The 63418-nt window shown below is 47.6% G+C and overlaps 1 protein-coding gene across 1 annotated transcript; it reads left to right on the top strand.

Annotated features, from left to right (window-relative positions):
• The first annotated feature begins 11314 nt into the window (after positions 1 to 11314).
• Positions 11315 to 45372, top strand: Tamm41 (TAM41 mitochondrial translocator assembly and maintenance homolog). The gene is made up of 8 exons (XM_021165318.2): positions 11315 to 11538; positions 14113 to 14295; positions 17351 to 17443; positions 24238 to 24388; positions 33552 to 33697; positions 37531 to 37696; positions 38979 to 39041; positions 45240 to 45372. The coding sequence occupies exons 1-8, from the start codon at positions 11404 to 11406 to the stop codon at positions 45314 to 45316; spliced, it is 1014 nt and encodes a 337-aa protein (XP_021020977.1). The 5' UTR covers positions 11315 to 11403; the 3' UTR covers positions 45317 to 45372.
• Positions 45373 to 63418: the final 18046 nt, after the last annotated feature.

A 63418-nucleotide genomic window follows, 5' to 3' on the forward strand; every position in this document is an offset into this window, starting at 1 on the left:
GGGTTTCTCTGTGTAGCCCTGGCTGTTCCTGGAACTCACTCTGTAGACCAGGCTGGCCTCGTACTCAGAAATCCACCTGCCTCTGCCTCCCGAGTGCTGGGATTAAAGGCGTGCGCCACCACACCCGGCTTGCTTCTATTTCTTTAGGGGATATGGGACTGTTTAGATCATTAACCTGATCTTGATTTAACTTTGGTACCTGGTATATGTCTAGAAACTTGTCCATTTCATTCAGGTTCTCCAGTCTTGTTGAGTATAGCCTTTTGTAGAAGGATCTGATGGTGTTTTGGATTTCTTCAGGATCTGTTGTTATGTCTCCCTTTTCATTTCTGATTTTGTTAATTAGAATACTTTCCCTATGCCCTCTAGTGAGTCTGGCTAAGGGTTTATCTGTCTTGTTGATTTTCTCAAAGAACCAGCTCCTTGATTGGTTGATTCTTTGAATAGTTCTTCTTGTTTCCACTTGGTTGATTTCACCCCTGAGTTTGATTATTTCCTGCCGTCTACTCCTCTTGGGTGAATTTGCTTCCTTTCGTTCTAGAGCTTTTAGGTGTGTTGTCAAGCTGCTAATGTGTGCTCTCTCTCTAGTTTCTTTTTGGAGGCACTCAGAGCTATGAGTTTTCCTCTTAGAAATGCTTTCATTGTGTCCCATAAGTTTAGGTATGTTGTGGCTTCATTTTCATTTAACTCCAAAAAGTCCTTAATTTCTTTCTTTATTCCTTCCTTGACCAAGGTATCATTGAGAATAGTGTTGTTTAGTTTCCACGTGTGTGTTGGCTTTCTTTTATTTATTTTGTTATTGAAGATCAGCCTTAATCCATGGTGATCTGATAGGATGCATGGGACAATTTCAATATTTTTGTATATGTTGAGGCTTGTTTTGTGACCAATTATGTGGTCAGTTTTGGAGAAGGTACCGTGAGGTGCTGAGAAGAAGGTATATCCTTTTGTTTTAGGATAAAATGTTCTGTAGATATCTGTCAGATCCATTTGTTTCATAACCTCTGTTAGTTTCACTGTGTCTCTGTTTAGTTTCTGCTTCCATGATCTGTCCATTGGTGAAAGTGGTGAGTTGAAGTCTCCCACTATTATTGTGTGAGGTGCAATGTGTGCTTTGAGCTTTACTAAAGTATCTTTAATGAATGTGGCTGCCCTTGTATTTGGAGCATAGATATTCAGAATTGATATGAGCTGTATTCCTATGCCATGGCATATTCTCTCTCTGTCTCTCTCTGTCTCTCTCTGTCTCTCCGTCTCTCTGTCTCTCTCTCACACACACACACACATACACACACACTGAGTGAGTGAGTGAGTGAGTGAGTGAGTGAGTGAGTGAGCAAGATGGGGGTGGGATAGAAAGAAGAAGGGGGGAGGGGGAGAGAGAGAGGATACAGACTCCGAGATATCTCAGATGTGGCACAGATAGTAGGATTGCCACATAAGAAACTTAAACTGCTTATCATTCATGTGCCAAGGGCTTTAGCAGCTGCATGCAGGAAGTGGATCATATAAGTACAGTGGTAGAAATTCTGAGAATCACAAGATAGTCTTAGAAAAATTTTTAATGCAGCAAGCAAACAAAGGAAAAAAGGAGATGCCTCTGATGGGGCACTATACTGTGGATGTGACTAAGAAAAGTCTCCAGCCTGAACACAAGTCAATAGAAATACCTGAGACTAAAGTGCAAGGAGGAAATGGAAGTGGAGGGAATAGAATGGGGGGAGGAGGAAAATAGAGAGAGCACAAGGGGAGGACCTAGATCTGTGTACTCACTGGGGAGGACCTGGAGCATCCGTGCACTCACAAGCATGTCCTCCTCCATCTTGATGTATTCATTGACCCAGACACTCATCAGATACACTCTATCAGAGGCTTTTTTAAAAAATGTATTTGTTTTTAATTTTATGTGTATTGGTGTTTTGTCTGCATAAATGTATATCTGTGTGAGGGTGTTTGATCCCCTGGAGCTGGAATTACAGTTGTGAGTTGCCGTATGGGTACTGGGAATTGAACACAGGTCAGGAAGAGGCAGTGCTCTTAACCACTGACTCATCTCTCCAGCCCCCTCTGTGAGCGTTTTAATAGTACTTGCTCTCCAGCCTCTATGCCACCTTTGTAGACCTAGCCCAGATGATGGGGCTGAGAGTTCCAACCCTCAATCATCTGGTCTTTCTTGTGACCAGCCCAATTCAGAGTCTATCCAAGATCTCTACCTTGAGTCTCCTCAGCTGTGATGAACAAGAGGCTCTTCTGTTTTATTTTGGGGTGTGTGTGTGCGTGTGTGTGTGTTATGTATGCCTGGTTTCAGTGTGCAGTGCATATGTGTATGTGTAGGTATACATATATGTACATATATATGGAAGCCTGAAGTTGACATCAGGTGTCTACCTCGGATCATTCTTTGTTTTTTATGGAAGCAGAGTCTCTCACCGAAGCCAGAGCTCCCTGATTCTGGATAGTTTAGCTAGTGATCATAAAGGGCTCTTTCTGAAAGATGCTTAAATCTCTCAGAAAATTCCAAAAATAGTGAAAGATAACTTAACTCTCTCAGAAAATTCCAAAGATTTTAGGAATGCTGTGCTAGAAATCAAAGATAAAGGGTAAATTGACTTACCCTACAGGGTGCATTGGTTGTAGGATATCTTCTCTATTCCTCTGACCATGAAGAGACCCTAGTGATGTCCAAAGCAGTAAGATGCCAATTGAAAGGCTCACAAACATAGTCTACAAAATTATTGAGATTTTACATATGAGTATTGATGAAAAAGGACAGGAAGCATTGTTTTGGATGGGGCTCCCAAATAGGCCAAAGCTAAAAATGAAGTTACTTGTGCTAAAGACACCCATCACCAATTGTTTCCTACCTAAGAAGACAGAAGAGAAAGATAACAACCAACTCCCCAAACATGGCAGCTCCAACTGCCGTAATAAAATCCCCTCTGCCTTACCTGTCACACAGAAACGGGACCTGAAGTTACCTAGTGTTACCCCATCAATTGCCTGCCTATTGTTCTCTCTCCCTGTCCCTGCCTGACCTAGAACTGGTTTTGAAATGGCCAGTGTTCATTAGTTAGTTCTTATGTCTGCTTTGTTCATGTCCTTCTCTGTCTGTAAAGTTTACCCCACTAGGTTCAGGGACACAGAGACCCTGTGTTATAGAATGAAGTATTTTACCCAACGCTAGGATGAAACAATAAAGCTGATTAAGGACTTTAAAACAACCTCATGTCATTTTGTTCTCTAAGGACAGTAATTAATGCATCCGGAAGCTGCCCAGTTTCTCTCACAGCCACAGACTGCTCAGAGCCTTCAGGGGAAAGAAGTCAGGTGATAAAAAGCAATCAGAGAGAGAGGGGGGGAGACAGGAGGAAGCCAAGTCTTAAAAACTGCAAAGTGATATCTGTTCCATTTTTCTCGTGAAAATTCTCAGTGCTTACTGACACTGTAATACTCGGAGACTCCATGACAAAGTCAATCAATTTTCCTCTATTTACCCCAGAATTTCCAAATTTCATTTGACTTTGAAATGTTTTCCAAATTGTCAGTAATAGTCCAGGTGAACTTATTTTGGGACAGACTACAGATCTGATAGATTACAGACCTCCGTTTCTGCAGATGGACTTCGTACATAGCAATTACTTCTTTCTCCTTGGACCAGATACTTCACCATCCCATTTTCTCCCAAACTTTAGGCCAGTTTTAGGGTCACAAAGTGGCCAGTTGTTTCTCACTTGAAGATTTGGGATAGTGGAGAGTAACAAGAATCAAACCCATAGGGTCGGGAGTCATCAGCACTCCCTGTCTGTCAACCAGCTTTGTGACCATGACAGCCCTGTGTGTGTCGTGCACACATATGAAAATAGGGGACCAGAGTCACTTGCCAAGTCATGAGTCAAGCATGCAGAGAAGTTTTCAATTTTATTCTTTTCCTTCCAAAGTTTTAATGATTTCAGCTCGGGAAATAAACAGACACACAATAACATCAACCAAACAACAACAAACAGTGAAAAGAATGCCTGGATTGTTATTCCATGTTTAAACAGAAAAGCCACACATATCCAGTATGAGTTTCACAGAGGGACAAGATGGCTGGACTTCCTGTTGGAGTTTACAGAGGAAACGGGGTGTAGCTTTTAAGCTGTGGAAGGCCAGAGAGAGGAGGGGGGCAGTGAGCAAGGGTTATCTTGTTTGTTACCTTTTAGCTCAGTGCTCAGGGATTAAACAAGGTCCTCATAGAAATAAGCAACAGCCCATGGGTTGTATCACCACACACAATGTCTCCCAGATAGCAGTCCATCTCTGTCTGGGCTGCAAGTGTCAAACCCTTTCTCCCCCATTCCTGAACCCCCTCCAGCTGTTCATGCAGGCAAAACACCACACAGAAAACAATTTTTTTAAGTATACACATGAAGGGCTGGAGAGCTGGCACAGTGGTTAAGAGCACATGCTACTCTTTGAGTGGACCCAGGTTCGGATCCCAGTACCCACATGAGACAGCTCACAACTGCCTGTAACTTGAGTTCCTAGGGATCCAATGCCCTCTTCTGGCCTCTAGGGGCACTCACATGCACATGTACATGAAGACACACACTTATGTTTTTCAATAATAGTATATATATTTAAAAAGAAAAAGAAGGGCAGACTAAGACCCCTCTCTGCTTTTGTCAACAAATGGCTAAATAAGTGGTTCAACTGTAAAACACACACACACACACACACTCACACACACACCCCAGATCTCAAGGGACATCCAGAACATGAGGCCGTTAGGTTCCAATGCCAACATCACAGAAAAAATAAAAAAAATAATAGGAGCCAGGTAGTGGTAGCACATGCCTTTAATCCCAGCACTTGGGAGGCAGAGGCAGGCGCTTTTCTGAGTTTGAGACCAGCCTGGTCTACAGAGTGAGCTTCAGGACAGCCAGGGCTATACAGAAAAACCTGTCTCAAAAAACCTAAATAAATAAATAAATAAAAGATAAAAAAATAATAGAACTAGAATTTTTTCACCAATCATTTTTCCTGTTCTTTGAAAACATGGGTAAAAGATCAAAGCTTACAAGCTACAGGCATTATACAGAGCTCTACCACCCTACCCAGGGGAGTCTTCTCAGTCAATCCTAGCCTGGCAACACCCTTGTTAAGGAATACAGAGACACCTGCTAGATAAGCTAGATAGTGAGGCCCAGCATTCGCTGAAATCAAGTGGCATTTATCTTTGGAAATGGCTCTCAAACATTTTTATTTCGTTGGCATGAGCTTTCCATCAGAACCTCAGAGCTATTAGATCGAACACGAGGGCTTTTTAATAGCTCCTAACGCAGTGAGGCCCTGTAATTTAAAAGAGCGGATGAGCTGAAGGGGAGCAGGGGGATTTCTGCTGAGGAATGCAAATGTGTTCTCTGCTGTTCAGCTCCTGCCTCTTCCCGGGGAAGAGGCAAAAAACCGCACACTGGAGTGGGATGGAACTTTCCAGCTGGTGGTTTTGTGTTAGCAGGAGGGAGCGTGTTGTGAAAATGAAAATTACTGATAATTAGATGTAAATGCCTGCAAGAGGGGGAAATGGTGACGGATTGAAGGCTTTTTATTTCTACCAGGGGTTGAGCCCTATTGGTGGCTGTGAGAACCCGTGCGTCTTTTCCAGGGGAATTAGGCAGCAAGCTTTTTAGAAATTATTTATTTGTGTGTGTGTGTGTGTGTGTGTGTGTTATGCGTATGGGGGTGCACACTACAGCCTGTGTGTGAAGGTCAGAGTGCAACTTTTGTAGAGCTGTTCTCTCCCTCCATACTTCTGCCAGTCCTGGGACTTGAACTCAGGCTGTTTGGCTTTCACAGCACCTTTACCTGCTGACTCATTCAGCCAGCCCTCGGAATCAATTTTATATCAATGCAGTACTTGGCATGAACAAAAGGAAATACCCGGAGGGCTGGAGAGCTGGCCCAGCAGAGGAGAGCACTTGTCATGACCCCTTCTGACCTAGGTCCTGAAATCCACAGAGGGGAAAAGAGAGAACGGATACCGCCAAATTGTCCTCCGAACTCCACGGACATGTCACAACATGTATGTGCTGACGTGAAGACACAGAAATGGAAAATCATTTTAAAAGGGATAACTCAAAAGGCACTCACTGTCTCATGTGTGAGAACTAGAAATGAGACTGTGGGGTTGGCTCGGCGTTACAGCATTGGCTAGTGTATACAAGGCCATGTGTCGAGGGACCAGGATTTCAAAAAGGAAAGAAGAGAAATAATCTATGTCCATCAGCATGGAATATTCATATTTTAGAATAATTCTCTGATAGTAATAGGAGTAAAATACATCTATATACTCTGACGAAGATGCCCTTGATATGTGAAGTGGTGAAAAGGGTACATTGGAAAATAATATCTTTCATCCATTTCCACTTAAAAGTGTTTTAAATGTTAATATATTCTTAAGACTATCTGGAAGAATACGTACTGAAGATTTCCAGTGGTTTCCTCTGGGGATGAGATACATAGCTTGTAATGTTTACATTTTTATGAGCTTGCATTACTCTTGCCAGGGAAGGGGTGGGAAGAATGTTGAGTTATTTCCTCAAGGGGAGAAAGAAGATAAGAAACGGCTGGTAACAAGGTTCATTCGGTCTCCTTGTGGAAGGGTTCCATGTACTTCCCTGGTGAGCGCATCTCACATCCAAGATGTCTGTCTGGGCAGGAGAAAGGATTCGTTAAAATGAATCAAAATGCTGTTGCCAACACAGGAAGCCTGAAGCCCGGACCCTTCCCTCTGCCTTCTTCCTCTGGTCTCTCGACTCCCTCTCCACGTTGCTGTCCTGGAATTCCACTTACGGTTTCCACACAGCTGATTTCTCATTCTCACCAAATGCCTCCCAGGCCATTTAAAACCTGGCTTTGTGGCCCACATTTCTCTCTCTGCTTCACCTCTACCCTTCGCCCTACTCATCCCCAGCACTGATTCGTGTCCCCTTATTCTTAGCACTGGGTGCCTGCTGCATGCCTGCACTTTTTTGTTTGTTTGTTTGTTTGTTAAATGTCTGTGTGCAGCAGACTCTGGGTTCCTACATAGCCAAAAACTCAGCACCTACCTCAGAGCAGTGTGGAGAGCGTGAATCCAAGTAACCATCTTTCCAATTGAGTGAGTCCGGGCTAGCCCGGCATCCACCTGCTGGACCAGGCCTTTTGTTTGTTTGGTTTGGTTTTGTTCATGGCAACACTGTTGCAAGCGCTCAGTCTTTCCTTTCCCTGATGCTTCTCACTGGTTATTTGACCCCACTGGGTCCCTGCTCAAAACCTTCAAAGACCGACTTGAGTGAGGGAGACCTTGGTGTGTGGCCAGCCCTGAGCTTGAACTCCGCTTTTACCACATGTTCGTGTGAGCTCAGGACAGGTGCTCTCTCCTGATCGTCACCTGTAAAATGTGGGTGATGGTACTACTTATTCTCTCCCCCTCTCGCTCCCCCTCCCTCTCCCTCTCTCTCTTTGTGTGTGTGTGTACATACTCATGCATGCAGAAGTACCACAGTACACATATAAAGGTCAGAGGACAACCTCCAATGTAGGTTTGAGACAGGGTCTCTTAGTGTCCTCCAGTATGTACCATGAGCTAGACAACCCTCAAGCTATTCTCCTGTTTCTGCCTCCCATCTCACCATAGGAGTCTGAGGATTACACACTTGGGCCACCATGCCTAGCTTTACATGGTTCTGATGATCCAAGCTGAGGTCTTCAGTCTGGCACACATTAAGCACTTTTCTAGCAGGACCCTCTCCCCGGTCCCTTAGTAGGAGGTTGGTTGTTGTTTTGAGATTTAAAAACAAAGCTGGGCAGTGGTGGTGCACGCCTGTAATCCCAGCACTCGGGAGGCAGAGGCAGGCGGATTTCTGAGTTCGAGGCCAGCCTGGTCTACAGAGTGAGTTCCAGGACAGCCAGGGCTACACAGAGAAACCCTGTCTAAAAAAAAAAAAAAAAAAAAAAAAAAGATTTAAAAACAAATTTTATTTTATGTGTATGAGGGATCACCTGCATGTATGTATGTATGTCACCTGCATGCCTGGTGCCCTTGGAGCTCAGAAGAGGGCATCAGATCTTCTGGAACTGGAATTACAGATGGTTGTGAGCCACCTTGTGGGTGCTGGGAACTTATCATTGAGCCACAGCTGCAGCCATGGTATGTTGTCATTTGCTGTGTTGGGATGATGGAACCCAGGTTTTTGTGTGTGCTAGGCAATCTCCCTAGCACTGAACCACACCACCCAGCCCTAACCACTGAGACACACCACCCAGCCCTAACCACTGAGACACACCACCCAGCCCTAACCACTGAGACACACCACCCAGCCCAAACAGTTTGTTGTTGCTGCTGCTGCTGTTTTAGAGCAGGAACTTTCAGAGTATCCCAGTCCAACCTCAAACTTGCCAAAGCTTGCCTAGAACTCGCCACCCTCCTGCCTTAGCCCCACGAGGAGCTGGGACTGCAGGTGGCGGTGTTGATCTTTGAGAGGCAGTGCACATTAGAGAAGAAAGCACAGCTTGAAAGAGTCTGGAGCTCAGCCATCTCCTGAAGGCTCCTGCCATCTTGAGCAGGTTTCTCTCACTGTGTAAAGAACTCTATGATATCTTCTACCCCAGGATCCCATTTTCTCCAGAAAAGGCATGGGAATTAAAGGCCCTTGGTGATACCATCTGTACTGGTTAGTTTTGTGTCAACTTGACACAGGCTGGAGTTATCACAGAGAAAGGAGCTTCAGTTGAGGAAATGCCTCCATGAGATCCAACTGTAAGGCATTTTCTCAATTAGTGATCAAGGGGGAAAGGCCCCTGTGGGTGGGACCATCTCTGGGCTGGTTGTCTTGGTTCTATAAGAGAGCAGGCTGAGCAATCTAGGGGAAGCAAGCCAGTAAAGAGCATCCCTCCATGGCCTCTGCATCAGCTCCTGCTTCCTGACCTACTTGAATTCTAGTCCTGACTTCTTTCAGTGATGAACAGCAATGTGGAAGTGTAAGCTGAATAAACCCTTTCCTCCCAACTGCTTCTTGGTCATGATGTTTGTGCAGGAATAGAAATCCCGACTAAGACAAATTGGTACCAGAAGTGGGGTCTTCCTGTGACAACCTGACCATGTTTTGGGGAGGACTGTGGAAGGACTTTGGAACTTTGGGACAGAAGATCCATTCGGTGTTAAGAGCTCTGTAAGATATTGAGTAGGAGCTTGGAAGATAATGTTGAGAATAGTGCAGAAAATGGAGACCTGGCTTGTGAAATTTCAGAGGGAAAATTAAAGACTCTTTTCAGGGCCATTGCTATTTTGGATTGTGAAGATTCTGTGGTTCTGGTTAGCTGGGGCTGAAGAATCAGCTGTGATTAACAAGATACCAGAACTACTAAGATGAAAACTTGGCATTACTGGGACTATTGGTGCTGGTTAGCTGGAGCTAAGAAATTAGCAGTGATTAAGAGGAGACCAGCATCATTGAGATGGCATCTTCTGGGAAGTGTTTTCTGAAAGCACAAAGAGGCTGTGTTCCATAGATAGCCAAAGTTGTACCTCTTGCTGCATCAGGACTTGGTAATGTGTAAGAGTTACCTAGGTGGTACTGGATTTGAAGGCATGAAGGGGTCATAAAAAGCAGCTGAGGCTTAGCACTGTGAGAGGCCATGGAAGGCCATTTGTGAAGGTGCAGCCTCAGAAGCAATTAATGTCCCAGGACTGAAGGGATCATGCAAAGGAGTTGAAGCTTAGCACCATGAAGAGAGCCTATGAGAGGCTATTGGTGAAGCCTAATTACAGCGGAAGACGGCAGCGTTTTGGAGATGCCAGTACCATGAATGACCACCAAGAACAGTAGCAGCAGTGGAGTACAGGCATCTGGAGCCGAGAAGACAAGCTGTGTGCTACAAAGGACAGGGCTGAAGAAGTGACTCAAGCCCTTGGAGGATCCCAGAAGATCGTGAGTTGGATCCCAGACATTGGATAATTTTTGCTTTTGATTGTGACTGTGCCCTGATATTTTTCCCTCTTGAAGAAAGGAAGTATTTTAGTGGATCCCACAGTTAAGAGACTTTTAATTGTAAAAAAGACTGGATTTTAAAAGAGATGGATATTTCAAAGAGATTGAAAATTTAAGAATATGTAAAGACTGTGGGACTTTTAAAGTTATTTAGATCTTGGGGATGAATAAGAATGTAAGGGTTGAGGCTTACTAGTGATGTGTTTGTGTGTCAAGTTGACAAGGGGTCAATTGTACTGGCTAGTTTTGTGCCAACTTGACCCAGCTGGAGTTATCACAGAGAAAGGAGCTTCAGTTGAGGAAATGCCTCCAAGAGATCCAACTGTAAGGCATTTTCTCAATTAGTGATCAAGGGGGAAAGGCCCCTTGTGGGTGGGACCATCTCTGGGCTGGTAGTCTTGGATTCTATAAGAGAGCAGGCTGAGCAATCCAGGGGAAGCAAGCCAGTAAAGAGCATCCCTCCATGGCCTCTGCATCAGCTCCTGCTTTTTGACCTGCTTGAGTTCCAGTCCTGACTTCCTTGGTGATGAACAGCAATGTGGAAATGTAAGCTAAATAAACCCTTTCCTCCCCAACTGCTTTTTGGTCATGATATTTGTGCAGGAATAGAAACCCTGACTAAGACACCATCCCTAAAGGGGCAAGAAGGCTTCTCTGATCCTAAAATTGAATGCAAATGTGAGGGAATATTCATACAAAATGTTTCCTTTTATGGAGCATTTTATTTATTGTCAGACTTGAAAAAGACTTTTAACATGAAGAAACCACAGTCAGTTTCTAGCAATCACAATCCCCTGGGCCCGTCATGTTTTACATTTCTTTTGTTTTTCTAAATCTTCAAATGCTCCTACAACTTGGCACTAGAGGTGATAGCTCCACAATGTTGTGAATGAGGTAGTTCATGCCTTCATCTGAGCCCTTGGGAGACAGAGGCTGTGAGTTCGAGGCCAGCCTTGTCTATATAGCAAATTCCAGGGCTGTTGCACAGTGAAACCCTGTCTGAATGCTTTGAGGCCAGCCTGGTCTACATAGTTAGTTCCCGGACAGATAGGGATACACAGAGAAACCCTATCTCAAAAAAAAAAACAAAAAGAAAATCAATATAAGGATGCTATAATTAATTAAATTGTTTGATAACCATTCGTAGTTTTAGTGGTACAAAGGATTTGCAAGGCTCTATAGCAGGTTGTCACAGGATGGACATGTAATGTGCTCCTCCGCCGGCTAGAGGGCGCTACGGAGCCTCGGCCTCCCCGCAGGTTGCCAGCTGCCCGCTCTGAAGCGCGCGTGCGTGGAGGGGCGGGACCGGGCGGAAGCGCGGTCCGCACGACCGGGAATTGCGAGCACAGGGTCTGCACAGCACCGTCTGTCCCACCGGCGGGCCAGCCCGCCCATGGCGCTGCAGGCGCTGCACAGCTCGGGCGTGGGCCTGCGCAGGATCCTGGCTCACTTCCCGGAGGACCTGAGTTTGGCCTTCGCCTACGGCTCCGCGGTGTATCGCCAAGCAGGACCCAGTGCCCACCAGGAGGTGAGTCGGAGGCACCCTCGTTCCCCGACCAGTCCCATGCCTGGCACCTGTTCGCCCTCGCCGGTCCTCGCGTGCCTTCTATCCCCGCGGAGCCCGGACACGCCAAGAGCCAATTGTTGAAATGTTCATCCTAGCAAAGTGTCCTTCGGTGTGAGCGGAATTTGGATTTCCCTGGTCAGGGTTGGCTGAAGGCTGCCCTCGAACTCACAGTACTAGTATTAAAAGGCTCATGTTGTCTCGCCAGTCAAATCTATATGTTTACATTTACTTAGTGGTTATATTGCAAGCGCACATGTACTTCTGCGCACACTTGAAGGTCACAGGACGACTTGAGGGAGTTGTTTCTCTCCTTGCACCACGTGGGTCGTGGTAGGTTGAACTCAGTTTATCTGGTTTGGCAGCAAGTGCTATTATATGCCGATCCATCACCAGCCTGAGCTGATAGGATAAGTGAGGCATGAGTAGTCTGCCTGCAATCTAAGTTGGGAGCGGTGAGGAAGAGGTGGTGGCATTGCAGAGATGTAGTGGGAAGGGGAAAAAAAAACAAAGTAGCATCCTACTTAAGTGATTTCAGCCTTTGTTGTTGGAGTTTTCCATAGCTTTTTAGCAATACAAAGACTGGTTTTGTCCACAGGGATTGATTTCATTGGCCTAGGACTTTAGCGGTGTGTAAAACATCCCAGGAAGCTAACTTTGAAAATCCCATCGAAAGATAAGGAGAAAATACGGAATGACCCGTGGGCTTCAGGTCGTTGATGGACTGGGTGTAGGGCCCAAGCAGGTAGCACGTTTATTCAGGTCAGCACAGTTAGGATTGAGGCTTGTTACTCAGAGTACTGAGAACAGCAGTTCAAGTCTCAGTGTGGTCTCCAGAGATCACTGTACAGTAGGGCATCCTGGGGCTAGCTCCTGGCCAGGTCTTTCTTCCAGTTAAAATTCACCTCCTGGTGTTTCTTGAATTTCTTCTACAACCTACCGATTTTCTCTAACTTGGCCACAAATGGGAAAGTATGGATCATGGGCATATGAGAAATTTGTGAGCTGTCCAGTTGCTTCATATAGATTATATCATAATTATACATTTTTTTTTTTTTACAATCATCCTTCAGCTAGGCATTGTGATGTACCCACTTGTAATCCCAGCCTTAGGGAGTCAGAAACTGGTGGATCCCTGGGGCTTCCTGGCTCCCAGCATACTTGGCAAGCTTCAGGTCAGTAAGAGATCCTGTCTCAGAAACAGATTAGATGGCGCGTGAGAGCAACAACTCGCGCCCTCTGACCTGCAAACATGGCTTCATATATCTGTACATACGTGGAACTATCCATGTTACCTCCGAATCTTAAATAATCTCACCGATGGTTTAAGACCGGCCTGGGAAACATAGCATCCCTGAACCTCCCGATAGACAGCTTGTGGGTTTTCAGTGAGGTTCCGAGCTGACCTACGCATCTCTCCCAGAAAGGACCCTTCTTTCCTCTTCTTTTTCATTCTCTGCATTCATGCTAACAAGTCTGTTGTATTCTCCCAGGACGTCAGTGCCTGAGTGAAGAATGCATTTCATTTTCTCATCCATATGCTCCCTCCATCCATTCAGCTCCTCTGGAAAGTTCTTTAATGTGGAAAATCACCCTGATCTCATTTAGTACTGCATGAGTATGTTTTGTTAACAGCAGCATCAGACTGGGGGAGTGGGGTGGGGGGGCGGGTTCTGGTGCACACCTGGCTCCAGAACAGGGAAGAGTTTCCACTAACGTGACAGCCGTTTTCCACGCTTCCTGGGTTACTTCTCCATGCTGCGTCCCCCTCTTACATTCCTCAGAACTCATACATGTCACATCCAAGAAAAAAATCCTTTCTCCTTATTCTCCTGACTAATTTGAGTGCAGTTTGTATGTTAAGCGTTCCTATGTAGAGTCTACTTGGGCATAATTTGTCTATCTTTAGTGGTGGGCTCTTGAGTTCTCCACCCTGAAACCTACCAGCCTTTTTTTTCCTTAATATTTTTAAACTATTTTTAAAATACTTGTGTGTATGAGTGTTTTATCTGTGTGAATGTATGTGTGCCACGTGCATGCCTAGCGCCCACAGAAGGCAAAAGAAGGCATTTGAGAAACACGATGTGGGTGCTGGGAATCAAGCCCAAGTCCTCTGCAAGAGCAGCCAGTGCTCTTAACCACTGAGCCACCTCTCCTTGGGTCTCCTTGGGTCTTCTTGGGTCTCCCCGGGCTCTGTAGCCTTGGGTAAAGTGCTTTCCCCAGCTCTTCCTTTCCTTCCAATACAACTGGAATAGTATACTTGCCTGGTGGGATCATTTTGGAGATAAACTAACTCAGTGTATGTCAAGCGATCAGACGAGGGCTGGCACCTGACGCATGATAAGTGTGACATCATTATTTATATGGATGAAAAGCAAACTAGCGTTGCTGTGGGACCTGCTCAGGTTTCTAACGGCAGACCGCCCTAGGTCTTCTGACTGTGAAAGGTAATACTGTAGCACTTTGGAACTGTTAATTTTTTCTCCTAGTGTTTTTCTTAAGTGGTAGTGCTGAACTCTTTGTTCCTTCACTTCCCAGAATCCCATGTTAGACTTAGTGTTCACAGTAGACGACCCTGTTGCCTGGCATGCAATGAACCTGAAGAAGAATTGGAGCCACTACTCCTTCCTCAAACTCTTGGGGCCCAGGATCATCTCCTCCATCCAGAATAATTACGGTGCTGGAGTCTACTTCAACCCCCTGATCATGTGTGACGGGAAGGTAAGGGCCTTCATGCCTTGGCCTTAACTGAGTGGTTTTAATTTGGCAGTAGAATTCCAATGAAATATTATGTCCACATTCTTAGGAAACAGCCTCACCCCATCCATCTTTCTTAAACCTCAGCATAGACAGGACTGGAGTCTCCATCTGTGCTTGACTGTAACTGGTATCCAAGAGCATGGCTGGCTATGATTGGACTGTATGTTATCTTTTGACCTTTGGCCAAGTAGTTCTCAGGTTTTAATCTGTTGGCCACACGGCTTGACTGGGCCCTGGGTAGGAATGCATATTTGAGGGCTGCTGTCTGGGAAGTATGGAGAAGACCACTGAGGACCAGGATAGAGAGTGATGTCATCTAAGAGGTACTACCAGGAAGTGAAGAGGGTGTCAGGTGACTGGGAGCATGTGTTGTCACATGATGGGAGGGAAGTTCTTGGTGTCCGTAGGTGGATAGGATTTGAGAGTTGCATCTTAGACGGCAGGTAAGATATTTGGATCCCCACAAAATAGATTGTCTTATGTCAGGAACCCCACCTGTTATGCAGAACACGTCAGGCACTGGCGATACAGCTTAGCGACATTGTACTTACCTGGGTCCTGGATTTGATCCCCAGCATGGAGAGGAATCAAGCTAAATGAAGCATCCTGGTTTCTCAGAGGGGCGGTGGGAGATGGGGTCGATCGGGGATGACCTGTGGGTTTGCCTGTGCCAACACTAATGCCGATTGCTTAGGGCAGTCTAACCTTTACAGGTGTGTGAGTCTCCTGGGGATCCTGTTAAAATGCAGGTCCAGATTCAGTTGGTCTGGGATGGAACCTGAGATTCTGGATATTTGACAAGCCCCAGGTAATGACCCTACAATCGGTCAAAGGTCCAGGCTGTAAAGAGCAGAGACAGGATTATGAGCCTGTGCGGTGCTCCGTCTGTCATCTTAAGGTCATGCCTTAACTTTTCTTATTTTATTTTTGTTCTGTTGTGTTGTTTTGGTTTGTTTTTTGAGACACGGTTTCTCTGTGGGGTCCTGCCTGTCCTGGAACTTACACTGTAGACCAGGTTGAACTCAGAGATCCACCTGCCTCTGCCTCCTGAGTGCTGGGATTAGAAGTGTGCGCACCACACCTGGATTTACATTAGCTTTGCTGGTCCTTTGTGCACCTGCCTGCTGCCCTGTGCAGTAAAGGGAGCCTCAGTCTAGATAGGGGAAGTGACTTCGTAAGGTCACGCAGCAAGTGCCCTGAACTTCCAGGCCTGCAGTGACTCTGGGGACTCCTCGCTGCCACTTGTCTGACGCAGCACAGCCTTATGCTTCCTTTTGTGTTTTGCAAAACACATAGTTTGGCTCTTTCTTCATAATTAACAATCTGCCAAGGCTGGCTTTGATAAGTAATTTCCAAACAATATTACAAGCTCAAGGAACCAAATGTTTGTGCATGGTTGTGTGCCACAGCGGCTGTACTTTCTAATTGAAATCTGCTAGCTACTTTCTAAATATTTACAGCCTGAGAAGGCTACTTAGGTATTTATTAACACCGTTAGTAAGCTGGGAAGTCCATGTTGGAGTTTTACACAAATTATTGTGGAAATGGCCTTGTCTTGTCATTCCATGTGCTTAGATGATAAGGGGGTTTTCATCTTTGGATGTTAATTTGTAATTGTCACCATTTGGAAGAGTCAACAACACTGAAAGTCACTGTCAGGAAAAGGAAAAAAAATTAAAGAATTATTTATTTTATGAATAATAGTACACTGTAGCTGTCTTCAGACCCCCAGAAGAGGGCATTAAATCCCAATACAGATGGTTGTGAGCTACCATGTGGTTGCTAGGAATTGGACCTCAGGATCTCTGGAAGAGTAGTATGTGCTCTTAAGTGCTGAGCCATCTCTCCAGCACCAGTGAAAACTTTTAATGAAAGAAAAATTTCTAATATTTTGCAATGCAAAGAATATCAGAAGTCCAGGTTGCAGTTTTGGAGTGTAATTAATTGTTAAACCCTCACGGTTGACTGTTATTTGAGGCATATTGTCATCCAGGCTGGCCCCAGACTACTCCTGGGATTAAGCAATCCAGTATTCCACCAGGTTCTGCAATAGCAAGCTTGTGGGCATGCATTACTATGTTCGGCTGTAGGGACTAGGGGGCATGCATTACTGTGCTCAGCTGCAGGGACTAGGGGCATGCATTACTGTGCCCAGCTGTAGGACCTAGCTCACACTCTGTTGGTGCAGTGCCACTGTGACTTGTCATTTATTATCATTGGACCTCAATTTCTATTTAAGATTTACTCTGTGTGTGTGTCTCTCTGTGTGTCTGTGTGTGCGTGTGTGTCTGTATGTTTCAGTCAGAAGTCAACTGGTAGGATTCAGTTATCTTTTTCCATCTTAAGGGTTCCAGGCTCACACTCAAAGCCATCAGGATTGGCTGCAAGCAGCTTTACCTACCGAGCCCTTTTACTGGCCCCTAGCACTCAGTTTCTTATTTCTCAAGTGAGGAACATTACCTAAGTCATCACTGCTGAAACTGGAAGGATCTAGCATTGCAGACTGATACTAGATGGTGTCTAAGAGCAGTACTGCCTTTAACAATCATGTATGTTAAAATACTGGCCATCTCACTTGCGGTACCTTGGGAGACAGGTCAGTCTTGACACTAAATCTCTGGGCAGCTTTGATAGAGATGTGGGTTTGTTTGTTTGTTTGTCCTGTTTTCTTTGGGTTTTTTTTGGAGGGGATTGTTGTTTTTATTTTTTCCAAGTTTCTATATATAGCCTTGGCTGTCTTGGAATTCACTGTGTAGACCAGGCTGGCCTTGAACTCAGAGATCCTCCTGTCTCTGCCTGCGGAGTGCTGGGATTAAAGGCGTGCACCACCAACACCCAGAAAGACATGGGTATTTGAAGGGTAGGTAGGTCTCTTAAGTTGCTAAGGAGACCAGCATCTTGTCCCTGGACAAGCCCTTGGCCGCTCCCTCCCTCGCTCCCTCGCTCGCTCGCTTGTGGACGTGGACGTAGCAGCCTGGTAGTTTGCTTTTTGTCATGTTCTTGTCTTCTCTTGCAGCTTATCAAGTATGGGGTTATTAGCACTGGCACACTGATTGAGGACCTCCTGAACTGGAATAACCTCTATATTGCTGGACGCCTCCAAAAGCCGGTGAGTCTGTGCCCTTCAGGGTGCCACAGTTAGCACCATCTCCAGTCTCTGAACTTGACCTTACTTGATCTTTGTGAGCTCATAAATATGAAATTTCAGGAAATGGAAATATAGGTAGAGTCCCCTTCCCTCCCATGAAGCTCATCATCCCACAGTATAAAGAGATTACCCTGTGATGCTGCACCCTAAGAGGAGATGGTATACGTAATATGTATACATACATCTTTATGCATGTAATATGCATGTAAAACACATGGTGGGCTTTGTCCTGGCCCCTGGCAGAGAACTCCTAAACCCTTGGAATTCCTGGATGGAACAGAGGTACCATGGCTGTTAGTTACACTGCACCACACTGCCAAGCTAGTGACTCTGGACGAGCCTCTGCTTAGCTTCAGGATAGGGCTGATTACCAGAGGAAATCGGCCTGTGATGAGAGGGCTCTCCTGCCCAACTCTAGGAAGGAGAAGGGGTGCTGGAGACTGAGTAACTCAGAAGAGGCTGGGAACTTACCCGTCACAGATAACAGAAGAGCCGTCTGGAGAGATGACTCCGTGGCTAAGAGCACTGGCTGCTCTTCTGGAAGACTCAAGTTCCATTCCCAACACCCACGTGGTTACTCACAAACGTCTGTAACTTCATTCCCAGAGAATCCAAAGCCATTTTCTGACCTCAAGTACCAAGAATGCAAGTGGTACACATTACATATATGCAGCTAAAACACTCGTACACATTAACATGGCAGAACTGTGTCTATGGAGCAATGCGACACATTTGTGTGCCCCTTACACATTCGTATGCTTATTACACATGTACATACTTAGGTAAACACATAGCGATGCCTTCCCTGTGTCTCTAATTGGGCTAGAATGTGTGTGCTGGGGTGGGAACCCAGGGTCTGATGCAAACCGGTTGACGCTATATGGCTGAGTGTCATCCCTGTTCCAGGAGAAGCAGTTTTAAATGTCCAGGAGCAACAGGCACACTGAAACTGCTTCAGATATTCACAAGAAATAATTGTATGCTTCATGATCATATCACTTCAAGGTCCTATAACTAGCAAAACCAACATTGAGGAAATTACTACAAATGAAAGTTTTTTAGAAAGCAAATTTTAGAAACCAAAAGTACCCATTTTCTGTCTCAAGTTTTCTTCCTGTTTCTTACTTTGCTTTTCCTTGAGACGTGGTCCTATCATGTTCCCCAAAGTAGCTGGACTACAGGTGTGCACCATAGTGTGTGCACAGTCCCAAGAGTACGATGCGCAGCAGGGGCTCTGCCACTGGACAATTGTGGTATTTGATTTCGGTGGGTTTCTTTTCCTTGAGGTCTGTCTGTTTTTGCAAACTCTGTAGCTTAATGGAGCAGAAATGGGTATAAAGTGAGAAGCCTCAGGCCTCAGTCTTCTGCCACTCCCTACCTTCATATGGATTTACACAGTTAGTTACAAATCTCAGTTTACCCACAATGGAGGAAGTAATCCTGCGCTGCCTGGAAATTAGAAGCAGGGTTGTATGCTCAAAAAGACTCAGCTTTTAGAACCCAACGTGTCTAGTCTTCTGACGTCTGCTTCCCAGGTAAGTGCATGCCCCGCGCCGCTCGCTGGCTAGGTCTTCCCTCACCTCGGGGTAGTCCTCTATGGGTGAGCATTCCCAAGTGTTTAATTTAGAGAAACTCAGAAATGCTGTTCCCCTTTCAGTGTTCTTGGCTGTCTGATACTTTTACATTAAAGGAAATTGAACCAAAGTGTACAAATGTGTACAAATGCTTCCTTATTATACTTTTGCCAGGAACACTTTAAAACTTTTTCAAGAGTTATTTTTTTATTTTATGTAAATGGGTGTTTTGCCTACAATGCATATCTGTGCACCACATGTGTGCAATGCCTGTAGAGGCCGGCAGATGGTGTCTGCTCCCCTGGAACTGGAGTTACACCATGTGGGAACTGGACAAACAGCCAGTGCCCTCAACTGCTGAGCCACCTCTCCAGCACATTAAGCTTTTTGTTTTGTTTTGTTTGTTTAATTATCTTTTAGAACCCAAAAATGCTATGGAATCTGTCTTAGTTAGGGTTTTACTGCTGTGAACAGACACCATGACCAAGGCAAGTCTTATAAAAAACATTTAATTGGGGCTGGCTTACAAGTCCAGAGATTCAGTCCATTATCATCAAGGTGGGAGCATGGCAGTATCCAGGCAGGCATGGCGCAGGAGGAGCTGAGAGTTCTACATCTTCATCCAAAGGCTGCTAATGGAAGACTGACTTCCAGGCAACTGGGGTGAGAGTCTTAAGCCCACACCCACAGTGACACACCTATTCCAACCAGGCCACACCTATTCCATCAAGGCCACACCTCCAGATGGTGCCACTCCCTGGTCCAAGAATATACAAACCATCACAGAATCACAGAGTAAACACGATGGCCTCTGAGTTGTTTCTTTTGCTGGGGAGTAAACCTAGACCTCATTTGTGCTCAGCACGCGTCTCAAGTGTGGGGCCACAACTGTCTGTAACTGTACTTCCCAAGGCTCTGACATCTTCTGGTCTCTTTGGGCATTATGCACATATGGTATGTGCTCATAATGGATGTTAAGCTTACTCATACTCATTACAAATAAATAAATATTTTGAAGCAAATCTTTGATGATGGTATGTGAGCACCTTACCCCTCTCCGGCTTCTTGACTCTCACTCCTGTGGGAATAAGTCTGCCTACCTCTTCCTATTAGGGTCCACAGCCAAACTTTTCACCTGTAGGTGGCAGCAAACACTTGTGACACTTGAACAAAAGTGGCGTCTTCTACAAGAAAAATGAGCAAGTGTCTTAAAAAAGAATTCTGAAATATGTGAACTCCTCGTTTTTTAGGTTTTAAAAGACATTCTATCAGACAATGTTGTCTAAACCTCCCAGAGTGTCTGGGGCTTGCAGAAGGGGATTTCTCATTCACTAGCAAGTGTTCAAAAAGACTATGAAGGATTTGGAAAGATGGGCATTTCTAGAAAGAGTTGGCTATAAATTAAACTTCTCTTACACTTTTGCTTGACATGGTGGTACATGCCTTTAACCCAGCTCTCAGGAGGTGGGGCAAGTGGATCTCTGAGTTCCAGGACAGCCACGGCTACATAGTAAGACCCTGTATCATAAAAAAGAAAGGAAAAAATAATTTAAATAAAAATGTATATTATACTTTCCTGTCAGCTTGCCTCATGGTTGAAAAGATGCCTATTTTTATTTCCTGGACAGCTTTAAGTTCTGAGTCTGTCTCTGTGTGTGTGTGTGTGTGTGTGTGTGTGTGTGTGTGTGTGTGTGTGTGTAGTGCAGGGCATGGTTCCCAGAAGGCTAACACTGAGCTATATCCCAAACCCTACAACAGATATTTTTCCAGAATCATGGAATTTGAAGTGTTTAATGGAGCTAGGCATAGTAGTACAAGCTCTTAATCCCAGCTCTCAGGATGCAGAGACAGGCGGATCTCTGAATTCCAGGCCAGCTTGATCTGCCTAGGCTTTAAGCCACCCAGGGTTAAACAGTGAGCACTGTCCCAAAAATATATATAAAGTAACTAAAATGACAGTTTTATTGAGAAAAAAAATTCACATGCCATATGAACATCTGTGTAAAATAGAAAATTAAGTGGTACTTTTAGTATGTCACGCCTAGGTGATTTCTTGCCATGATGTAACTTTATTGATTTACATTCTGCGGATAGAAAAATCCCAGTGAATTAGGGAGTGGGAGACCTGGTTTCCTAGTTCTGGCTCTGTAGTACTGGGAGCCAGCTTCTGGGCACCTCACCTTTGAAATGCAAAGATTGAGCAATTCATTTAATGACTTGGAAGGCAGCCAAGTTTCCTCTCTGCATGCTGAAGGAATAAAAATGAAGACCCCCACATCAGTTGTCCTGAGAGCCCACAGTCCGGCAGATTGACCAGGCTCCGGCCCTCGTGGCTTCAAGCTGTGACAGCTTAGAGAATTCCCTGCCCTGATGTTGAGATGGGAATGTTCAGGTGGGAGCTGAGGGAGTGTCACAGGACTGCAGGTCTGGGGTCTTTGAGACTAGAAGGTCACTCTGCACTTCAAGTAGTCTCTGTTGTCACTGTTAACTGGAGTCCCTCGTGTAACCCCTTTTCCCTGGCTTGAAAGGTACCCACAGATCTCCCCTTTGAAAGACCCTTCAGGCATCACCATTCCTCCCTGCAGTTGGGATTGCGAATGCTGTGTGTGCAGTCCAGGTCCAGGTCGGAGCCTTCCCAGTAGGTACAAACAGCTATTCACAAATGTGAGGGCTTTCTCCTTTTCCCAAGCCTCTCTGGCAGGGTCCCAAGTGCTCGCCGCTTTTCACTCTCACAAATAGCACTGCTACGGAGACGAGGTCCTAGTTCACCTTTCGCTGGAGAACCAGATCCGCACATTTTCCCCTCGAGTAAGGATGCTTTTATTTTTCACTCGCTTAACCTCAAATAGCAAGCAGACTGCTCTCCAGCAGTGCGTGCAGAGCAGCCTTCTCGGAGAACAAGTGGTATTTTGTTAACCAGGAAAAGAAGCCCAAGGTTACTCACTTCTTTGCATGTTTGAGTTATTCACATCCCAAAATAGCTTCTGTAAAAGCCACAGAAATGTACACAAAGGAGATGTGACACTCTTAAGAAGGATCTGGTAGATGGGGGGTAAGAATGGGACTGTGAATGTCGAGAGGCATCATGGGACAATCGGGAGCTCACTAGGCCTGGGCTGTTTTCTGTCAGGTTGTCTTCCCAAGATCCGGATTTCGTGTGGAATGCAGGGTTTGAGAGAGCTAGGGGAGAAGGCTGGTGAGATGGCTCAGTGGGTAGTGAACAGGTTTGGTTCCTGGAACCTACATAGTGGGAGGGCGAGAACAGACTCCCTCACGTTGTCCTCTGATTTCCACATGTGCGCTGGCATGTGAATGCACACACACATTAAAGCTAGGGGATGATGATAGGAGTTACTTTAGAACCCTAAATGGGGACGTGGGGGTGTAGCTAAGGGATAAGGTGCCTGGAAGACCCTGGGTTTGATCCATCCTTAGCACTGGGGGGGGGGGGGGCCTGGGGGTGAGAAGGTTTTGTTTCCCCATCTGTCAAGATGAGAAGTGCACCCCTGACTGAATCTAAGGAACCGTCCACAGGCACAGGGCCTGGTTTCCCAGTGTAGGCTTCAGCCTCAGCCTCTGGCTATCCTACAGTGTTGTTAACTTTTACTCCCTGAATGCAGTGACACTAAACTTACCAAGTGTTGAAAGGCTTAATTATGGACCATTATGTTCTCATCATGAGGGCGGAAGAGCTGTGTTGAATCAAATGGCTCTGCCTCACCTGCGGTGTATGAGGCTTGTATGTTATAAATAGTCCCACTCCTTATAGAAGGTAGCACATTCCTGTAACCTCAGCACTTAAGGGACAGTGTGGGGCATATCACCACAAGTTCAAGGCGAGCCTGGTCTACAAGACCATATTCTCAATATCAATGAGTCGAGCATGGTGGCACCTGCCTTTAAACTATCCCTAGGGAGGCAAGAGGAAGGAGGAGCTGCGTTTGAAGCCAGCCTGGTCTCCATGGCAAGTTCCAGGCCAGCTAAGGTTATATAGTGAGACCCTGTGTTTAAGGTAGATTTTTTGGCTTATTTTCAGGGCTTTCCCAGGCCTGCCCAAGTATAATATGAAGATAAACTGCTAGCATTATGTGATTAATGCTAGTGGGGAGGGAAAAAACCTAAAGAGGTAAAACCAGAGAAGGTCCTGCTCTGCCAAGGAAAGCCAGAACAGCAAGTGTGGGATTCCTGTTAAAGCCTGTTGTCCCGGAGTTGGGAAGCAGCAGAGCTGGGGACTTGAAAAATCCTGTTAACCATGTGCAGACTTGAAAACTGTGCGCCTCAGAGGAGACTCTGCCACTTGGAGTCGGAGCAGCTCCTGCCGCATCGCAAGGAAAGGCCCTTTCAGTAAGCACGTAAAGTGGCCACTGTGGACTTAGATCATACTCACCTTTGTGACAGCTCTTTGGATGGCTTTGGATCTGAACTCGATGCCTGAGAACTCAGTGACTGGCCCGAGGCCCCCTTCCATTCACACAGTCAGTAAACAAACATCGAAGCGATAAAATGCTGAAGTGTAATTCTCCAGGACATTTGTTCCTTTTCAGAGCCAATGGTAAGTTTCCTTATTCAAGAATATCAAGGGCTGGAGAGATAACTCTGTGGTTAAGAGCTCTGGCTGTTCTTCCAGAGGACCTGGGTTCTATTCCCAGCAACCATTCAGGGCCTCACAACCACCTGTAACTCTAGTTCCAGGGCATCAGACACCCTCTTCTGGCCTCTGCAGGCACATGTTGCATGTGCTTACATGCAGGCAAAACACTTATGCACATAAAGTATTTTTTTTTAAATAAGAATATTAATGCCGGGCAGTGGTGGCACACGCCTTTAATCCCAGCACTTGGGAGGTAGAGGCAGGCAGATTTCGGAGTTCGAGGCCAGCCTGGTCTACATAGTGATCCAGGACAGCCAGAGAAACCCTATCTCGAAAAACCAAAAAAGAAAAGAAAAAGAATATTAATATTTTGTCTCCCTTGAAATGATTTTTTTTTTCTGTCTCACAATTTCTCTGACTTTGACCTTCAGCCGGAGACTCTGGGATCTCTTGTTAGAGTGGTAATGGCTTCGTGTCACTGGGCTTGTGGTTGTTGGCAGGCAGAAGGGACGGTCAGTGTTTGTGCAAACCCAGTGTTTGAACACCACCTTCGTCTGCAGTGCTGTGGTTTAACTCTCTGCTTTTTCCAGGTGAAGATCGTATCAATGAATGAGAACATGGCTCTTAGAGCCGCCCTGGATAAGAACCTGAAGAGTGCAGTGACCACCGCCTGCCTCATGCTACCGGAAAGCTTCTCCGAAGAAGACCTGTTCATAGAGATAGCTGGGCTCTCCTACTCAGGTTTGTACAGCGCGTGGTGGGTCCTCCATCCATCACTTGCAGGGAGTTCATGGCACCAGCCTCATGCCAGACGGCTGTTTGTTAGGACATTTGGGGCATGGCCATAGCTGTTAGTACATTTGGGGTGTGGTCCAGCACAGGTATTTCCAACCAGTTAATCCCTGCTCCTCCAGGGATCCCAGATAGAGAACTAAGACCCACCAGTGTTTTCTACAGTCACGCAGTGCCCTGCCTGGAGCTGTTTGAAAATGTGTTGCACCACCATATCCTTAGTAGGCCACACTTAGTAGGTCCAGTTTGTGATTCCTGTGAGTAATAGGTTCTCTTTGTGCCAGCAGCAGCAGTGTTCTCTGCCTCATGTGATGTCTGCATGTGTGAAGCTTGTGTACATAGCCTGCTGCTCCTCATACCGTCCTCATCCTCAGCTTAACCACCACCTAGGACTCTCGCAGTGCAAGTTCACTTCACTGTACCAGTGACAGGGTGGCAGGTCCTCAACTCTACTGCTTCCCACACTTAAACTTAAAGGCTCTTCTTTCCCCACCATTGATTTCTCCGTGCATCATTTGTCTAAATGCTCACCTACTTTTCCTTTCAGTGTGTCCCTCCATCTTGGTGAAGCTCCCCCAGGCCCCAGTAAAGTCAAGAGGGTAGCCGAGAGGGCAGAGCCCTGTCTCACCTTAGCTGCAGGTGGATATCCCAGTCATTGGTTGGCTCAGCATAGTAAGATTCTCTGCAAGCTTCCCTTTACAGGGAACGAAAGAGTCCTTCCCCAGCATGCTCTGGTGCCATCCCAGCACCGCACACACACACAGATCTTACTGACAAAAGTGATGCTTTAGAAAAGTTGTTTCTGGCCAGCAGATGGGGGGTGGAGGGGGTGGCGCAGGGTGAGGGTGTCTGCCACGGAGCTTGATGATCTGAGACCCACGGTCAAAAGAGAGAGCCAGTTCTGATGAGTTGTTCTCTGACCTGTGTACACGTGTCACACACACACTACATACATTAAAATGTAGTGTGTTTTTTTTTTAGTCTGAGGACATAGCCAGTGACAGAGCACTTGACTCACATAAGCAGGTCCCTGGGTTCAGTTCCCACAACCACACAAAGAAAAAAGGGCTTGAAAACAAGTCCGGTAAATAAATACCCAGTTTCCCAGTGTTTAAGTTAAGAACCCGAATGCACAGCAGAGGTGCAGATAAGGTTTTGTGGAAGTGTAAGGCTGTAGGGGCTCTGGAGGTCCCCTTCTCCTCTTCTTCCTAAAACAGCTGTAATTGCAGCTGGAGAGAAAGGAAATAGGTACAGCTCCACCTTGGCTGCCTCTCGTCTTACCCGGCAGCATCCCGCCCCCATGAGAACACAGAGGCTGAGTGGTCTGGCTGTACACCACACGAGTGAGCCTGAGAGCCTCTTGTTAGCCCAATTTTACCTTCCAAATTTTGTGCTGGAAAGAAGGGCCCAAGTCCTCTGTGCCTGGCTGATGCATAACTCCTGTCTATGGCCCACAGCTTTGCAGTCACTCCTTTGTCCCATAGAGTGAATGTCACCATCATGCTGGGTGGGTTCTAGGAGTAGTTATTGTTAAATGTTGAACCTTGCCTGGGGTTTCTCAAATTATATAACAGTTTTCACCTATTTATGGACTGTCGTCATCTTCTCCTTCTCCTCCTCTTCCTCCTCCTCCTCTTCTTTTTTCTTTTCTTTTCCCTCTCTCTTCCCCCACCCCTGCTGGGAATAGAGCCCAGGGCCCCCTGCCTGCTAAACACTTACCCTAACTCTGAGCTCCAGGTCCTGACCTGTTAGAAATATATGCTTGGAGACAATGTCTCCTCTAACATCAGCTGGCCTTGAACTTACCCTGTAGTGGAGCTCTGAGCATGAGGCTGGTACCTCTAATTTTGATACCACCTGCCTCTCCCTGCTAGGGTTATAGGCAGGCCCCTCATTTTTCTGAGTGAACATTGGAACTTCCTGACCCTGCAGCTGGTTTTTCTTTTGGACCTAGGAGGAGGAGGGAGGACCCAGCTGTACTGTGAGACCTCACCATGATCTGCCCCGGGCAGTGTGTTGAAGGGCTGTGTTTCCTCCTGTCTTCCCTGGGCTTCTGAGAACCCAGTGTCCTTGAACCTCTCAGTTTCTATACCCCGCTGGCAAATACCCAAACCTCCCAAGTTTTCAGAACGTTCCAGCATTTAAATTGCCCCATTTAAAAGTCTTCCAAGTTGAAAGCTGTGAAGTTTAATGTTATTCCTTGGGGTGGGGGTGGGGGGGCAGGACATTGTCCTTGGACAGGTTCCTACCAGTACTTACTGGCAAAGGCAAGCTCAGCCAGGATCAGCAGGAATAGCAGTAAGCCTGTACACGGGCCCAGAGGACCACCTTGCTGGCCGAATTCATGGAAATGGGAGGCAAGGAAGGAGTAGGTAGGAGAGAGCCACCAAGCCCTGAAGTAGTTCTGAGAAGTGACAGCAAAGAGACTCCAGTGAATGACAGATCACCGGAAGCCTTCTCATGTAGGGTCACACAGTATTAAGAAGACTAGTTTCCAGCAAGGATTCTGGTGTAGCATTCATCAGGTCGTTCAGCATTCCTGCCTTAAAAAGCTGGAGATAGAATTCTGCTGTACAGGGTCAGAGAGACAGCTCAGCTCCTCCTACTTCTGTAAAGAACCTGAGTTTAATTCCCAGAACACATAACTGCCTATAATTCCAACTCCAGGGGCTATGCACCCTCTTCTTGATGCCAAAGGCGCCTACGTTCATGCATGCACACACACAAAATTAAAATAAATCTTTACAGAAGAGAAGTACCAGCATATGAAACAGACAAAGGTGTGCATGAAGCCTGTGCCTTACGGCAGGAGGAAAAGGGATTTATTGTGCAACAGGACTAACCCCCAGTAATTCCAGATGTGATAACTGATTGAACAATGACTTTTCATTTGTGCATTGCATTGTTGCCCCATTCTACAGATTGGAGAACTGAGGCTCACAGAGGTTACCAATCCAACACACTTCATCTAGAAGCTGGTAACCTTTCTGTGGGTGCCTAACCTTTTCCAAGTCCTCCCTCAAGTTTATTTGTAAAACAGAAATATGTATATTATGAAGACAATTCCAATGAGATGACACAGAGCTACACTGTCTATCTCATCAATAGCTGATACTCAGAAACCGACTGCTATTATTTTTATGGACAATATAGACTTCCTCAGGCTGAGGCACTGTAAATCAGTGGCCAACACTCTCTTTATCATTTTTATTGATAATCCCTACAAGTCCATTTGTATAAAGTACTGTGTAGGAAAGGGCAGAGAGACCACTGATTGCCTCGTGTATCTCTCCAGGCTGGAGTTGAGCTGTCAGTCATAAGTCTACACACATGCTGGCAGAAAGCATTGGGCAAAACTAGTCGAGCACTTAGACCATGGGGTTGATGGGCCCTGTATTCGTAGCTCTTTAGGTCTAAAGGATGACAAGTCTGTCTGGTGCTTGTGAAAGAGAATGGGCTGCCTTCGATGCCAGCGCTCAGGGGAGACCCACAAGTGATGGGCTCTGCTGAGAGTTGCTTTGTGTGGCCCTCACCTCCAGGGCCTGGGCGAGGTCATGGGTGCTGTGGACTAGGTCACAGGATCTGGCCTGCGCTGCAGGTCTGCACACAGCAGCTGTGGGCCCCTGGAAAGCCCCCCTCCCACCATCACTGTGTCCTGGGCTGGGTCTTGTAGCCCTGAGACTACAAACTGTGGGTCCCAGCTACATTTCTGTTCTCAGGTCCACAGATGCTGAGTGCTGAGTTCTGATCCTTCAGGGAAGGTGTGGCCATGTGTGCCCTGGGGTACAGCCTCTGACCTGTGCCAGCCCCCCCGCCCCAACCTCCACACCTTCCCCAGCTTTTGTTCAGTTTCACTTGCTTTTCTGGTCAGACAAGGGCATGCATCTTAATTTTTTGGTTTATCTATAGGTAAAGCCTTTGTTCCAGCCACTAATAGGAGAAAAGAAAAGGTCTTTTTGTCACACATGTGTGTCCAGCACACTCTGCGGTGTTTGTTTTGTTTTGTTGTTTGTTTGTTTGTTTGTTTGTTTGTTTTGGTCCTGGCCTGAACCGTGTGGTGAGCCTGGTTGGTTCTTTATTCCTCCCATGTGAGCTGCATTGCTCACATTGGAAAGCATTGGAAAGCAGCCTTTTGGTGCTCTCCGTGCTCGTTCGCTCATGTCTGTTAGCACAGAATAGAATCTCTTCTGTAGCCAGAGGAAGAGCCTCCCAGAGTAGCATTTGGACCACCTCCTGAAAACACTGCCTTAGTTATTTCTATTAAAATAAGCCTGTGTGCACTTGCCGAAGCATGAAGTTGGGCCTAAGTCATACCGTATACAAAATGAATTCAAACAGGGTCCTAGACGTAAGAGTTAATGTACAAGCTAAAACTGTAAAGCTCTCAGAGAGACTCAGGGTTAGGAAATGGTTTCTGAGATTACAACAAAAGCTGAAACAGCAAAGAAGAAAAACAAAGCAGTACTCCCTTAATCCCAGCACTCAGAGGCAGGGGAATCTCTGTAAGTTCAAGGCCAGCCTGGTCTACAGAGCTAGTTCCAGGACACAGAAACCCTGTCTCCAAAAACAGCACAAAGGCGTGAAAGATCAAGTGAGATGGGCCATGTCCAAGGACGGAGTGGTGCCCTTAGCATCCAGCAGAAATCACCCTCATGAAAGGCTGACAAGCTTCTGAATGGGGAGAAGTGTGAGGGTCCAGCAGACAGGCAGGGCTTAGCCATCAGCATGAGGGAAGGCGCTGCTGTAAATCTGCAGACAATGGAATGGAAAGGAGGCCAGAGTGAGTGCTAATGAGTGGAGAAACTGAGCCGTTCTGGTTGCTGGTAGGAATGTTAAAATGGCACAGAATGCACCTCCTCCAAATACTAAACACGTTAGCAACCCTGCGAGCCTACTCTCAGGTGTGTACTCAAGATAGACGAAACACATCTAACTGGTACTTCTCCAAGAATGTCACAGTGATCACTTGCTAATCATGACTAGCTTAAGAGTTGAGACAACCCAACATCCATCAACTGAAATGGGTAGATGAGATCCTCTCAGTAGACCTGAGTCCATAAGCACCACACATCTCATAAGGACTGATCCAGGCTACAAACAGCAAATGATGAAACACCACAGGCGGTGGCTGCGCGGGAGCCGGAGCTGCAGGAAGTGCACTTCAGCGGGTAGCATGTACCTGGTGTGCTAAACTCTTGGGTTTGGTCCTGAAAGACAGTGAAGAGCTGGGGATGATGCACAACTGTGACCCCAGGAGTCGATGGGCCTGCCTGAGCTGGGTAACCAGTTAGGTAACTGTAGAGACAGCTTGTCAGCCTCCTCCTGAGGCAGGGATGTGGGGTGACAGGAGATGGGGGGGTGTTCATGGCACAGGGTAGAAGAGGATGCTCTTAGGTTGATGGGATGGCTTCATTACTCTTAGACATACTAAAACATTGAGTCTCACCTTACGTGAGTGAGTTGTCTGGCATGTGAGCTCAGACTTCTTGGAAAAGTAGATATGTTGTTTCTGTCATAGCACATCCATTTTGAGCTACATACCAACCTGCACTGAAACCTTCGCATTTTGCTGCACAGAATAGGGTCTGTGTCTCCAGGGTCGTAAGGCTTCTAGTACTTAGTAGCCACCCAGATACTCATTGTACTGAAATGACATTGGTACTGTGGTTAGGTTAAAACAGCAAAGATAACCAGCAGTTACACACACTGTCCCTTGCTACCAATAGTTTCTGCTCTCATCTGTTCACCAGCTTAATTCTGAAAACAGCTGAGGCTGGTATGATTAAAGCATTTGACAGAAAAGGAAACTGGTATAGGTGTATCTTAGACTTACCATTGCTGGGATGAAACACCATGACCAGAAGCAAAGATGGGGAGGAAAGGGTTTACTTGGCTTACACATCCACATCATGGTTCATCATCAAAGGACCACAGGACAAGAACTCAGACTGGGCAGGAGCTGATGCCGAGGCCATGGAGGGGAGCTGCTTCTTGGCTTGCTCCTCGTGGCTCATTCAGCTAACTTCCTTTCTTTCTTTCTTTCTTTCTTTCTTTCTTTCTTTCTTTCTTTCTTTCTTTCTTTCTTTCTTGTATATATTCCCTGTGGAGTTGTAGACTATCTTCTTTTTTTTTTTTTTAAGATTTATTTATTTATTTATTATATGTAAATACACTGTAGCTGTCTTCAGAAGACTCCAGAAGAGGGCATCAGATTTCATTATGGATGGTTGTGAGCCACCATGTGGTTGCTGGGATTTGAACTCAGGACCTTCAGAAGAACAGTCGGCGCTCTTAACCACTGAGCCATCTCACCAGCTCCCTCAGCTTGTTTTCTTATAGCACACAGGATTACCAGCCCAGGAGTGGCACCGCCCACAGTGGGCTGGGTCCTCCCCTATCTCAGGTATGAAGAAGAAAATGTCCTACAGTTGGGCCTTATGGAGACATTTCCTCAATTGAGATTCTCTCCTTTCAGATGATTTTAGCTGTGTCAAATTGACATAAACTATCCAGTACATAAGCAGATTGCGTGTTTGTCTGTTTGTTTGTTTTGAGGTAGTTTAGCCTCATACTAAAGTGTAGCCCAGGCTAGCCTAGAATTTGAGATCTTTCTACCTCGGGAAGATTAAATAACTTGACTCAAATCACCATGAGGCATTTCCTCTCCCGAAAGCCAGAGTCTGTACCGTGCAGCGCGCCTGTCCCTCACTGTTCAACACGTCTGACTCACAGAGCTGGCCCGCTACATAGGGTTTCCAAGACAAATTTTCCCTCAGAGGCTTATCCTGGCGGCTCTCTCCATAGAACTCATCTCCGAGAGTTAAAACCATCAGCAGAGATATAACATAAAAAGCAGTAGTCAGTTCTCTCAGTGCCTGTGTTGGATGCAGCAGGATTTCTGAAGGTAGGAAAATTTCTTAACCATCAGCCATGGCATGCTATACCCGTTTGACTCATTCTTTTCTGAAGAGATGGTAACCCGGGCTATTGAGCTGCTCTTGCTGCACACCCGTGGGAGAATTCAGCTCGACAGGTGGCCGTCAGTGTACCCTGCCTGCACCTGACAGCCCATGAGTTGCCAGGGGTCCAGAACCAACAAGCCTGGTCCTTGTTCTCAGAAACCAGAGTGTTTTCTGAGGTCTTTAATCTCAATCATTACTGTGTGGGAGGGTTTGGGTTGGCTTGCTTCTACAGTTTGGTCAAGTACAGCCCTTCTGTTAAAAAATTTACTGCCAGCCAGGTGTGGTTGTGCACGCCTTTAATCCCAGCACTCGGGAGGCAGAGGCAGGCAGATTTCTGAGTTCGAGGCCAGCCTGGTATACAAAGTGAGTTCCAGGACAGCCAGGGCTATACAGAGAAACCCTGTCTCGAAAAAACAAAACAAACAAACAAACAAAAGTTACTGCCTCTGTAGGGGGTTAAAAAAAAAGTTACTACCTCAGACGAAAGAACTTGAGTATACAGGACCCTACTGAGAGGGAAGATGCAAGCTGGCCTTACACTTCAGTGCTGAACTGCTCCCTCAGTCTAATGAGCAGATTTTCTTTGCTTCTTTCCTTTTCTTCTTTTCTTTTTTAATGTTACATGTGGCATGCTAACTTGCACCCTAGGAAATCCCAGGCACGTGGCCTAGTCTTTGTGTCTTTTGTTGATGTACGCACTCCAGGGGGATTGACTGCTCTTCCTGAGACGGTGCACTACAGATGAGTTAGTTTTCACCCTCTCTCCTCACGTTAGAGCCTACACCCCAGTCCGAGCCTGGGAGGCGTCACGCCACACACATTCTATTGCAGGCAACTTTGTAATGTTACTCTTCCCCCGGCAAGCCTCCAGTTTGCTCGAGGAAAGTCCACTCGGCCATACATAGCTTCTTAGGATCCTCCCCCCACCCCCCAGAGGAAAGAATTGGCAGAGATAACATAGCTTCTGATATAATTACCCATAGTACTCTCCTTACCCACAAAAGTGGCCTCTATTGAGTGACAGGTTCTCTCACCTACTCCCAGGGGGCTCCTCGGCAGCTGGTGAGATGAGCTGCACCCATCTGTGCCCCCTGAGGGCTTCAGCACATCACTCGTGGCACTTCACTGGGACGTCTACCTGTTCTTTCTGGGCAGCACCAGGATGTAACCCCAGGGCCTGTGCCAGCAGGAAAGGGCTTCACCCCTGTGGCACATACCCTCCCCACCCCACCAGCCTCTTCCAGCACTCCAGCCTTCCCTCTAGGATTGGGTCATCATCCTCAGGGGCAGAGGAGTCGCCTGTCATCTGCAGCAGTTGCTGCAGTGGATTTGGTGGTATGTGCTTAGAACCCAGTGGAGCAGGAGGACCAGGAGTTGAAAGATAGCTTGGACTATACAGCAAGTTCTAGTCCAATCTAGGCCTATATGAGGCCCTTGATCAAAAAGCCAAAGGTGCACGAAATAGAAGTTGCACTGAAAAGAAATTGTTTTTATCCAGTTCATCCTGTAGCGAGAGTTACATCCTTCATTTCTCTCCACTTGAACTTTTAAAGATATATTTTATGAGAATAAGTGTTTTGCCTGTATATGTATCTTCACATCATGTGCATGTGATGCCCTCAGAAGCCAGAAGGTGGCGTCAGAGGAGTTACAGATGTTTGGTTGTGAACTGCACAGAGTGCTGGGGACCTAAAGTGGCAGTCAACAATTGGCCTCAGGCAGGGTTTTTCATCATGTTTGTCAGTGCAGAGGTTTCCATACTGGAAAAACAAAAAAACCTCTCATGGCCAGACCAGTGACCTTATGTGAGAGATCACTGGTCTACAGCTAACATGCAGGGCTTTGTAACTTCAAAGGCTCGTTTCCCCCAAGTCCTCCTCCAAGTCTTTATCTGTGTAGCCCTGGCTGTCCTGGAACTCACTTTGTAGACCAGGCTGGCCTTGAACTCAGAAATCCGCCTGCCTCTGCCTCCAGAGTGCTGGGATTAAAGGCGTGTGCCACCACGCCTGGCTCACAATGGCCATTTTAAGGCAGAAAAGAGGTGTTGTGCTGAGGGATCCCGCCGTGCTGCACCAGCGAGCCACCACTGTTCCCGGGCCAGGGTGGGAATTGTTCGAGGAAGACTGACTTCTCTGGTTGTATTAACTTAGGTGACTTCCGCATGGTGATTGGCGAGGAAAAATCAAAAGTGTTGAACATCGTGAAGCCCAACGTAGGCCATTTCCGAGAGCTCTATGAGAGTATATTGCAGAAGGACCCACAGGTGGTGTATAAGATGCATCAAGGCCAACTGGAGGTGAGCTGTGTGTTCCTACTACCAAAGGAAGAGCCGGTATTTATTTGTTTATGTTTTCTGAAGTAGGAGTAATTGAACCCGTTCCTCACACATACTAGACCCCTGAGCTACGTCTAGCCCTCTTGGTACTATTTCTTTTGAGACAGTCTTTTTTAAGTTGCCCAGGATGGTTTTGAACTCACTCCAATACCCTGGAAGCCTTGAACCTGGCAGTCTTCCTGCCTCGGTCCTCCAGGAAGCTGCAATTACAGGCCAGCTCCACAGGCCAGCGGCGAGAAGGATGTCTTTGTTGACTGTACTAATTTTTATGCTAAGAGTAACGAGCTTCACTGGCATTTTCATACACGTGGGTCCTTATACTTTGTTCCCTTTCACACCCCACCCTGAGTGCCCTGCCCTGCTCTGACCACTTCCCTTTTGTCCACTAGTCACTCAGTCACCGGTTGCTTCTTATCATGTGTGTTCCATCGCCCGGCCCTATCCACTTCCCTCACAGCCTCTCGTTACAGTAAGGTTGCCTCGCGGCCACGTTTCTGCAGTCACCATGGGTTCATTTTTCTTTAAGATTCTGTTGAATATCTGTGCCACATTTCCTTCTTGTTTTTATTGTTTTAGACAGTCAGTGGCATTCCAGGCTGTTCTTCGGGTCCCTATGTAGCCAAGGGTGACCCTGAATTCTCTGGTGCTCCAGAACTGAGGCTTGTGCCACCATTCCCTGTTTAAATAGGGCTGTAGTTCAAACCCAGGGCTTTTGCAAGCTGGGCCTACATTCCAACCCTGCAGGACACTTTCCTTATGCACTCATCTGTCCGTGAACAAAACCAGTTGTTTCCCAGCTGTTGTGAATAGTGCAGCAGTAAGATGGCTATGCCAAAGAACCTGGTGGCCATTAACTTAGACTCCTTCCGGTAGCACCCAGGAGTTAGGGTAGAGCTGGGTCTTTTGAGAACTTCCATTCAGTTCATTAGACCCCACATTGCTCAACAGGTGCCATTAAAGCTATTTAATTTATTGGGCTGGCGTGATGGCTCAGTGTGTAAAGGCATCTCCGCCAAGCCTGACGACCAGAGTTTAAGCCCCAGGATCCCATGTGGTGGGAAGAGAGAACTGACTCCACAAGTTGTCTCTGGCCTGGGAATGCCCATGGTTATATGTGCACACATACCCATAAATAACTAAATGTAATTTAAAAATAAATAAAATGTTCTGTGTTTGATCTCATAGACAAATGTGCACATGGAATACCCAGTTTCCTTCCAGTGTCTCATGAACCCATCCTTGAGGCAAGCCCCAAGGTTTAACTGTTGTTTCTTTTGTTTGTTCATTTGTTTTTGTTTTTTAATTTTTGTTATGTTTTTGTTTTCAAGATAGGGTTGCTCTGTGTAGCCCTGGTTGTCCAGGAAACTGCTCTATAGACCAGGCTGGTCTCATACTCTGCCTGCCTCTGCTTCCCGAATGCTGGGATTTAAAGGCATTGGCCACCTTGCCTGGCTGACTGTTGTTGATGCTGAGCTGATTCTGACCCTCCTTCCCAGCAGGAGTGAGGAACAGTCCATTGCTCCCCAGATCCATGGCCCCAGACATAGCCATGGCTCCACTGAGCTGCTCTAGGATGATCCGCCATAGCTAGTGCTGCGGATGCCTAGGCATTTCAGCTCGCTAGTGTTTGCAGACCTGTGCTGTAACCCACTAGGATTTATTTAGATCTTGGCCAGACTTCCTGGGGACATGACTAGGGCCATCAGGACTTTTCCTTGCTGGGGCTCTCTAGAGAGTTGGCACGATTAGGGTGATGGAGTTGGGTAGGAGAGAGAGCAGATTATTAGTTCATGGATCCGTGGAGCGGTTTCCAGTATGTGGGGCAGGCTAAAGACTGGAGACCCAGGAAAGAAGTGGTGCCGCAGCCTTGAGCCAAGAGCAGATTACCTTCCTCAAGGGACCTTGTGCCTTTCTCTTGTATTTCAGCTGGTACATGAACCTTCCCTGCTATGATGAGGGTAATCAGCTCTGTTTATATTCACCTGATCAAAATGTTAATCACACCTTTAAAGTGACCGAGTGTCTGAGCACTGCAGTTTAATCAAGGTACATAGAATGGCCACCACACCCCTGTGTCTTCTCAGTACAGAGAGAGCACTAATTTCTCCCTCCTAGGATGTGGTTTTACTTTTTCCTACTGCTTTGGCCAGTGGGAGGGAGCTCAGAGCAGCTGCTTACTCTTCTATAGTGGCAGCTCTAACATGCCTCTGGAGTTTGCTCACTGGAACACTCCTAATGCCAATCATCAGGTCAGGCATATCTGCCTCTGGGCCCCCACCTGGCTCTGTGAAGGTGCCCTGAAGCTAGAGTTCAGAGTTCTCCCAGCCCAGGGCAAGAGTTGGGTCTGCATCTTCTGATTATTGGATTCAGGTGGCTAGCTGTCCATGCCTGAGAGCATCTCTCAGAGGGCACTGAACCAACCTATCCAAACAGCAAGTAAGAGGAATACCTTCATCCTGCGACTGTTCTTGTTTGTTGTTATTGTTTGCCGACAAGGTCTCACTTTGTAGCCCTGGCTGGCCTGGAACTTACTGTGTAGACCAGGCTGGCCCGGAACTTAGATGCCGTGTGTGGTCACACATGACTTTGTGGAGTTGGTTCTCTCCCACCTGACATGGGTCCTGGGTGTGGAGCTCTGGTCGCCAGGCTGCTGCACCATCTCGCGTGCCCTGAAGCTCTTCTTCTCTACGATGCTAAAACCCAAACTCTGGTGGAAAAAATACTGTGAGCAAGCTTCCGAGGGGCCATTGTTCCAGGCAGCTGCACTCCCGCATAGCTTCCATGTTTTTATATTTTTAATTCTATGAAGCAAAATGCACTGCATTGGGGAACTAGTCTGGTGGTCTCGGCAGTAGGGTTAACTTTTGAATGAGTGGTCTCTAGGCAATATATAGTTTTATTTATGTCTTTGTCCTTGAGCAACTTAAGAAATGGAACCTTCTGAGCAGCTCAGTTATATGTAACAACTAATGACAACTAAGTTATGTCGATAACTAATTACTAATTTAGTTACTTATTCACTCACCTTCTGTGTAAGACTGGCCTTTGTCATCGGTATGTCCCTACAGCCATTTGTGAAGCGCAGCATTGCATAGAAGAGGCCCCCAGAGCAGGGGACAAATTTAAATCGAGTTGTCTCGTGCACCATCACACAGCATTCAGAGTGGGTGGGAACCTGAGTTTTGGGTTGGATCTGGGCGTGTTGGCTGCAGCCCCACCTCTGTTGGCTGCTGGCTTATGACAAGTAGGACACTGCAAACGTTGCAAGTCAGAAACTGACCCACCAAAGAGGTGCTGGAGAGGTGGCCCACTGGTTAAGAGCTACTCTTGCAGAAGACCTGGGTTCCTTTCCTAGCACCCACATGGTGGCTCAGAACTGTCTGTAACTCTGATTCCAGAAGATCTGACACCTAATTCTGGGCTCTAGGCACACACATGGTGCACATACATGCATTCATTCAAAATACCAGTGCATAAAATAAAATAATGTTTTAAAAATGTTTTAGAGACTTCTTTTCTCATGTAGAAGTAGAATATTCTAGAATCAGGGCTGTCCTTTTTGAAGGAACGTATGATTCTGACCATGTAAATACTCAGTTTCCCATGCCACCTGGGGCAGGTGTGGTGCTTATATCAGAGGAAGAAAAGCCTTATTTAATTATAAATGTGAGCATAGGAGTCCTGCATGAGACTCTTGTTTGTGTGGTTTCTAAATAGAAGCCATGTGTCCGACTAGCTGTGTCTAGACTTCAGAGCCCTTGCAAAGACGTCATCTCTCTCTCTCTTTTTCCCAGATAGATAAAAGCCCAGAAGGACAGTTCACTCAGCTAATGACACTGCCCAGAACCCTACAGCAGCAAATCAATCACATCACGGACCCTCCTGGGAGAAACAGAGACGTGGAAGAGACTCTGCTGCAGGTGGCTCAGGACCCCGACTGTGGAGATGTGGTGCGACTAGGTGTGTCCACGAGTCTGGGGTTGAGCAAGGGCTGGCTGAAGGTGAAAGCAGCCTTTGTGTCATTCAGACGCATTGTTTCTTCCTTCTTGCCTAATGAGATCGAGAGAGAGATTGCGTCTGCGGAGAAGAAAAGCATGAACAGTTCGGGGTTTTCCAAATCTCAGTGTTCACTTGCTTGAAGCAAGCAGTGGGAAAACTACCCATTGGCTGCAGCACAGCTGCCTCTGGTTTCAGGGACACAACTTCTAGATGTTACTTGAAAGATGTGTCTGTCCTTTGTGGAGGTCTGAGAAGGAAGAGACTGAGAGTACTTTCTTGGCTTCGCTGACATCTTCAGCTTCTCTCTGACTGGTCCCAGGCTGTGCCCAGCCAGCTACCCTCTCTGAGGGCCCTCAGACTGAGTTTCTCTGCACTCACCCCAGGGCGTCCTTAATGTTTTTCAAAAGATCCAAACCCGAGTGGAGCTGCAGATTTGTAATCTCAGCACTCAGGAGCCTGGGGCAGAAAGAAGGTTCGCCTCAGGTTCAAAACCAGCCTGGGCTACATAGTGACTTCAGGGCCAACCAAGGTTAATTAGCAAGGCGAAGCTCTGTCTCTAAAAACAACGGAAAGATTACAACCTTAAAACCTGAGAGACCCACCTCTCTCTTAAGTAGCAAAGGACAGTAGGGAAGACATAATTAGGAAACTGAAATGACCCTGTCTCTCAAACAAATCCATTCTCCCTTTGTCTCTCAGTAAAATATTTGTTGATTAGAAATGTAGTTTGCAGTAAGGAATTTGGCGGTGGCTCCACCCTCCCTCTCAGGAACCTGCACCAGGTTTTTTGAGAATCCCAGGTACCAGTTCCCCTAGGCCAGGCCAGGCCTTTGGTGGGTTGCTGCTACCCTGAGATGATGGGAGGCTTGGGCCCTGTATCTTAGAATAAACATCCTCATTTCCTTTTACTATGGGCACCTCGAGATAAAAAAACAAAGATCTCCTTACATATTTCTGTATCTTAGAACTGTGAACTAGAAGGCATGAGCAGCTTTAAATTCCTAAGATGGCCTTCGAGGGTCACCTCCCACCCCTCTTGTTTTAAGGTGGCCAAGTTGTACAGCAGCCTCTGCCGGTGCTCACACAGCTGGGCCTGGGCACAGCTGGCTCCAACAGGGCCGGCAACCCCCCACTGGTTCTGTTGACTAACTGGAAATGATAATTAGTATCGGAGTTTTAAGACCTCTAAGATGGCCAGCCTCTGTCCAGCTTCTGTTACCCTTTTTGCTTTTGTGTTTTGCAGCGATCTCATCAATCGTCAGACCTTCCAGCATCAGGCAGAGCACTAAAGGCCTTTTAACTGCTGGTAAGACCTTTGGGAACAGGCACCTGGGGTGTGCCTGCTGCCCAGGGTGGCCTCAGTGCTGTCCGTTGAAATACAGAGCTTTGCATCTGCATCTCCCTTGTACTGGTGCAGTTCTAACCCATACACCCCATCATTGTAGTTCTCCTAGATAGTCATGGCTGCAGTGTGACCTGAACTCCTGGGTCACCACCCGAGGTGCTGGCAGGAGGCTTGGGCTCTCCTCTCAGTCCCTAAATAACTCCTGTGTGGGGTTCTGCTCTCATGTTTCTGTATTGAAGTCACCCTTGCAAAGCACTGCAAACAGGGGAGTGCCTGTTCCACTCCTCCCCTTTCTCGGACACCTGCTTCCTTCTCTTGGTGTTTCTGTTTTCCCTGCTGTCTCCTGAATAGTGGGATTAGGTTACCGTTTTTCTGCTCCTCTACTTTAGCTTCCAGCTCCCCGTGGGCAATCGAAGGCAGTGCTTGAGCCACAGTTATACCCACCCCTCGGCCACTGCGTGCCAGGCCTGCCCGCCCATGGCCTCCCTCCTGCCTTAGTTCTCCTTTCCTATGTGCAGCTTGGGCCGAGTCTTATTGAAAGTTTAACCCTGAGGCGAGGCAGACGATGTGTGTTTCCTCCCCTGCCCAGAGAGTGTCTTCATCTGCCCTGCGGGTACATGGCTGTGCCATACACTCTCTTGGTGCACAACTTACAGATTCAAGTCATCCTTTTCTTCATAGCAGGGCGCTGTCAGAGAGAGAGAGAGAGAGAGAGAGAGAGAGAGAGAGAAGCAAGAAGGGGGAGGGGAGAGAAGACAGAATCTTGAAATAATTACTTCAATTATTCTCACTTTCAGGACTACTGTTGAAGTTCAAAGCTATTCTGATCCTTAGTCCATGTGTGTGTTCGGGAGGCTCATGATTCTTCCTTCTCCCTGGGGCTCTGGAGTCCCGTCGTCGTTGGCATGCTGTGCTGGGCCCTTTGATCTCTTTCAGAGTATCCCTTCATTTCCCACTGTGAAGTCCTTTATCCAGATTCGGGTGCTCCTAGGCCAGGGGTTGCTGTCCTTGTGTCTCCCGTGTGACCTCTGCTCTCTAGGAGGTTTGGCAGCCTCTGTGAGTCTGGGGTACTGGGTGTTACACAGGCTATGCAGGCGCTTTCTCACCCTAGTTAGTTTCCCAGCCTCCGCTCCTCTGTTCTTTGTGTCCAGCACTTTCATCAAGTATAGCCTTAGATATTGCCAGATTACCCACCAAAGTAGCTGTGTTGATGAGTAAGGTGTGGGAAGCCTTCTCTCTCCCCACGCTCTACTGGCTGCTCAGGCATTGGCCATCCCGCCTCCTGAGCTGGTAAGGAAGACTGACACTGATCAGGAGATGGCGCAGGGGTAGCTCCCAAACAGAGTGACTTCTCACCCTATGCCTGTTCCTTGGGTGTGAGACTGCCCTGGAGCTGGTGTGGCCACACTCGAGGCTCACAGCCCAGTGCATGTCCCTCGGAGCATCTCTTCCCTGGATGCAGCGATGCCCCCAAGTCTGGAAGGATCTGGCCAGGTTTCAGCAGCACTAAACACTTAAGTCAGCTGCAGAAAAGATCTCCCACAATTCTGCACGTAGCTTGGTGTCTCTGACTAAGGTAGTCATGTATTCTGAGCTCCTGCTGGTATACTCGGGCAAAGCTGACATGGGTGCTCTGTTTGCTAGAGCGAGTCAGGCTGGTGACTTGTGCTGTGCCTGTGGCTGGTTGAGATGGGTTTCTGGGCTACAAGAAGTGTTTGATGCTTTCAGTTGCAATAATGGCGTTATTTGGCTTTTTTAATCTTGTTCTTTCAGAGGGACATGCTAAAATATTTATGGATGAAATAATATGATACCTGGGATTTGCTTTATAATAAACAACAGAAGATAGTGGATTCTGAGTGTTTCTGAGCTGACGTGGTGAAACTCAGTAAAGTAGGGCTGTATCAGTATTCTGTTGTCCTAACAGCATTTTTACATTTTTATGTAAGTCGGCATCATATATCCCTGGCCAGCAGCAAACATGCTACGTAGACAAGAATGGTCTGGAACTCTCAGCCCTCTGGCCCCCACCTTCCGTGTGCTGGGATGACAGGCATGGACCACCACACCTGGTTTTAGCGCTGATCAGATCCATGGCTCCTCACTTGGGAGGCAAGTGCTCTGACTGAGCCACCACCAGTCCTCGTTGGTTGCTTGTGACACTATACTGCTATGCAGTACAGGACGGTCCTCCTACCTTATCCTCTGAGTGCTGGAATTTCTGTCTGTTAGTACAGTTTGGGCATGAGTATGTTTTAGCATTTTTGTGACTTGGGGTGGGAGATTTTAGAAAATCCAAACCATTTTTCTTCATTGGCCTGTTTAGCTCAATGAAAAGCTTTACTGCTCCATACACTGTGGGCTTAACTAAACTGTATTTCACTTAAAACCTTGGGACCCTTTGGGTCCAAACAACCGAGAAACTGAAGGACTCCATTTCATGATGTGCCTGATTTTAATAAAAGCTATCTTTAGTTATGGTAATGTCTTACCACAGCCTCTGCGTGTAAAAAATGAATAACAATACAGTCATGAGCCGCACCAAAGTAGACCTAAAATTGCTTTTCCTATTTGAATAGTGACGATTATTAGCCAGGAGTGAAAACAAACAAACAAAAATAATTGTGAATCCCTGCACCACCTCCTGATAACCTCCACCCTGAGATAGGCCCTGGGCATCTCCCCACTGAGTTCTGCCGTTTGCCAGCAGAGGGCAGTGTTAGCAGAACCTGCCATCCAGGATCCCTCGGGGCGAGGACTGCCCTGCTTCCCCTGAGCAGTGTCTTGCTTCACTTCTCAGGGCCCCACATTGTACAGCGGGAGAAAGGGCACAGGCGGTGGCAACAGTGGAAAACGATGACCCTGCTGCAGTTCTGTGGGTCTTCTGGCCTTGTGTCTGGCCTCTCTGTGCATGTGGTAGCCTGTGAGATCTGTAACCCGCCCTGCAGATTTTGTTGGGAAGCATGTTTGGTGCGCTGTGTTTGTGAGCAGCACGGCCCCTCTGTCTTAATAGCTTTCCCTTGCAGTTTGTCAGATACACTCATGGTCTAGCTTGAAGTCAGAAATGCTCTGTTCCTTTTCTCTAGAAGTTTCTTCGTTAGGAGCTGGTTTCCATCTCTCTTATACTCTGTTGCTAGCAGAGCAGCAAGATTCTCCTCAGGTTTCCTAGTTCACCAGGAACTAGCATCAGCACGGAGCCCCTGAAGAAAGTAGTTTGCCACTGAGGGTAGCCAGTCTCTGCCAACAAAAGACCAGCAGAGCCAACTGTCTTTGTCTAAGCAGCAGCCCTTTACAGAGTCTCTGTGCCTGGCTCGAGCCTGCTGCAGCAGTTTGAGTGAGCGGGTGTGAGGACAAGTAGGTAGGAAATTGGGAGTCAGTGACCAGCCTGAGAGATAGGCCAGAGCTACACAAAGGATAGCCCCAAAGCTGCATTCAGCATTCAAAGACTGCTGAGCCTCCCTGAGGCCAGAGGGAGGCCACTGAGGATGCAGGAAGAGGGGGAGAGCTGTTACTAGAGAGACCAGCAGATAGGGATAGAGCCAGCTAGCCATCTGAAGGAGCCTTGTGCAAGCCCAGGCCAGGGCAGCAAGGGAAGAGAGCTGGGAATGGAGCGCTTGGGACACAGGAGAAGAGGGAGGCAGGAGGCAGATGCAAATCCCAGAGGCAGGGGCGCCACCCTCTGAGGTGTGGGAAGCCAGGGTGCTGATGAGTCTAATTCTCCCTCCTGCCTTTATGGTCAATCAGAGTTAACTCTCCCAACTTCAAAAGATTCCGCTGAATTAACAGGACACGCTTAGTCTTATCCCTAAGAAATATCCCAGCATGCCTCACTGCTCCTCATCCCATTCCTGAAACACAGTGGAGCCAATCGTTATTTTCATCTTACATCATCTTTCTGATGATCTGTTTATCACTTAAGGTTGAACACCCACCCTCCCTCCCTTCCTCCTCCTCCTTCTTCTCTCTCTCTCTCTCTCTCTCTCTCTCTCTCTCTTTCTTTTTCTCTCTCCCCTTTCCTCCTTCCCTCCTTCCCTCTATTCCGATTGGGTCTCTGTAGCTGAGGCTGCTGTGACCTCGGTTGTCTGGCTTTGCTCTCTGGGTTCTAGGGTTGTAGGTGTCCACTGCCGCACCCAGCTATGTCTAACGTGTCAGATTAAGTTGTAGCTCTGCCTCGGATGAGCCTTTCCCTGTGCACAGGTCAGTTGGAGGCTCACTGCAAGTGTTCAGAGGCTCACTGACTTTGTCCTCATAGGTGTGGATATAGAATTGTGTCAGGCCCCACCTTACAGTGTGTGCTGGAGAAGTTGGCCCACTGATGGCCCCTTCTTCTTGATGCTTTTTCTTCCTGAACTGAATACATGCTTTAGACGGGGTTTCTCTTCCTCCTTTCTCCTGCCTTCCCCCTTCCATCCTCAGAGCTCCAGCCGCACCTGGACCCCAGTCCTGTTTGATGTGGTAATGCTAACAGCTCCTGCCCTGGGGTGCCACTCTGGCTCCTCCACAGAGCCTCCGCGGGGGCTTTCCCACCTGTCCCCGGTGCTTCACAGCCTTTGCTGTCCTTTGAAGAACACTGTTTCAATTTTATGAAATTGTTGGCTGAAATATTTTAAGCCTTTGGTGAAATTAATTGTTCTTAACCTTGAGCAAACCTCAGCTCTTGAGAAAACCTGTTGGGATCGAGCACGTTCAGAGTGGTGTGGCTATGGGTGGAGCCCATGGAAATCTAACCTCAGGGCCCCTCTGCATGGAAGTGCACATAAGCAGTCATTTCCTAGTGTTCTTTGTGGCACAACCCCCTGCTGCAGGCTTTCTGACCACTGAAGGAGGGATTGTGTTCGGTCAAGGGAGGCATCTAGTGCTCTAAGCAGCTGAAGATGGCACCCAGGGCCACTCAGCTATGGTCAGCATTTACCTGGCAATCTCAGAGGAGCTCGTCACTAAGCTATGGCAAGAGGAGTCGGTCGGTCTCCAGTCGTGACTCAGCAGCCTGGGCTTGCTGTGCTGAGTCCTGCATGTGTGACTGCCTGGCTTCTGCTCGGCCTTCTGGTTGGTTCTGCTGAAATTCGAAACAGCACCTTATGTAATGATCTTCCAGCCTTGGTGCTCAGGTGGGTGAGTCTGCCCAGAGTCATTGCTTCAGGGAGAAAGTTAAGCGGGGTGGAGGCAGTGAGAACTCGGAGTTTCTCAACGAGATCCTGTCGAGCTGAGAACACGAATCCAGACACATCTGCTAATGATTTCGGGAACCCTGCCTTTCTCCCTGGCGCTGCCTGCAGTAGCCGCAGGTGAGGCAGCTTCCAGTTAACAGGGCCAGGTAGTTTAAAAGATCACTACCCAGTGAATCCTCCCACCTTGTCAACATGGTCACCAAGCCACAGCCAGGAGCATACACTTCCAATCCAAAGCACAAAGAGAAAAAGGCTTCAGCTACTCGGGCCACACCCTAAAGCACCAACTGAGAATACTAGCACCCCATTTATCCCTTGGTATGCGTTTCCCATAAGCCTCGGTGAGCCTCTTCTCTGGGATTTTGTAGTTGGGATAAAGTCAGAGGCCTTTATAAGAGCCAGCCTTCACTCTGCCACTTCAGAAGACTCAGCTAAGCATCTCCTGTGCGCTGCTGGGTACCAGGTACTGCACGAGGTGAAAGGAACGCTGGGTGAATAGAACAAGGGCCCTGTCCTGGGGAGCTGTCAGTCTAGGCAGAGACAGGAGAATCAGCTACAAGTGCGGAACAGAGGGGTAAATGCTATTTGAGAGGCGAGCACCAGGAAAGAGAGCAGCCTGGCATGTGTAGTTGGAACTGCATCTGCTCTAGGCAGACAGGTGGCGTGCGTGGGACACAGCAGCAGTGACTGGGATGCTCGTGCTGTAGAGAGGGAACACCAGAAGGCTCCTCCCTTCTCAAAGACCTGGGAAGCTCAGTGGCTGCCAGAACCCCTTTCAATCCCAGGAGTCCTGGTCAGAAACAGAATGGTGCTGCACAGCAGGGGCCCAGCTCAGAGTCTCTGCAGCCTCCAATGGCCTTCAGCTCCCAGGTCCTCTCCAACACCCCAGTCAGCCCACTGTAGCCCGAACCCAAAGACAAGCCTCTGGGACGGTAGCTGCATGTCCACCGAACAGGACTCACTCCTCATCCACGCTTCTTTTTTCTTGCAGGTGTGAAGAAGTCTGTGATTTATAGTTCACGGAAACTGAACAAAATGTGGAAAGGGTGGATGAGAAAACCGTCCTGACTTGACTGATGTTGTGTTACTTGTAGATTATGAATAAATGGCTCCGTGCTTTTTAAGAGTTGCTTGTCACTCTGGCTGGCTGCTTGAAATCGAGGAGACCAAGGTTTGAGTCATGCTTGGTAAGGTTTGGTTTGGTTTGGTTTCTCGGTCTTTATTAGACAGAGTCTCACTTTGTAGCCTGGCTGGCCTCAAATTCACAGAGATCCTCCTGCCTCTGCCTCCTGAATCTGGGATTAAAGGTGTGTGCCACGATGCTTGGCTATGGTTGATTTTTTTTTTTTTTTAATTCACTGTCAGACACTAGCTCAGGTGCTACCCAAGCACATAAGAGGACTTTGCATCCCAAGAAAAGGCTTCTAGGTAGAGTTGTGAGTGCATTTTGTGAGCCATGCTGAACAAAAGGTTCTGACTTTGAGGACACACTGAGTTAGACATGACAGGTGCTGCTACTGTACGTTTGAACTTGTAGCCTGTAAAGTCTACAGGGTGCATAAACTGGGCTCTCTTCTAGTGCCCTAGTCCCCATTCACTTGGTGGGGTTTTGGTTTTTATCTTTTCAGTTTGTTTTTTTGGTTTGTTTTGTTTTGGGGCTTTTGGTTTGGTTTGGTTTTGGCCTGTTTTGTATGAAGTTGTGTAGCAGACTGACTTTTGGGTGCAGAGCCCTAGATGACCCTTTGCAGCTTCTGCCAAGCCAGTACTGAGACGTGTGTACGTACCGAGAACCCAGCAGCACAGGACACACTGATCCACCCTGCTTTCCTCTCTGCCCTTTGTTGTGTTGGCTTCTCTAAGGCTGGCTCCAGTCACTGCCATCATCTTCTTGTATCATGTCATCAGAGATCCCCCCCCATATCTAATATGACCCCCGCTGTTTATAAGACACAGAGAGAACCTGCCCCATAGCCAATAAAGCCTTTCTGTTCCATGGTCAGTTCTGTGCAAAGCAGCTACTCGGTAGAGCTTGGGACGTCAGGTTCATTTCTCAGATGTGGACTCAGGTCTCCTGAGAGGAAGATGTAGCCTAGGGTCATGACACAGCTGAGTAACAGCTTGCATGTCAACACTCCTCGCCTCTGGTCTTCTGTCCCCTGCCTTGTCTCATGCAACCTGCAGCCTTTACAAGTCACGAGCGCGTGAGCCCTTCCTCTCCCCCTGTCCTGAATTCTTGCCTATTCTCCTGTACATTCCTAACAGCAGATTTATATCTAAGTTGGGATTCATCAGGTATAGAGCAGGTCAATAGGATGACAAATGAGGCATAGTGTGGGGAAAATATCCAGGGAGGAAGTCTGGAAGAGAGAGGGCTGGCTTTTCTCGAGTCCCTGCAAGCCTCTCTGTGGGTACTGCTATGAGCACTGGCCAAAGGATGAAGCCAGCTTGATCAGCTCGTACTTGAGCCGCTCACCTTCCACAGGAGGCAGCTTCCTCCCAGGCTCAGCTGGCAGAACAGAAGGAGCCTCCTAAATGTGGACAGAGGAGGAAGGACACCAGGAAACAGTTACATCACCCACCACACGTCTTATCTGTCCCATCAAACCTCAGGGGCTTTGTAGCCCTGTGTCCTCTGTCCACCTCAGCACTGTTCCATTGCTCAGTACTTCAGGGCTGACCCTTGGTTCTGATGTGTAGTCTGACAACATAGGTTTTCTGCCCTAGAATTCATCTCATTGCACCCTAAATTAGCAGCCTTGTGGCATATACTTAGTGCTCTAGGTTGGCTTTCTATTGCTGAGATAGAAGACCATGACCAAAACCAATGTGGGGAGGAAAAGGTTTATTGCAGCTTGTCGTCTGTCATCCAGGGAAGCCAAAACAGGAACTGGAGGCAGGAACTGAAGCAGAGGCCCTGGAGAAGTGCTGCATCCTGTGTTGCTCCCGTGGCTTATGCAGCCTGATTTCTTACAGCTCCCAGCACCCCGTGTTCAAAGTTGGCACTACCCATAGAAGGATAGGCTCTCCCATATCGTCAATCAAGAAAATATCCTGCAGACTTGCCTACAAGCCAATCTGATGGAGGCATTTTCTCAATTGAGATTTTCTCTTCCCAGAGACCTTGGCTTGTGTCAAGTTGAAAGAATTATCTAGCATGCTGTAAGACTTTAGGCAAGTTGTTTAATCTCTGTGAATAGTGTTTCCCACTGCAGAATAGGGATGGTGTTACTGTTCTTTCAGGTGATCTCTGGCGCTCATGTTAGTACTGTAAGCCCAGAATTTTCTTTAGTTCAGTGGTGGTCACTGCCATCATCTTCTTGTATCATGTCATCAGAGATCCCCCCTCCCCTCCATGTCTAATATGACCCCCACTGTTTATAAGACACAGAGAACCTCCCCTCAGGCTAGTCAGCACCCTCCAGTTGAGCTCTGTTGCATCTTCTGCCCCATAGCCAATAAAGCCTTTCTGTTCCATGGTCAGTTCTGTGCAAAGCAGCTACTTGGTAGAGCTTGGGACGTCAGGTTCATTTCTCAGATGTGGACTCAGGTCTCCTGAGAGGAAGATGTAGCCTAGGGTCATGACACAGCTTAGTAACAGCTTGCATGTCAACACTCCTCGCCTCTGGTCTTCTGTCCCCTGCCTTGTCTCATGCAACCTGCAGCCTTTACAAGTCATGAGCGCGTGAGCCCTTCCTCTCCCCCTGTCCTGAATTCTTGCCTATTCCCCTGAGCATTCCTAACAGCAGATTTATATCTAAGTTGGAATTCATCAGGTATAGAGCAGGTCAATAGGATGACAAATGAGGCATAGTGTGAGGAAAATGTCCAGGGAGGAAGTCCCTGCTCAACCTGAGACAGGCGCAGCTTTGCCCTCACAGCTGTGTCCCAGGTGTTCAATCTGGGACGCCCCAGTTTGTGTGTCCATAATATTGCCGTCGGCATATCAGTCTGCCCAGGTTGGTGTCAGAATTAAATGTGATGGCATCCATGAAGCACCTAGCATGCCTCATAGCACACAGTAGATCTACAGGTGTCTGTTAGTGTATTTAGATGGTGATTTTCCACAATATAACCACAGATAAAACCAGATGTGTCTGTCAGAATCTTGTCAAGAAAGGAAGTTTTTCTTAGGTGTATCAAATAGAGTTTAATACTAGTTCCTAAATGCCAGAAGGGCTAGTAAACAAAAGAGAGGGTACTTCAGAGAAGGAGAGAGATGACCTGCAGAAGGCCAGGGAGCTGCTGGTACCCCTTGGCTAGAAACTACAGGCCCATGCCTGCTGTTGTGTTGCTAAAGTTACTGCCCATAATGGTTTCAAACTGTTCGTAAAAAAAAAAAAAAAAAAAAAAGAAAAGTACTGACCAGTGGGCGGAATCCAATTCTTCCTTGAATATGAGCTGGCTTTAGTGACTTCTAACAGAACACAGCAAACAAGATGTTAATGTGATTTCAGAGGCCAGATCCTAACCGGCAGTACGGCTTCCACTCTGCTCTCTAAATACCTACTCTTCGAACGGTACTGCCACCCAGTACCATTTAAAGGGTCAAACGTGTTTGATGTGGCAGGTAACTGAGTGAGCAAAGCTTTGTGGTACTCCAGCCTGGCCTTTCTGCCTAGCTAGGCTCAGTCAACTCCATGGTCTATGACTGAGTAAGCAAATGAATGCTGTTCAGGACCTGTGTACCAGGTTAGACAAAGGGGACAAATGTCCTTCCACTGCCAGATGCCACTTGGCAGCCACCACGGTTGGTGCTGCTGTGGTGGGAGTCAGGCCAGGCACCCCTCTCTTCCTCCTACCTCATCTCCCACACTGCATCCCCAGTGAGCAAAACCTAATGGGAAGCTGGCTGCTGAGAGCCTGGAGAACATTTATTGCAGGCTCTGGTCCCGGCAGAGCAGAACAGATAGGGAGGATGGGTATGAGGCAGGCTTGCCAGAGAGCACCTAGCCCAGTCCCCTCCTGGCTTAACTCAGCATCTGCTGTGCCCTGCATTCCATGTGGACACACATTCCATGTGGACACATCTGTCCAGCAACAGCTGCAGCCAACAGCTTCAAACAAGAAGCAACTGCAAGAGAAATGCACCCAAGCTGGCCAAAAGGAGCAGCCACGTAGTCCTTAAAGCAATCCCATCCCCCTCTGCCATTGGTGACCCTGACAATGGTGACACTACTGGCGGTGGTCATTGTCCATACTCACTGTAGAGAAGTGCAGGAGAGTGGGTGAAAAGAGGTGCTACCATGAGCGCGTTTCTTCATTCTGCATCTGTGTTCCTGTCATCCTCAGCCTGTGCTTCAGTGGGGACAAAGTCCCTGGCCTGTGGGAGGGATCCGAACCTTCAGGACCGAAGAGCGGTCCTTTGTAGTCTTGCCCCTAAACCCGCCATCAGGGACTGCTGTTGAGGAGTGGGTCTGATGAGTGCTGTAGATTCAAAGCATTGCTCATTGTTCCTCAAAGGCAAGTGCTGTTTTATTCTAATGACAACTGTGGAACTAATACTCCGCTGTTGAGTATTTCGCACTCAGAGCCACTCGGTCACATGATGGACTGGGCTCAGAGCCAACGCCATTGAATGCTGTGATTCCAGCTGGTGCCTTAGCTGCCATGTACCTTGGCTGAGCAAGCAGAAGGGCCCCATACAGTGGAACTCTTGGTGTTAACTTCTACAAGGCACCCGCCTCTTACAGTTACAGAGCCTTTACTTCCCTCCACTAAAGAAGCTGTCGCCCTAATTTCTGGTAGAATCCCCTAAAACACTGCTTCAGAAGTCACCACAGTCATGTCTTTCCAGATTGGTCCCATGGCTGGATCAGCTCTGCTTAGGACGCACTGGCCTGGGTTTGGTTCCCAGGGCTAACGTGATTCCTCACAACATCTGTAACCCCAGTTCCAGGGGATCCAAACCCCTCTTCTGCCTCTGCAGGCACTACACACATTTATATACACGCTCAGGAAAAGTAATATTTAGATTTATTTTTATTTTTTAAATTATTTATTTTATGTATATGAGTACACTGTAGCTGTCTTCAGACACACCAGAAGAGATCATTGGATCCCATTACAGCTGGTTGTGAGCCACCATGTGGTAGCTAGGAATTGAACTTGGGACCTCTGGAAGAGCAGTCAGGGCTCTTAACTGCTGAGCCATCTCTCCAGCCCAAAGATTTATTTTTAAATGTGGGAATATAGTGTGTGGGTTCCTGGGGAGGCCAGAGGTGTTGGATCTTCCTAGAACTGATAGCCACCTCACATGGGCGCTGGGAACTGAACTTGGCTCCCCATACTCTTAACCGCTGAGCTCTCTCTCCAGACCATCAAAAGTAAATGCTAAAAGAGAGAAAAGGATAAATTAGCAATTGAGGAAGACACCTGGCATGGACCTCCCTACATGTGTGCATACATAGCATAATACATGTATACATACACACTAATTAGAAGGTTTTAAATAGGGGCTGGAGCAATGGCTCAGCAGTTAAGAGCACTTGCCGCTCATGCAGAGGACCTGGCTTTGTTCCCCAGCACTCACGTGCAATGACCCACTGCCACCTGTAATGCCAGCTCCAGGGGACCCGACGACCTTGTAGGCTCTCCAGGCACTGCACGCATGTGGTTCATAGTTATACATCCAGGCATAGGCAGTAGATAGATACTTCTTACATTTTTAAATAGCGAAAATGACCTAGCTAGCACTCATGGGAGGCTGATAACATGATGCATAACTAGCCTCACTAATCCTACAAGGGAGATAAGACCTCTTTCTTTTCCTCTGGCCATCAAGGAAATCAGTTTCCTGCAGGACTGCAAAAGGAACAGGCAGCAGTCTCATAGCAAGGCTCTGAATTCAGTTGTGTCTGACATAAAAGTCCTACTCTCCCACCACATGGAGCCTTTGGGCCTCACCTGCAAGGTGTGGTCCCTTCTCTCTGAGTTCACCCAGATGCAGTCTTCTGCAGCTGCCTCCTGCCGGTGTCCGAGATATAAGGACACTTAGTGTGTTTCCTTCCGTGTGCTATTTCCGTCTGACATCAAAGCTGTAGAAAGTTCCCTCCAGAGGCTGCCAAGGATGCAGCTCAGTGGCCACGTATGGATGTCCTGTTATGTTTAAAACTACTGAGCCCATAGATTGTCTCTCAGACTCACAGATGTGGAGGCCCTGGACTCTAAAACAACCTACCTGTGTGCTGAGGGACCAGTACCACTTAGTAGTGTGGAGATGCCTTGGGTTCCATCCCCAGCATCACCCCTCCCACAAAATCTTCTAGAATGGGCCTCTTTGAGGAGATCATGTGTGACCTATTGGAATTAATAAGAGATTTTGAAACCAGTGGAACTCCTTCCCTTTGCAGGCAGGGCAGGCCTCGGCTGTTGACAGCCTGTACCAAACCCATGTCTCCTCTTCCTTCATGCCCCTCTCCCTCCCTCCCCTTGGTTTTACCCCCTCAGCCCATAGGTAGGTTGTTAGAGTCCAGGGCCTCCACATCTGAGTCTGAAAGTCAATCTATGGGCTTAGTAGCTTTAGACAAAGTAGGACAACCATAAACGTAATGCCTCCCTTTAGCTAGCATCTCACCGTCCTCAAACCCTGTGGAACTAATCTATGAGTGAGCTACAGATATGAGGAACCCAGCATTGTAGGCTACATTGGTTGTGTAGAAGTCGGTGGCAGGATGTGGGATGGAGGAGAATCTGAAGCAGTGGGTCTTATAAATTGCAATGTAAATATCTGGAATGTGACACCAGAGGAGGTCGCAACACATAGGCTGAGAGCCACCAGAAAGGAGACAGTGCACCACCTGGTTTCAGTTAAGAGTCTGTTAATATAAGAGCCACTAATCAGGATTGGCTTGGGGAGAAGGGTGTAAGATCTGCCCTTACAAGACACGGCAAGGAATTGGGGGGGGGGGGGGGTGTCAGTCTTTCATTTAGTCAAGCAAGTAACAAAAACAACACATTCAACCAGGTGTGGAGGGAGGCACAGGCCTTTAATCTTCAGAGGCAGGCAGGCAGGCAGGCAGATCTCTGTGAGTTCAAGACTAGCCTGTTCTACAAAGAGTGTTCCAGGCCAGCTAGAGCTGCACAGTGAAACCCTGTCTTCCCAAAATAAATAAATAATAGTAAAAAATTTATGGTGTGCTAGGGTCTGGAAGCCTGGAGCATTGGTCCCACTGTAGTGATCTTACCGTGCAGAAAGTAGCCACGTGAGTAAATTATGGACTGTGCTTCTCTCTAAGTGCTTAATTGAAGGAGTAATTATAGGGTGCTGTGGAGTTTCATCAAAGCAATGGCAAACATGGGCTAAGCCATTACTGTATGTCAGGTACTGTCCTCAGGACCTTCCACATACTCCCTTCATCCTCACCACAGCCTTATGTAATAAGACTTTTTATCTCTTTGCTGCATGAGGCAACAGAGGCCCAGAGATGTAAGATCTTGTGTACAGGGTTGCAGGCAGTACACGGCAGCCAGGATTCCAAACCGGGCCGTCCTGTTCCAGAGCCGTTCTCTTTCACCTTCTCGGTTAAAGCACTTTTAGTCACTCACTGTTTTAGTGAGGAGGGTAAAGCCAGTGTTGCCTGCCCATTGCTGTAAGAAGTTGCCTAGAGGAGAGCAAAGCGCCCCAGACATAGGATGAAGCTCTGTGTGTGGAGGGGGAGGGATTTAGGAACCGGTAAGCCAAAGATGAATAAAGTAGCAGGTGGCTTCTGTTCAGGAGCAGGGCTGTGACAGGCCCAGTCAGGAAAGGCCTTACGGGGCCTGGTAGGAGGTTGATCCAGATCCCCATGGCAGTGAAAGGCTCCGGCATGTAGAGGATAGCCAAGGTCACATTTATCAAATGCACCAGGAAGGGGACAGGCACAGTCCTCAGCGTGGTACCCACAGGTCACTCGAGCCCTGCGGGGCAAGGGTGTGTTTGTGTCTGATGCATTCCCTGGACAGCCTCTTGCCTCTTGCCATGACTCCATTCCTGTGAGAGGAGTGAGTTTCCTCCCTGACTGCCCTCAGGCCTAGCCTCCCGACTTAACTCCAACCATGGCTGTTTATAGTACCCTCATCCACAATAGTTAAACTAAAATGATCCCATGTATCGCATCCGGCAAATATATTAACAAATGTCATACAATGGGATATTAGTCAGCAACAACCAAAAAGAATAAACTGAGGAGATGGCTCAGCCAGGAAGCCAGGGACGCGCTTGCCACACAAGCCTGTGGACCTGAGTTCAGTCCTCAGCACTGGAGTAAAAAAGCTGGGCACAACAGTGTGTGCCTATGATCTTAGCACTGTGGGGGTGGAGACAGGATGAGCCTGGGGCTTGTAGCCAGCCAGTCTAGCCATGTTGGTGAACTCCAGTTTCCTGGGCTAGGTTCTCAGAAAATAAGGTGGAGAGGCTGAGGAGGCGGCCCAGAGGGTGAAGTGCTGGCCGCACAGTACAGACCGGGGGTAGGGTGGGGTGGGGGGTGGGGGCTTAGCTTCTATCCCAGAACCCACATACAAGCAGGGCATGGTATCATCTGTAACCCCAGCACAGGAAGCATGAGAGCTAGTGCAAAGACCCAGGCCCCAGAGCTCACTGGGCAGGCCAGTCAGGGAATGTCTCCTTCGTTCAGGGTTTTGTTTTAGATTCATAAGCCAGCGCTGCCTCTGTTTATGAAGCAAAGCTGAATTTGAAATATGTGTGTATGCATGTCTGTGGGTTCGCTCACACGCGCGCGCGCGCACACACACATCTATTCAGACAGACACATATACACAATTAAAATCTTAAAAATAGCATCTTATTTACTTAGTGTCTGTATGTGTGCAAACATGCTCCCAGATCAGAGGACAATTTGGGACACTCCATTCTCTTCCACCATGTGGGTCCCAGAGAACAAATTCCAGTCATCTGGACTCTGCGGCTAGTGATATCTGCTGAGCTCCGAATTTATTTATTTCTTAAGATTTTTAAAAAGTCTTTATTTTCCTTTTTGGCATTTTGAGACAGGGTTTCTCTGTGTAGCCTTGACTGTCCTGTACACCAGGCTGGCTTTGAACTCACAGAGATCCACCCACCTCTGCCTCCCAAGTGCTGGGATTAAAAGGCATGTGCCACCACCATTTGGCTCCAAAACTGAATTTAAAGACACAGACAAGAGCTGGGCACATGTGCAAAAAAATTCCTGGTGCCCACCCACTATCTCCAGCACTCTGCCAGAAGATAGGAGGCATCGGCCATCCCCAGAGCTGGCAGTGCACTGGGGATGGAAGGTGGGTTAGGAAGCGATTGCTGAGAGCTGCGTGTCTATGGACCTCATGTAGTGGGTGGAGGGACAGGACAGAAATGGCAGCCATATGACACCTAACCTCCGCCCATTTGCATGCTGAATGGAAGATTCCCAGCCTGTCTTTATAGAAAGGGTAGGATTCCGAAGCTTCGGGTTTAAGAGGCAATCTAACATGATCGCACATGGTCCTCCTGTGCTGCAGATGTGTAACAGCTGTCTGGCAAGAGACCCCCAGACCCGGGCATCCTCCTCAGGGGGACTAACAAGTCCCCGTCTGATCTTGCAGCTGCTTCCCTGGAGAGGGGTGTTGTGCTGAGGCCCTGAGCACTGGTAGGTTCCTGAGGAAACAGACTCTGAGGTCAAGATTCACTTGAAGACACTTACTGGAGAGGCACATAAAACTAACACCTGGGAGAAGATGAGGGCAGCAGGTGATTCCTCATGAGCCTCATGAGGGAGAGCGGGCTGCAGTGGTGAGGGTCCTCACGTGTGTCTGTGTTAAAGACTTGGCTATCAGTCTGGGGGGCTGGGAGGGGGAGACTTAGGAGGAGGAGTCTAGTGAAAGGTCATTGGGAACAGCAATTAAAGGGGTTTAGGGGAGCCCAGTCCCTCGTCTCTTTTTGCTTCCCCATGAGGTGAGCATCTTTGAGCAACGATAGCATGGACATTGTACCACAGGCTCAGAGCATGCCACCTCATCACAAGGTCAAAAGCAGCAGGGCTGATTGAGTATGAATTGACGCCTCCAAAACAGAGAGCCGAGATAGACCCTTTCATAGTCAATTAGTTGACTCTCTCAAGGGTGTTGCCATAGATCTTGAAAGCTTACAAACGCAGACGGCCTTTGAAAAATTGGTCCCACATTGAGGCAAGGTGGGAGCCTTTACATCACACTATGCAGATTATCGGAGCTGAAGGCATAAGCTTGGCAGGTTGCTTCCTTCAAACGCTATCGTTTTCACAGTAGGACCCAGCTGTGAACCATCAGAGTCCAGAGTCTTGGCAGCTGCAGGAACAGTAGTGAGTGCCTGCCTTTTTCTAGAGAGGAAATCTCAATGGTGCTGAGGTCAGAAAGCTCTCTGGATGGTTTGTTTTAATGGCTGGAAACCGTTAGTGCCTCTGTAATACAGGAGAAACACCCAGAGAGCCCCTTTCCAACAGGCCTTTCCTAGATGTCCTAAGACAGTAGCGCATCGAGGCAAGCCAGTAAGCGGTGCTCAGTGTGTTCTCTGCTCGAGCCCCTTCCACGAATGCCTGCTTTGGCTTTGCTGGATGACGGACTGAAACCCGTGACAACAGAGAAATGAGCTATAAAACGTGTTCTAGTTGTTTCCCTGACTGTGGGAGGTATCTTTCTTAATTCAAAGATTATTTTAAAGTTTCCTTTGTGGGAGTAACAGCTGTGTGTTTCAGATTTTGGAACTAATTCCAAATATGAAACTGTTGGAAGCAGACACCCGAATCTGTTGAGAGGTGGGCCAGGCCAGTTCAGCAGGTAGGGGAGGGGGTGGAGCTTAGGTTTGGCGTGCTTTTATTGGAACCGAAGCTACAGCTCACATGTGCAGCCACCACGGCAGTGCTTTAATTTAACTAGAGCAACAAGCATATGTTTTGCAGATATTTTTATTCAAGACAAAAAAAGCATCTGGCCTTTTCCCAATAACGTGAAGGCTTAACTTGTTTCTAAGTGTGAAATGCTCTTAAAAAAATATAGTCACCCTAGGGGAGGGCTAGATGACATCTATATGAAAATGCCATCATGAAACCCATGGCTTTTTATGATAGCTTAAAACAGGTTTTCAGGCAGAGAATAGTGGTGCACACTTTTAATCCCAGCTCTGAGTTCAAGGCCAACCTGGCCTACAAAGTTAGTTCAAGGCCAGCCTAGGCTACACAGAGAGACAGCTGTCTCAAACAAACAAACAAACAAACAAACAAACAAGCAACAAATTCAGGTATGTGCTTGCGCACACTTGCTACATAAGTACCATGTGCTAACAGGTAAGGCCACTGGACCCTTCCCCTCTCCTCGTCCCCTCCCCTTTCTCCTCCCTCTGGGTTCTGGGTCTGCCCTGGGACCCTGCTTGCTGGTTGTCTCACCTCTGACAGGCCACTTGAGCTGTGCTTCAGTTTCACCATCCCTGTAAAGAAACGCATCTGCCTCTCACTATCTACAAACAATTGCTTCTAGGGCCTCGAAGATGCCGAACCCTGAAGGCGCTCCTGTTGCATATTGGCATCCTCCGACATGCTTCACCTCTTCTAGGTTTCTCATATGCCTAATTCAATGTGCCGGCTATGTAAATGGCTATGCCATATCACTTAGGGAGTTAAGAGAAGGAAAGGGGTCACAGATCTTCAGGACAGAGACAACCATCTTAGGCTTCCCAGTGTACATGTGACAGTGCCTGGTCGGGTGACTCTGGAAGCAGATGGTCTCACCTGGCTGGAACATGTGGCTGTTTGGCAGATGGTTACATAGGTACACAGGATCCTGCAGCCTCGCCTTCAGTTTCCTCTTTCTCCTTATTAACAGGAGAGCACATTTCTACCATCTCTTTCAAAATAGCATCTAAATGCAGCCCTTCCCTTCCCAAAGCAAAGCCACATCCATCCTACACGACTGCAGTTCTCACTCGCCACCTCAGAAAATGACAGTGGTTTCCACAGGCCTCAGTGGGTACCCAGATCTCAGTTCAAATCCCAGCCTATTGCTCTTGAGTGGAATGGCCCCTGGAGGCCTTCATCCTCCGGGAAGTTGTCTTTCTTCCTCTGAGAAATGAGGATGGCATCTACCGCCAGGGTTGGCTTGAGTCTCAAGTAAGTGCCATAGTACTTTATCCACCCTAAAGAGTGCTGATGTCTTCTTGTGTTTGATGAAGCCAGGTGATTATGAGCTTGTGTCTTGCAATGAGGAGAATGCTGGATATGGGAGAGTTATCCACTGCCACAGTGGCACCTCACGGAAGTCACGACCCGCTCCTCCCGCAGCCCCGGGGGAGGTTGTGATGTTTCCATTCTGCAGTCGCCTCACGGTACCTCACAGGCTCAAGTTCAAGTTTCCACTCACCACTCACTGTGTGGCCCTGGGGATTTCATTTATCCTAATTACTATGCTCAGTTTTCTCTGAAGCTGTAGTCTCATTAAGGCTGGCACCACCCAGGAGCCCACTCTGCTCCGTTTTGAAAACTCAAACACCTTAGAGCTGCATTGACTCTGGGAAAAAAAAAAAAAAGAAAACTCAAGTGGTCCTTCACACACACACACACACAGAGAGAGAGAGAGAGAGAGAGAGAGAAAGATGGAGAGGGAGAGAGAGAGATTAAGTCACTGATGCTTTGAATGTCTCTGTTTCATGCCCACTTATTCAGTCAGACATCCAGTCAGACATCGCCCTATCATATCTTGCTCACAGTTGGATCATAGTAAGTCATTAGTAATCCAAACCTGAGACAAGTCATCTCCGCCATATTAGTGTGACTTTCTGTAAAACCTCTCAACATACAAACCTCTCAGAACTTGTTTACAAAACAGGTACTGGCTCAGTCTTAAAAGACTCTTGTATAGCATAGCCACTGAGGCCTGATCCCAGAACCCGTAGTTTAAACAACAAAGTTGTGGCTGGGCATGATAACACATCTCTTTAGTCCTAGCACATGGGAGGCCCAGGCAGATGAATCAGGCTCTGAATTTGAAGCTAGCCTGATTTATATAGTAAGTTCTAGGCCAGCCAGAGCTATATAGTAAGACCCTGTCTTAAAACAAAACAAAGAGCCAGGCCCTGCAGCATGTAGCTGTAATCTGGGGATTCCTAGGCTCTCTGGCCAGCCAGTCGAGTTGAATCGCCAGCTCCAGGTTCAGTGGGAACCTATGTCTCAACAAAAAAAGAGGAGGAGAAATCGAGGAAGACACCCAGCATGGACCCTGACCTCCACATGCATGCATACAAGCACACACATGTACACAGACCCACAAGTGCACACACACATATACAGGCACACACACGCACACTTACATGTCCAGGGATGTGAACATACACCCAGACCAAAACCAAAACAAACAAAAAAACCATGACACACACACATAAGAACATATACACAGATAGACAGACAAAGAAAAAAAGTGTGTGCTTGTGTACATGAATGGCTTGTATACAGCTGTTGGAACTGAATGGCCAGGCTCGCCCTTTCTTGATGAAAGTATAACACTGTCCTGAGAGACACAGCTGCAGAGCAGGTCAGACACGTGGGAATTGGAAAACAGCAGGATGAAGTCAGGAATGTGACAGAGATGAAGAGGATGCTGGGAGGTCAAAGCCTGGAGCCAGTATAATGGGTGAACAATGATTATTCAGTGACAGCAATGAGGAAATGGTCTCATTCATAGCTTGAACCTTGCTATGTTTTGTCCCCTCAAACTCCCATATTGAAATCCTTGCCCTTGAGATGACAGCATATGGAGATGGGCTGTGGACTAGAGAGATGGCTCAGCTGTTAAGAGCATGTGCTGCTCTTCCAGAGAACCCGAGTTCTGTCCCAACACCCACAAGATCAGTTCACAATTGCTTGTAACTCGGGCTGCAGGGGATCTGATGACCCCTTTGACCTCTGTGGGTGTGGGTGCTGCACTCACACCTACCCCTACACACACACACACACACACGTTTAAAAAATAAGTCTTTATAAAAAGAGGGCCTCTGAGGAGGTCCTTTATAGGACTGACCCACTTATGCCACCATGAGGAGGTGAGCCTCACCAGACACCAAGGCTTCCAGAACTGTAGGAAAATGTGTTTTTATTGTTATAAGCCATTGTGTCACAGCATTTTCTTAAAACAGCCAAATGGATGAAGATAAAACTTCAAAGGGAGAGTGGTAAGGTCAGGCGCAGGGCACACCTTCTGTCTGGGGCCTGTAGGTTCTAGCTGTGGGACAGTGGCATGTGGCCATTCAATGGAAACCACTCCTTCTCTGCTCTTGGTACAGCTGGCAAGTCCTGTGCCAACCTTACCTTACAATTAACAGCTGTTCATCCTTCATTGTTGCTGTTGGAAGGAGGAAGCTGGTGGGCCAGATCTGTTGGGCCAGTTCTGAGGTAAGCACTCCCCTCAGACAAAAGGGCTGTTGTACCCACTGGTTCTCTGTGCCTTCCAAGCTACTAAGAGAGCTCTCCCTGGCCCTGTTTTCTCCAGGAAGTTCCCTGCATGTGCGCAGAGCACCCGTCTAATCCAAGCATAAGGTGCCCCAACCTGTTTTAAGTGCCTACTTAGCCATGAACACATCAGTGGGTTTCGTGTTTCTGCTTAATTAAATATGTATGCTGTTGTAAATAGAGAAAAATTACAGCCATAAGCACACCAGCTCTGGAGAAAACAAGCCGGTGAGCGTGCCAGGACCGTGTCTGCAAGTCTATCAACCAGTGGTTTGGGCCATCAAATCCGCACTAGCCGTTTGCTTTTCTACGTGGGTTTTGTTGTTTAGGTATTTTGTTTATTTTTATGTGAGTATGTGTGTAGCATATATACATGCGTGTGAGCCCTGGGTGCGGAGGCCAGAGGTAGGTAGGAGTCCTGCTCCTTTGCTGTCCACCATATTCCTTCAAGCCAGGGTCTCTCACTGAACCTAAAGCTAGGCTGGCAGCCAGCAAGTCTCAGTGGCTCTCCCATCTCTGTCCTGTGCAGCCCCGGGTTACCCGCCCATGCAGAGACATGTCCACCTTTTACACAGGTGCTGGCTGTTCACCCAGGCTCTCTCTCAGGCTTGCAAGGCAGGCCCTCTTCCCTGCTATGCCAGCTCACCTCCCCAGCCTTCTGTTTGTCCTGGTATCTGTTAATTTTTTTAAGCAAATTATATTTAGGAAACCTTAGCTTTGTGACACTGAGTGAGGCTCTTAGTCCTAGGAAGCCATATTCTCCTCTGGGAGATCTTCTGCACTTGGCAGAACTCTCAAGATTAGCTTCGTGCATGTGAAACCTTGGCCTTGGCCTGTGGTGCTCCTAGTAGTATTAACATCAGAACACTGTTTAGCTCATGAACCACCAGGAAAGCTAGGCTGGGCTGGAAAAGGTGAGGGTATCCTGCCTAGAATTCCCCCATTAGCAGAAGAGGCAGCTGAAGTCATGCAGAGAGGGGGATCCAGGGTCATATGGAGACAGCAAGGTCCCACAGAATCCCAGCCCTGGTGGCTCTCCACTGGCTCTGCTGTCCTCTTCTGCAAACCCTGGCCTCTCTAAAATGCCACATGCCTCCCCGGAGGCCATAGACTAGTGCCTGTGCTCTCTTCTCTTTTGGTAGTCAGCCAAGAGGAACAAACTTGCAGTGACTCACCAGGTGAGCCAGTCCCCAGCGACTCTTCCTGTTATACAAAACACTCCTCTCTGACTATGCCCACAGTTTGTATTCCCTGTTATTTTTATTCGTCCCTTCTGTTTGGAGAATCCATAAAGTGTGTATGTGTGTGTTGTGGGGGGTAAGGAGGGGGGGTACCTACAACACAAGACTGCAGCCTGATATGCTAACCTTGTGGCCACCTGGAAGAGAAAAAGACTGGGTAGGCAGGTTGGCATGAGTTCAAGGTAGGGGCTGATGGCAGCCTCAGGGCATCGTGGAGCAGGTTTGGGCGGTAGTAGAGAGGGAGGGAGGGACTTGTCAGCTCTTGTCTGTGTGCTCAGCCTGCTCTCTGGGGAGAAAGAGACACCTGGCATATGCCAAAGGCTGGAGCACACAAAGGAACCCAGGAGGACCTTGGGGGTAGCATTGTTTCTCCAATTTGAGGCTCTCTTTTATTGTTTACAACACGCCATGTGCTTTTAAACTCCTGGTTGGCTGCCCCCACCGCCTCCCCCATAAGCTCCTCAAATATACTGCCCACCCCCCACCCCCACCCCAGCACACTATCGGTTTGCACACCGCCTTCCTGCTTTGTGGCTCTGCTGGTTAGGAGTGGCTGCCTGCCCAATGGCTCTCCTGAAATCCCCATTAGGTCATCAACAGCCAATCAGAGCTTCTGATCAACTTGGCCTAACCTGTGTTTCTACCTGGGTTGACATAATCCTAAAAGCAAAGAAACTTGACAGCTTTCCTCAGCTAGCCGAGTCTTTTTACTGGCTTTTTGAGAGCTTACAAGTGCTTGGGGGGGGAGGGGGCGGGGGGCGCGGAGGGCTCCTTACTGCCTCGGGGAAATCTCTGTTGAGAGCCAGTATGGAGCCCAGATCCATTCTTAGGCTCAGCTTGTGGATGGGGCTTCCCAAGAGTTAAGAGCAGATCACAGGCCCATTCAGCCACCCTCCAGTGTCCTCTGCAGAGTCATGTTTTCCAGTCCAGGGCTAGCCATTTGGCTCAGCCGACACCATGAACTCAGACTTCAGCTATATCAGTCAGATACCATTGTACATACTACAATTCCAGCACCTAGAATATGGAGACAGCAAAATGAGAAGCTCCGAGTCATGCTCTGTCTTCTATTGTCAAGCTTACAAGGATCCTTTGAGACCAGACCCAAGCCCAATCCAAGCTGGGAGTACGATGGTGCACACCTTGGTCCCTGCACTTGAGAGGCAAAGGCAGTCAGATCTATGGGAGTTTGAAGCTAGCCTGGTCTACATAGCAAGACCCAGGAGAGCCAGGGCTATGTAGAGAGACTCAGTCTTTAAAAGAAAAGAAAAAAAAAAAAGAGTTAAGGGTCACCATCAGCTACACAGTGAGTCTGGGACATGAAGGCCATTGTCTCTGCCATTTCCATCAGTCCTGGGGTTCAGTGTGCTGAGGTCAGGGATCTTGTTTCCCTGACTTTCTATCCCCGCCAGGAACAAACTATGGACAACAGCCAAGCTAGGTTCAGACTTTCATTAAAGTGCCAGGAACCTGGCTGTAGCATTTCGTCTGACTTGATTCTCCTTCCACTCTGTGTCTGCTAGCTGAAGCATCAACGGTGCTCAGAAGCCAGCTGAATGGCTGTGCAACTTGAGACATATGCGCCATTTTCCCTCTAACATCAAGATGCAAAAAGTCCCAGTCCTTTCATCCTCAGGTACATTCGAGACCAACCACAGAAGGAGTGCCAGCGGCCAAGGACACATGAGGATGCTCAGGGCAGCGCAAAGCCAAGCCACCGGGGCATAATTGGTTCACGAGTACCAGTATGGCTCTTGAAGTTAAAGGCAGAGTCCTGGCACAGTGCTTGCTGGGCTGCATCACACAGTAAAGCTGCTGTAGGTGACCGTCGGGTGGCTTTGCACAGCTACCAGGACTCCAGTAATCCTGCTGCCTTGGCCTTAAGAAGTCAGGACTACAGACAGGCACCACTGTATCTCCCTAGTATGTATACATACACACATACATACACACATACACACATACATGCATACATAGGTATGTATGTTTGTGTGTGCATGCACATGCCGATGCACGTTCAAATGCCATGGCACCACATATAGAAGTCAAAAGACAGCTTACAGAAGTGGATTCTTCCACCATGTGATTCTGGGAATCAAACTCAGGTTGTCAGACTCAGCAGCAAGCTCCAATACTTGCTGAACCATCTCACTGGCCCCAACAGCCAAGATTCGTAAATGCTGTTCCCATTGGATGGCATTTTACACTTGTTAGGTTGAGCCCATAGAGCCTATAAAAATGTTCACAGTAAACCAAAATGCTAGATGCACTGCTTAAGTTATTTATATATTTATCCTGTGCGCACAGATTCTAAGCATGTTTCTACCATTGAGCTCCTCTAGCCTTCAAAGTTAGGTAGGTAGGTGGAAGGAAAAGAGAGGGAAGGAAGGAGGGAAGAAAGGAAGGAAGGAGCTATAATGTCAATGTTAAATCTATCAAATATGAGCTTATAGGATAGCCAGAGCAACTCCTGTAATGTGTGTGTGCACGTGTGTGTGTGTTACATGCAT

Source organism: Mus caroli, unplaced genomic scaffold (genome assembly GCF_978045245.1).
Source record: "Mus caroli unplaced genomic scaffold, Mus_caroli_1 scaffold_7, whole genome shotgun sequence".
NCBI classification, from domain to species: domain Eukaryota; kingdom Metazoa; phylum Chordata; class Mammalia; order Rodentia; family Muridae; genus Mus; species Mus caroli.

Excerpts from the sequence above, each read along its gene's own strand:
- Tamm41 (XM_021165318.2), top strand. The coding sequence starts at position 11,404 with ATGGCGCTGCAGGCGCTGCACAGCTCGGGCGTGGGCCTGCGCAGGATC. Across the intron at positions 24,389-33,551 it reads AGCTGGGCTCTCCTACTCAG|GTGACTTCCGCATGGTGATT; the intron begins GTTTGTACAGCG and ends GTATTAACTTAG. Across the intron at positions 39,042-45,239 it reads TAAAGGCCTTTTAACTGCTG|GTGTGAAGAAGTCTGTGATT; the intron begins GTAAGACCTTTG and ends TTTTTCTTGCAG.